This window comes from Canis aureus, chromosome 35 (genome assembly GCF_053574225.1).
Source record: "Canis aureus isolate CA01 chromosome 35, VMU_Caureus_v.1.0, whole genome shotgun sequence".
Classification (NCBI taxonomy): Eukaryota; Metazoa; Chordata; class Mammalia; order Carnivora; family Canidae; genus Canis; species Canis aureus.
The window spans coordinates 31,426,094-31,498,182 of record NC_135645.1 but is presented as its reverse complement, the minus strand read 5'-3'; the positions used below and the strand labels follow the sequence as shown (position 1 = coordinate 31,498,182).

The 72,089-nt window shown below is 36.5% G+C and overlaps 1 protein-coding gene, 1 long non-coding RNA gene and 1 pseudogene across 4 annotated transcripts; 2 read left to right on the top strand and 1 right to left on the bottom strand.

The window, feature by feature from the left end:
- Positions 1-28,661: 28,661 nt before the first annotated feature.
- Positions 28,662-33,268, bottom strand: LOC144305036 (uncharacterized). Its single transcript, XR_013372058.1, has 3 exons — positions 32,998-33,268; positions 30,692-30,786; positions 28,662-29,964 (listed from the first exon to the last, which is right to left on the bottom strand). It is a non-coding gene; the product is annotated as an uncharacterized LOC144305036 (long non-coding RNA).
- A 7,235-nt stretch (positions 33,269-40,503) lies between these two features.
- Positions 40,504-50,688, top strand: LOC144305402 (uncharacterized protein C3orf38 homolog). Of its 2 annotated transcripts, XR_013372442.1 has the most exons (4): positions 40,504-41,036; positions 43,794-44,032; positions 45,829-46,748; positions 47,511-50,688. XR_013372442.1 is itself a non-coding variant. In XM_077884206.1 (3 exons), the coding sequence occupies exons 1-3, from the start codon at positions 40,910-40,912 to the stop codon at positions 46,390-46,392; spliced, it is 930 nt and encodes a 309-aa protein (XP_077740332.1). In that variant the 5' UTR covers positions 40,504-40,909; the 3' UTR covers positions 46,393-50,688. The 2 variants fall into 2 exon arrangements, 1 of the variants encoding a protein (XP_077740332.1); XM_077884206.1 differs by having other exon boundaries at positions 45,829-50,688.
- Positions 46,608-56,398, top strand: LOC144305401 (elongation factor 1-alpha 1 pseudogene; annotated as a pseudogene). The gene is made up of 2 exons (XR_013372441.1): positions 46,608-46,748; positions 52,222-56,398. The product of XR_013372441.1 is annotated as an elongation factor 1-alpha 1 pseudogene (transcript).
- The last annotated feature ends 15,691 nt before the right edge of the window (positions 56,399-72,089 follow it).

The window sequence follows — 72,089 nt, the reverse complement described above, 5'->3', positions numbered from 1 at the left end:
CGATTATTTCGATACGATCGATTATTTTCTATTCTATTTTATTCTATTCCATTATTTTCGATTCAATTTGATTGGATTCTTTTCGATTCTCTTCGATTCCATTCGTTTCGATTTTTTTGATTCAATTCGATTCAATTAGATTTGATTATTTTCGATTCGATTATTTTCAATTTGAATTGATTCGATTCGATTATTTTCAATTCAATTCGATTCATTTCAATTATTTTTGATTGTATTCGATTCGATTCGATTATTTTTTGATTCGATTCACTTCAATTATTTTCCATTTGATTCAATTCTATTCCATTTGATTCTTTTCAATTCGATTAGAATCTTCTCGATTCGATTCCATTATTTTCGATTGGAGTCTATTCGATATTTTTGGTTCGATTCTTTTCGGTTCGATTGGAATTGAGTCGATTCTTTTCGATTCGATTATTTTTTATTCGATTCGATTATTTTTTATTCGAATTGATTATTTTCGATTCGTTTCGATTCGATAATTTTCGATTCATTTCGATTATTTCCGATTCAATTCGATTCTATTATTTTCAATTTGATTCGATACGAATCGTTTATTTTTGATTCAATCCGATTCGATTCAATTCAATTATTTTCGATTCGATTCATTTATGTTCGATTCGACTCGATTTGATTCGATTATTTTTGATTCGATCGATTATTTTCGATTCGATTTATTCGATTCGATCTTTTTCTATTTGATTCAAATGGATTCGATTTGTTTCTTTTCAATTCGATTCTTTTCGATTTGATTTGATTCTTTTTGAATCGATTCAATTCTTTTCGATTCGATTCGATTCTATTATTTTCAATTCGATTCGATGTGAATCGATTATTTTATATTCGATTCGATTTGATTTGATTATTTTCAATTCGATTCGATTCGATTCAATTATTTTTGATTCGATTCAATTTTATTCGTTTATTTTTGATTCTATTCTATTCCATTATTTTCTATTCAATTCGATTTGCTTCTCTTCTATTCGATTCGATTCCATTTGATTTGATTATTTTCAATTCGATTCGATTCGATTAAATTCGATTATTTTCTATTCGATTCGAGTCGATTTTTTTCGATTCGATTTGAGTCGATTCGATTATTTTCGATTTGATTGAGTCAATTCGATTATTTTCGATCGATTCAATGATTTTTGATTCAATTTGATTCTTTTCGATTCAATTCAATTATTTTCGAATCGAATCGATTCGATTCTTTTCGATTTGGTTATTTTCCATTTGATTCAATTATATTAGATTCGATTTGAGTGGATTCGATTATTTTCAATTCGATTCGATTATTTTCTATTCGATTGGATTCTTTTCGATTCTATTCGATTATTTTTGATTCAAATTGATTCGATTCTTTTCGATTCGATTCTTTACGATTCATTCGATTATTTTCGTTTCGATGCGGTTATTTTCGATTCAATTAATTTCAATTCTATTCTATTCTAATCTATTGTATTCTATTCCATTATTTTTGATTCAATTCGATTCGATTCTGTTCGATTCCATTCGTTTCAATTATTTTCGATTCAATTCTGTTCGATTAGATTTGATTTTTTAGGATTCAAATCGATTCGATTATTTTCGATTCTATTCTATTCGATTATTTTCAATTAAATTCGATTCTGTTCGATTTGATTACTTTCGATTCGATTTTTTCTTTTTGATTCGATTCGATTATTTTCGATTTGAATCGATTCGCTTATTTTTGATTCCATTATGTTCGATTCGAATCGATTATTTTCAGATTGATTCGATAATTTTGGATTTGATTCCATTCGACTACTTTCGTTTCGATTCGATTTGATTATTTTCGATTCAATTCAATTCGATTCGATTCAAATCAATTATTTTCGATTCGATTCGATTTGATTATTTTTTATTCGATTTGAGTCAATTCAACTATTTTCGATTTGATTTGATGATTTTCGATTCGATTAGATTCTTTTCCATTCGATTTAATTTTTTTCGATTCAAATCGATTTTATTCTTTTCGATTCGATTATTTTCGATTCGATTCGATTATTTCGATTCGGTTGAGTCTATTCGATTCAATATGATTTTTTTCAACTTGAATATTTTCGAATGTATTATATTCAATTCGTTTCGATTCCATTATTTTCTATTCAATTCGATTAGATTCTTTTTGATTCGATTCGGAACCATTCGATTCGAATATTTTCGATTCAATTCGATTCGATTCCAATATTTTCGATTCCATTCAATTCGATTCTATTATTTTCTTTTTTTAAATTTTTATTTATTTATGATAGTCACAGAGAGAGAGAGAGAGAGGCAGAGACATAGGCAGAGGGAGAAACAGGCTCCATGCCCTGGGATCCCGATGTGGGATTCGATCCCGGGTCTCCAGGATCACGCCCTGGGCCAAAGGCCCATGCCAAACTGCTGCACCACCCAGGGATCCCCGATTCTATTATTTTCGATTCGTTTCGTTTATTTTCGATGCAATTTGATTATTTTCGATTTGATTCGATTATTTTCGATTTGATTGATTTGATTCAATTTATTTATTTGATTCTATTCAATTCGATTATTTTCAATTCGATTCGATTATTTTCCATTCACTTCGATTCATTTCTATTCGATTCGCTTATTTTCGATTTTATTATTTTCAATGTGATTCGATCCAGTATGAGTATTTTCGATTAGATTATTTTGGATTCGATTTGATTCGATTCGATCAATTACTTTCGATTGATTATTTTCAATTCGATTTCATTCTTTTCGATTCGATTCGATTATTTTTGATTCAAATTGATTCGATTCTTTTCGATTCGATTCTTTTCGATTCGATCGAGTCTTTTTGATTCAATTCGATTATTTTTGATTCTATTCGATTAGACTCGATTCCATTCCATTTTTTCTATTCAATTCGATTTGATTCTTTTCGAATTGTTTCGATTCCATTCGATTCGATTATTTTAATTCAATTCGATTCGATTCTATTCGATTATTTTCGATTCGATTATTTTCGTTTTAATTCGATTCGATTCGACTCGATTATTTTCAATTCGATTCGATTATTTTCGATTCAATTCGATTTGATTATTTTTGATTTGATTCGATTCGATTATTTTCTATTCGTTTCGATTTGATTCAATTCGATTGTATTATTTTCGATTCGATTATTTTCTATTTGATTCGGTTTGATTTTTTTCGATTCGATTCGAGTATTTTCGATTTGTTTAGATTATTTTTGACTCGATTCGATTCAATTATTTTTTATTCTATTCGATTCGATTATTTTCTATTTTATTCAATTCGATTCGATTATTTTCAATTCGATTCAATTCGATTATTTTCGATTCGATTAGATTCGAAACGATTCGATTATTTTCAATTCTATTCACTTTGACTCGATTTTTTCGGTTCGATTTGACTCGATTATTTCGATTCAATTCGATTCGATTCATTTTATTTCTATTCGATTCCATTATTTTTGTTTTGATTCATTTCAATTCAATTATTTTCGATTCGATTCAATCCATTCGTTTATTTTTGATTCGATTCGATTTGATTATTTTCGATTTGACGCGATTATTTTCGATTCAATTCGGTTCAATTCGATTCGATTTTTTCGATTCAATTCGATTCAATTCGATCCGATTATTTTCAATTCGATTCAAGTTGATTGGATTATTTTCGATTCGATTCGATTATTTTCTATTCAATTTGTTTCTTTTCGATTCGATTCGATTATATACGATTCGAATCGTTTCGATTCCATTCGATTCAATTATTTTTGATTCGATTCGATTTTTTTCGTTTTGATATGATTATTCTCAATTCAATTATTTTCGATTCTATTCTATTCGATTCGATTCCATTATTTTCTATTTAATTCGATTTGATTCTTTTCAATTCGATTCGATTCCATTCGTATCGATTATTTCGATTTGAATCGATTCGATTAGATTCGAATATTTTCTATTCAATTCGATTCAATTATTTTCGGCTCGATTTGATTCAAAACGATTCGATTATGTTCGATTCAATTCAATTCGTTTCAATTATTTTCAATTCTATTCGATTCAATCGGATTCGATTAGATTATTTTCGATTAGATTCGATTAGATTATTTTCGATTCGATTCATTTATGTTCAATTCGACTCAATTCGATTCGATTATTTTCGATTCGATAGATTATTTTCGATTCGATTTTATTCGATACGATCATTCTCAATTCGATTCAAATGGATTCGATTCATTTCTTTTTGATTCAATCTTTTCGATTCGATTTGATTCTTTTTGAATCGATTCAATTACCCGTTTCAATTATTTCGATTCGATTCGATTCTATTATTTTCAATTCGATTCGATGTGAATCGATTATTTTCGATTCGATTCAATTCCATTTGATTATTTTCAATTCGATTCGATTCGATTCAATTATTTTCTATTCGATTTTATTTTATTCATTTATTTTCTATTCTATTGTATTCTATTCGATTTCATTATTTTCTATTCAATTCGATTTGATTCTCTTCAATTCGATTCGATTCCATTCACTTCAATTATTTTCGATTCGATTCAATTATTTTCGATTTGATTTGAGTCGATTCGATTATTTGTTATTCAATTTGATGATTTTCTATTCGATACGATTCTTTTCGATTCGATTTGATTATTTTTGATTCGAATCGATTCGATTCTTTTCGATTCGAGTTGATTCGATTATTTTTGATTCGATTCGATTATTTTCTATTCGATTTGAGTCGATTCTTTTCCAATCGATTCTATGATTTTCGATTCAATTCGATTCTTTTCGATTCTATTCTTTTTTTTTTAAAGATTTTATTTATTTATTCATGACAGTCACAGAGAGAGAGAGAGAGGCAGAGACACAGGCAGAGGGAGAAGCAGGCTCCATGCACCGGGAGCCCGATGTGGGATTCGATCCCGGGTCTCCAGGATCGCGCCCTGGGCCAAAGGCAGGCGCCAAACCGCTGCGCCACCCAGGGATCCCCGATTCTATTCTATTCTATTCTATTTCATTATTTTCTATTCAATTCGATTTGATTCTTTTCAAATCGATTCATCTCCATTTGATTCAATTATTTTCGATTTGATTCGAGTTGATTCGATTATTTTCGGTTCGATTCGATTATTTTCGATTCGATCACGTCTTTTCGATTCGATTTGATTTTTTAATTCGATTTTTTTCGATTGTATTATATTCAATTCGATTCCATTATTTTCTATTCAATTCGATTCGATTCTTTTCGATTTGATTCGATACCATTCGATTCGAATATTTTCGGTTCAATTCGATTCGATTCAAATATTTTTGATTCCATTTGATTCGAATCGGTTATTTACGATTCGATTTGATTCGATTCTATTCGATTATTTTCGATTCAATCGATTATTTTCGATTCGATTCGATTAGATTATTTTCAATTCGTTTCGAATGGATTCGACTCGTTTCTTTTCAATTCGATTCGATTCTTTTCAATTTGATTTGATTGTTTTTGAATTGATTCGATTCTTTTCAATTCGATTATTTTCGATTCGATTCTATTATTTTCTATTCAATTAGAAGCAAATCGATTATTTTCTATTCGCTTCGATTCAATTCGCTTATTTTCAATTCCATTCTATTCGATTCGATATAATTATTTCGATTCGATTTTATTTTATTCAACTATTTTCGATTCGATTTGATTCGATTCGATTCGAATCGATTATTTTTATTCGATCCGAGTCGATTCAATTATTTTCGATTCCATTCGATGATTTTCAATTCATTGGATTCTTTTTGTTTCGATCCAATTATTTTTGATTCACATTGATTTGATTCTTTTCAATTCGATTATTTTAGATTCGATTCGATTATTTTCGTTTCGATTCAATTATTTTCGATTCAATTCGATTCAGTTATTTTCGATTCAATTCGATTCAATATGAATCGATTATTTTCGATTTGATTCGATTCGATTTGTTTCGATTATTTTTGATCCGATTCGATTATTTTCAATTCAATAGATTATTTTCGATTCGATTCTATTCGATTCAATTCGATTCTTTTCGTTTCTATCACCTCGATTTTTTCGATTCGATTTTTCTATTCGATTCGATTATTTTCGATTTGATTCGATTATTTTCGATTATTTTCGATACCACTCGATTATTTTCTATTCGATTAGATTATTTTTGATTCTTCCAATCCAATTGAATCGAATCGAAAATAATCAAATCAAATCGAATCGAAAATAATCAAATCGAATCAATTCCAAAATTATAGAATCGAATCGAAAAAAATCAAATCGAATCGAAAATAAGGGAATCAAAAAGAAGCAAATCGATTAAAATTGAAAATGATCAAATCGAATAGAAAAGAATCAGATCGAATCGAAAATCATCGAATCGAATAGATTCGAATTGAATTGAAAAAAATCGAAATGAATCGAAACGAATATTATCAAATGAATCGAAAATATTCTAATTGAATTGAATAGAATTGAAAATAATCGAATCGAATTGAACCGAATTGTATTGAAAATAATCGAATTGAATTGAAAATCATCTAATCAAATCGAATTGAAAATAATCGAATCGAATCGAATCGAAAATAAACGATTCGCATCGAATCGAATCTTAAATAATCAAATTGAATTGAATCGAAAATAATCAAATTGAATCGAAAATAATCAAAATGAAACAGAAATAATCGAAAAGAAAAGAATCGAATCGATTTGAATCGAAAATAATCTAATCGAATCGATAATAATCGAATCCAAAAGAATTGAATCGAATCGAAAATAATCAAACCACATTGAATCGAATCAAAAATAATCGATTCGCATCGAATAAAATCGAAAATAATCCAATCGAATTGAATCGATAATTATCGAATCAAATAGAAAATAATCGAATCGAATAGAAAATAATCGTATTGAAAGAATTAAATCGATTAATATCTAAACTAATCAAATCGAAAAGAATCGAAGCCAATCTAAAATAATCGAATCGAATTGAATCAAAAATAATCGATTTGCATCGAATGAATCGAATCGAAAAATATCGAGTCGAATTTAATTGAGAATAATCAAATCGAATCAAAAAGAATCAAATCAAATAAAAAATAATCAAATCGAATCGAAAATGTTAGATTCGAATTGAATAGAATCGAACCGAATTGAATCTATTTGAAAATATTCGATTCACATCGAATTGATTCAAAAATCATGGAAAAGAATTGAATAGAAAATAATCGAATCGAATGGAAAAGAATCAAATCGAATTGAATTGAAAAGAATCAAATAGAATCGAAAATAATCGAATCTAATCTAAAATAATCAAATTGAAAAGATTTGAATCGATTTGAATCGAAAATAATCAAATCGAATCAAAAAGAATCGAATCGAATCGAAAATAATCCATTCGAAATGAAAATAATTGAATCCAATCCAATCGAATTGAATTGAAAATAACGAATCGAATCAAACTGAATCGAAAATAATCGAATCGAATCGAAATTATTCGAATCAAATTGAATCGAATTGAAAATATTCGAATTGAATCGAAAATAAATCGAATTGAATCGATTTGATCGAATTAAAATGAATCAATTTGAAAATAATCGATTCACATCGAATCGAATCGAAAATAATGGAAACGAATCAAATCGAAAAGAATTGGATCAAAAAGAATCGAATCGAATGAATTGAAAAGAATCGAATCCAATCAAATTGAATAGATAAGAATTGAATAGAATCGAAACGAATTGTATAGAATCGAATCGAGTAGAATCAAATCGAAAAGAAAAGAATCGAATCGAATAGAAAAGAATCGAATCGAATAGTAAAGAATCGAATCAAAAAAAATCGAATTGAATCGAAAATAATCAAATCGAAATTATTCAATTTGCATCAAATCGATTCGAAAAGTATCGAATCGAATCGAAAGGAATCAAACCGAATGGAAAATAATCGAAAAGAATCGAATTGAATCGAATCGAAAAGAATCTAATCAAATAGAATCGAATCAAAAAGAAAAGAATCGAATTGAATAGAAAAGAATTTAATCAAATCAAAAGAAGAGAATCGAATCGAATTGAAACAAATCGAAAATAATCGACTCGAAAAGAATGAACTCAGATCGAAATGAAAAGAATCGAATAGAAAAGAATCAAATCGAATCAAAAAGAATCAAATCGAATCAAAAAGAATTGATTTGAACCGAATCATAAATAATAGAAATGAATCGAAAAGAATCAAATAGAAAGGAATCGAATCGAATTGAAAAGAATCGATTCGAATCGAATCAAAAAGAAGAATCGAAATGAAAAAAATCGAATCGAATTGAATTGAATAGAAAAGAATCAAATAGAAAAGAAGAGAATCGAATATAATCGAATCCAATAGAAAAGAATCGAATCAAATCTAATCAAATCAAAAAGAATTGAATCGAATAAAATCGAAACTAATTGAAAAAAATCCAATCGAATCGAATCAAAGAGAATCGAATCGAATCGAATAGTAAAGAACTGATTTGAATCGAATAGAAAAGAATCAAATCGAATCTAATCGAATCGAAGAATCGAATTGAATCGAGAAAAATCGAATCGAATTGAATCGAATCAAAAAGAATCTAATTGAATCCAATAGAAAAGAAACGAATCAAAAACAATAAAATCCAATAGAAAAGAATCGAATCTAATCGAATAAAATCGAAAAGAATCGAATCGAATAGAATCAAAAAGAATCGAAACCAATTGAAAAAATCAAATCGTATCGAATCGAAAAGAATCTAATTGAATCGAAAAGAATTGAATCGAATCGAATCGAAAAGAATTGTATAGAATCGAATAGAAAAGAATCATATCGAATAGAATCAAATTGAAAAGAAAAGAATCGAATCGAATCAAAAGAATTGAATCGAATTGAATTGAATCGAATCGAAAAGAATTGAATCGAAAAGAATCGAATCGAATAGAAAAGAATCGAATCGAATAGAGAAGAATCGAATTGAATCGAATCAAATCGAAAGAATTGAATAGAATCGAATCAAAAAAATCGAATCGAATAGAATGAAATCGAAAAGAAAAGAATTGAATCAAATCGAAAAGATTAGAATCAAATCCAAAGGATCGAATCGAATCCAATTGAATCGAATCGAAAAGAATTGAATCAAAAGAATCAAATTGAATCAAATTGAATCGAATCGAAAAGAATCAAATCGAAAAGAATCGAATGAATCGAAAAGAATCCAATTGAATCGAAAAGAATTGAATAGAATCAAAACGAATTATATAGAATCGATTCGAAAAAATCGTACCGAATACAATCAAATTGAAAAGAAAAGAATCGAATCGAAAAGAATTGAATAGAGGGATCCCTGGGTGGCGCAGCGGTTTGGCGCCTGCCTTTGGCCCAGGGCGCGATCCTGGAGACCCGGGATTGAATCCCACGTCGGGCTCCCGGTGCATGGAGCCTGCTTCTCCCTCTGCCTGTGTCTCTGCCTCTCTCTCTCTCTCTCTCACTGTGTGCCTATCATAAATAAAAAATAAATAAATAACTTAAAAAAAAGAAAAGAATTGAATCGAATCGAATCAAAAGAATCAAATCGAATCGAATTGAATCGAATCGAAAAGAATTGAATCGAATAGAAAGAATCGAATTGAATAGAAAAGAATCGAATCAAATCGAAAAAATTGAATAGAATCGAAAAGAATTGTATAGAATCGAATCGAAAAAATAGAATCGAATAGAATCAAATTGAAAAGAAAAGAATTGAATCGAATCGAACAGATTCGAATTGAATCTAAAAGTCGAATCGAATCCAATTGAATCGAATCGAAAAGAATCGAATCAAAAGAATCGAATTGAATCGAATCGAAAAGAATCAAATCGAAAAGAACCAATTGAATCGAAAAAAATCCAATCGAATCGAATCGAAAAGAATAGAATAGAATCGAAATAAATTATATAGAATCGAATCGAAAAGAATCGAATCAAATAGAATCAAATCGAAAAGAAAAGAATCGAATCGAATCGAAAAGAATTGAATCAAATCAAAGGAATCGAATCGAATCGAATTGAATCAAATTGAATCGAATCGAAGATATTCGAATCGGATTGAAAAAAACCGAATCGAATTGAATCAGATCGAAAAGAATCAAATCAAAAATAATCGAATCGTATCGAATCAATTAGAAAAGAATCGAATTGAATCGAAACGAATCAAACCAAATGGAAAAAAATCAAATGGAAAAATGAAAAAAATCGAAAAGAATAGAATCGAATCGAATCGAAAAGAATCTAATCGAATAGAATCGAATCAAAAAAGAAAAGAATCGAATAGAAAAGAATTTAATCGAATCAATAGAACTGAATCGAATCGAATTGAATCGAATCGAAAATAATTGAGTCAAAAAGAATGAAATCGAATCGAAATGAAAAGAATCAAATAGAAAAGAATCGAATCGAATAGAAAAGAATTGAATCTAATCAAATCGAATAAAAATAATTGATTTGAATCGAATCGTAAATAATAGAAATGAATCGAAAAGAATCTAATCCAATAGAAAAGAATCGAATCGAATCGAATCAAAAAGAATCGAAACGAATTGAAAAAAATCGAATCGAATCGAATAGAAAAGAATCGAATCGAATCGAAAAGAATTTAATAGAATCAAATCGAAAAGAAATGAATAGAATCGAAAAGAATTGTATAGAATCGAATCGGAAAGAATCGTATCAAATAGAATCAATCAAAAAGAAAAGAATCAAATCGAAAAGAATCGAATCAAAAGAATCGAATCGAATTGAATCGAATTGAAAAGAATCGATTTGAAAATAATTGAATTGAATCGAAAAGAATCGCATCGAATCAAAAGAATTGAATCGAATCGAATTGAATTGAGTCGGAAAGAATCGAATTGAAAATAATCGAATCGAAAAGAATCGGATTGAATCGAATCGAATCGAAAATATTGAATAGAATTGAAAAGAATTGTATAGAATCGAATCGAAAAAAACGAATCGAATCAAATCAAAAAGAAAAGAATCGAATCGAATCGAAAAGATTCGAATCGAATCCAAAGAATCGAATCGAATCCAATTGAATTGAATCGAAAATAATCGAATCAAAAGAATCGATCGAATCGAATTGATAAGAATCGAAAGAATCAAATAGAAAAGAATCGAATGAATCGAAAAGAATCCAATCGAATCAAATCGAAAATAGAATCGAAAAAATTGTATAGAATCGAATCAGAAAGAATGTATTGAATAGAATCAATCGAAAAGAAAAGAATCGAATAGAAAAAAATCGAATCAAATCAAAAGAATCGAATCAAATCAAATTGAATTGAATCGAAAAGAATCGATTCGAAAATAATCGAATCGAATCGAAAAGAATCGCATCGAATCAAAAGAATCAAAACGAATCGAATTGAATCGAATCGAAAAGAATCGAATCGAAAAGAATCGAATCGAATCGAAAAGAATCAAATTGAATTGAATCGAATCAAAAAAATTGAATAGAATCGAAAAGAATCGTATAGAATCGAATCGAAAAATCGAATCAAATAGAATCAAATCGAAAAGAAAAGAATCGAATCAAAAAGATTCGAATCGAATCCAAAGAATCAAATCCAATTGAATCGAATCGAAAAGAATCGATTCGAAAAGAATCAAATTGAATCGAAAAGAATCAAATCAAAAGAATAGAATCAAATCAAATTGAATTGAAAAGAATCAAATCTAAAAGAATTGAATGATTCGAAAAGAATCCAATCGAATAGAATAAAAAAGAATTGAATAGAATCGAAACGAATTATATAGAATCGAATCGAAAAGAATCTAATCAAATAGAATCAAATCGAAAAGAAAAGAATCGAATTGAAAAGAATTGAATCGAATCAAAAGAATCAAATCAAATCGAATTGAATCGAATTGAAAATAATTGAATCGGATTGAAAAGAATTGAATCGTATCGAAAAGAATCGAATCGAATAGAAAAGAATCAAATCGAATAAAAAATAATTGAATCACATCAAATTGATTCAAAAAGAATCGAATCGAATCGAAAGGAATCAAACCGAATGGAAAAAAATCGAATGGAAAAAAATCGAATAGAGTCGAATCGAATTGAAAATCTAATCGAATAGAATCGAATCAACAAGAAAAGAATCGAATTGATAGAAAAGAATTTAATTGAATCAAAAGAATCGAATCGAATTGAATCGAATCGAAAATAATTGATTCAAAAAGAATGAAATTGAATCGAAATGAAAAGAATTGAATCGAAAAGAATCGAATATAATCAAATCGAATCAAAAAGAATAGACTTGAATCGAATAGTAAATAATAGAAATGAATCGAAAAGAATCTAATCCGATAGAAAAGAATCGAATCGAATCAAATCGAAAAGAATCGAATCAAATCAAATCAAAAAGAATCGAAATGAATTGAAAAAATCGAATAAAATCGAATCAAAAAGAACCGAATCGAATCAAAAAGAATTGAATAGAATCAAATCGAAGAGAATTGAATAGAATCGAAAAGAATTGTGTAGAATCGAATCGGAAAGAACCGTATTGAATAGAATCAATCGAAAATAAAAGAATCGAATCGAAAAGAATCGAATCGAATTGAATTAAAAGAATCGAATAGAATCGAATTGAATAAAATAAAAAAGAATCGAATCGAATCAAAAGAATCGAATCAAATCAAATTGAATCGAATTGAAAAGAGTCGAATCGAAAAGAATCGAATCGAAAAGAAAAGAATTGAATCGAATCAAAAGAATCGAAACGAATCAAAAGAATCGAATCGAATCGAATTGAATTGAATAAAAAAGAATCAATTCAAAAATAATTGAATCAAATCGAAAAGAATCGCATCGGATCAAAAGAATTGAATCAAATTGAATCCAATCGAAAGGAATCAAATAGAAAAGAATCGAATTGAAAAGAATCGAATCACATCGAATCATTTCAAAAAGAATCAAATCTAATCGAAAGGAATCAAACCTAATGGAAAATAATTGAAAAGAATCGAATCGAATAGAATAGAATCAAAAAGAAAAGAATCAAATCGAATAGAAAAGAATTTAATCGAATCAAAAGAAGAGAAGCAAATAAAATTGAATTGAATTGAAAATAATCGACTCTAAAAGAAACAAATTGATTCGAAATGAAAAGAATCAAATACAAAAGAATTGAATCAAATCAAAAAGAATCAAATCGAATCAAATCGAATCAAAAAGAATTGATTCGAATCGAATCGTAAATAATAGAAATGAATCGAAAAAAATCGAATCGAAAGGAATCGAATTGAATTGAATTGAAAAGAATCGATTCAAATCGAATCAAAAAGAATTGAATTGAAACGAAAAAATCGAATCAAATTGAATCAAATCGAAAATAATCGAATCAAATCAAATCGAAAAGAATTGAATCGAATCAAAAATAATCGAAACGAATTGAAAAAATCGAATCGAATTGAAAAGAATCGAATCGTATCAAATCGAATCGAAAAGAATTGATTTGAATCGAATCGAAAATATTCTAATCAAATAGAAAAGAATCGAATCGAAAAGAATCGAATCGAATCGATTCGATAAAATCAAAGATTCAAAACAAATCAAATTGAAAAGAATCGAATCCAATAGAAAAGATTCGAATCAAATCGAATCAAATCGAAAAGAATCAAATGGAATCAAAAAGAATTGAAACGAATTGAAAAAATCGAATCAAATCGAAAAGAATCGAATCGAAAAGAATCAAATCGCAAAGAATCAAATCGAAAAGAATCGATTCGATAAGAATCGAATAGATTGAAAGGAATCGAACCGAATGGAAAAAAATCGAAAAGAATCGAATCAAATCTAATCGAAAAGAATCTAATCGAATAGAATTGAATTGAAAAGAAAAGAATCAAAACGAATCGAAAAGAATTGAATCGAACAAAAGAATAGAAATGAATCAAATTGAATCAATACGAAAAGAATTGAAGCTAATCGAATCTAAAAGAATCGAATCAAATCGAATAGAATCGAAACGAATCAAAAAGAATAGAATGGAAAAGAATCAAATCGAATCTAATAAATAGAAAACAATCGAATCGAATCGAATCGAAAAGAATCAAATCGAAAATGAATCAAATCGAATCAAATTGCATAGAATCGAATCGAATCCAATTGAATCTAATCGAATAGAAAAGAATCAAATAGAAAAGAATCAAATCAAATCGAAAAGAATCGAATCGAATCAATTCAAATCGAAAAGAACTGATTTGAATCGAATCGAAAAGAATCGAAACGAATTGAAAAAAATCTAATCAAATCGAATCGAATAAAAAATCGAATCAAATTGAAAAGAATCAAATAGAAAAGAATTGAATCGCAAAGAATCGAATTGATTCAAATTGAATTGAAAATAATTCATTCGAATAGAATTAAAAAGCATCAAATCGAATCAAAAAAATCGAATCGAATTGAATCGAATTGAAAAAATCAAATAGAATCAAATAGAAAAGAAACAAGTCAAATCGAATCAAAAACAATATAACCGAATTGAAAAGAAAAGAATTGAATCGAAAAGAATCGAAAATAATCAAATTGAATCAAATTGAATCGAATTAAAAAGAATCGAATCGAATCAAATCGAAAGAAACGAATCGAAAAGAATCAAATCCAATAGAAAAGAATCGAATTGAATCAAATCAAATAGAAAAGAATCGAATCAAATAGAATCGAAACGAATCGAAAAAAATCAAATCGAATTGAAAAGAATCTAATCAAATCGAAATAATCGAATCGAATCAAAAGAATCGAATTGAGTCGAATCGAAAAGAATTGAATCGAATCGAATTGAAAAGAATAGAATTGAATCAAAAAGAATCTAAACGAATTGAAAAAAATCGAATTGAATCGAATTGAAAATCGAATCGAATCGAAAAGAATCGAGTAAGATTCTTTTCAATTCTACTCTATTCGATGCGATTCTATTTGATTCTATTCTTTTCGATTCGATTCGATCCTTTACGATTCGATTCGATTCTTTTTGATTTGATTCGATTCAAATTGATATGATTCGATCCTTTTCAATTCGATTCGGTTCTTTTCGATTCGATTCAATTCGATTCTTTTCGATTTGATTCGATTCTAATCTTTTCGATTCAATTGGTTTCGATTCGATTGATTTTTTCCGATTCGATTCTTTTCGATTCGATTCGATTCGATTCAATTCGTTTATTTTTTATTTGATTTGATTCTTTTTGATACAATTCAATTATTTTTTATTCAATTCCATTCGATTATTTTCTATTCGATTTGATTTGATTATTTTCGATTCGATTTGATTCAATTATTTTCAATTCGATTCGATTATTTTCAATACGATTCGGTTCAATTCGATTTGATTCGGTTATTTTTGATTCGATTCAATTCGATTCGATTCGATTTGATTTGATTATTTTTGATTGGAATCGATTCTTTTCGATTCAATTCGATTCTTTTTGATCGATTATTTTCGATTCAATTCGTTTTGATTACTTTGGAATCGATTTGATTCAATTCGATTATTTTGGTTTCGATTCAATTCGATTATGTTCGATTCAATTTGATTCGATTCGATTAGATTATTTTTGAATCAATTTGATTCTTTTCGATTCGATTCGATATTTTCAATTCGAATCGATTCGCTTCTTTTTGATTCCATTATTTTCAATTCGATTCGATTATTTTCGATTCAATTCGATAATTTTGGAATTGATTCAATTCGATTATTTTCCATTCGATTCACTTCAATTATTTTCGATTCAATTATTTTTGATTAATTGTTAATTAATTTCGATTCGATTATTTTCGATTCAATTCGATTCTTTTTGATTTGATTCGTTTCTTTTTGATTCAGTTCTATTTGATTGTTTTCGATTCGAGTGATTCGATTCAATTCTTTTCTATTCGATTCGATTTGATTTGATTTTTTTCGATTTGATTTGATTCGATTCGATTATTTTCTATTCGAATTGATTCGATTCGATTATTTTCAGTTCAATTCCATTCGATTATTTTCGTTTCAATTCAATTTGATTCGAATCGATTTGATTATGAGTTCTTTTCGATTCGATTCGATTAGTTTTGATTCGATTCGATTCGTTTATTATCGATCTGATTCTATTTTTTCGATTCGATTATTTTCAATTCATTCGATTTGATTCGATTATCGATTCGCTTCGTCGATTATTTTCGATTCTATCCTATTCTATTCTATTCGATTCATTTCGATTCGAATTGTTTCGATTTTTTTCGATTCTATTATTTTAGATTCGATTTGATTATTTTCGATTCAATTCGATGCGAATCGATTATTTTCGATTCGATGCGATTCGATTCGATTATTTTTGATTCTATTATTTTCGATTCGGTTTGATGCGAATCGATTTTCGATTCAATTTGATTGGATATTTTTCGATTCAATTATTTTCGAATCAATTCGATTATTTTCAATTCATTTCGATTATTTTCGATTCAATTCGATTGGATTATTTTTGATTCGATGGGAATCGATTATTTTCGAGTCGATTCGATTCTTTTCAATTCGATTCTTTTTGATTTGACTCGATTATTTTTTATTCAATTCCATTCGATTATTTTCATTTCGATTCGATGCGATTCGATTATTTTCGATTCGATTCGATTTGATTATTTTAGATTCGATTCGATTATTTTTGATACGATTCGGTTCGAGTCGATTCAATTCGATTATTTTCTATTCCATACGATTCCATTCGATTTGATTATTTTCTATTGGAATCGATTCTTTTCTTTTCGATATGATTCTTTTCAATTCAGTTTGAATTTTCGTTTTGAATCGACTCGATTTTTCTCGAGTCGATTATTTTAGATTCTATTCGATTCTTTTCGATTCGATCTTTTCGATTCAATTTGATTCTTTTCAATTCGATTCGATTCTTTTTGATTCGATTAGATTATTTTCGATTCAATTCATTTCGTTTATTTTCGATTCGATTTGATTCAATTAGAATATTTTGGTTTTGATTCGATTCGATTATTTTTTATTCAATTCGATTTGATTCGATTCGATTATTTTCGATTCGAATTCTTTTTGATTCGATTAGATTATTTTCGATTCGAATCAATTCGCTTCTTTTCGATTCCATTATTTTAGATTCGACTTAATTATTTTCGATTCAATTCGATAATTTTGGAATTGATTCGATTCAATTATTTTCCATTCGATTCGATTCGATTATTTTCTATTCGATTGAATTCGATTCGATTTGATGATTTTCAATTCGATTCGGATCGATTATTTTCGATTCAATTGTTTTCGATGCGATTCGATTGTTTTCAATTAAATTCTATTTGACTGTTTTCGATTCGAGTGATTCAATTAGATTATTTTTGATTCAATTCGATTATTTTTGATTCAATTAGACTCGATTATTTTCGATTCAATTCGATTCGATGCCAATCGTGTATTTTCGATTCAATTCAATTCGATTCGATTCTTTTCGATTCGATTTGTTTCGATTCGATTCGATTATATTTGATACGAATCGATTCGATTCTTTTCAATTCGATTATTTTCGATTCGATTCGATTGTTTTCGATTCAATTCGATTGGATATTTTCGATTCGATTTGATGCAAATCGATTATTTTCCATTCGATTTGATTCGATTCGAGTATTTTTGATTCGATTTGATTCGATTATTTTCGATTCAATTCGATTCAGTTATTTTCAATACGATTTGGTTCAATTCGTTTCGATTCAATTATTTTCGATTCAATTTGATTAGATTCGATTAGAATCTTTTCGATTCGATTTGATTATTTTCAATTGGAATCGATTCTTTTCAATTTGATTCGATTCTTTTCATTCCGATTCGATTTTTTCTATTCGATTTGATCATTTTCGATTCAACTCGTTTTGATTATTTTTTATTGAATCGCTTCGATTATATTCATTTCGATTCGATTATTTTAGATTCAATTCTATTTGATTCGATTCTTCTCGATTCAATTATTTTAGATTCGATTCGATTATTTTCGATTCGATCTTTTCGATTCGATTCGATTATTTTCAATTGGATTCGATTATTTTCGATTTGATTCGATTTGATTATTTTCTATTGGAGTCGATTCGATTCGATTCGATCATTTTCAATTCGCTTCTATTCGATTCGATCATTTTCAATTCAATTCGAGTCGATTCGATCATTTTCTATTTTATTCGATTCGATATGATTCGATTATTTTCAATTCGATTCAATTCGATTATTTTCGATTCGATTCGATTTGATCATTTTTTATTTGATTCGATTCGATTCGATGCGATTTTTTGATTTGATTTGATTCGATTCGATTATATTCGATTTGATTCAATTCGATTCGATTATTTTTGATTCAATTCCATTTGATTACTTTCGATTCAATACAATTCCATTCAATTTTTTTCGATTCGATTCGTTTCGATTCGAATATTTTCAATTCAATTCGATTCGATTTGATTATTTTCAATCGATTTGATTCGATTTGATCATTTTCGATTCGATTCGATACGAGTATTTTCGATTCAATTCAATTCGATTCGATTAAATTATTTTTGATTCAATTCAATACGATTATTTTTTATTCGAATTGATTCCATTCGATTTTTTTTTATTCGATTCGATTTGTTTCGATTCGAAAATTTTCGATTTGATTCGATTCGATTATTTTCAATCGAGTTGATTCGATTAGATTCGATTATTTTTGATATGCTTCAATTCAATTCTATTCGAATCGATTTGATTCGATTTGACTTTTTTATTCGATTCGATATGATTTGATTCAATTAACTTCGATTCAATTTGATTCGATTTGATTATTTTTGATTCGATTCGATTTGATTCGATTATTTTCAATTCAATTCAATTCGATTCGCTTATTTTCGTTTCGATTCGATTCGCTTATTTTCGATTCAATTTGATTCGATTCGATTCGCTTATTTTCGATTTGATTCGATTCAATTATTTTTGAATTGATTCGATTCGATTATTTTCGTTTAGGTAGATTAAATTCTATTCAATTCGATTATTTTCGATTCGATTCTATCGATTCGATTCGATTATTTTCGATTCGATTCAATTCCAATTATTTTCAATTAAATTCGATTCAATTCGATTCGATTATTTTCGATTCGATTAGATTCCATTCAATTATTTTCTCATCGATTCATTTTGATTCCATTATTTTCGATTCGATTAGATTCCATTCAATTATTTTCGATTCAATTCGATTCGATTATTTTCGATTCGATTCGATTATTTTCGATTGGATTTGATTCAGTTCGATTATTTTCGATTCGATTATTTTCTATTCAATTCAGTTCGATTCAATTCGATTATTTTCTATTCGAATTGATTCGGTTCGATTATTTTTATTCGATTCGATTCGTTTCGATTATTTTCTATTCGATTCGATTTGATTATTTTCGATCGGATTCATTCGATTCGATTCGATCGATTACTTTTTATTTTATTTTATTTATTTTATTTTATTTATGATAGTCACACACAGAGAGAGAGAGAGGCAGAGACACAAGCAGAAGGAGAAGCAGGGTCCATGCACCGGGAGCCATACGTGGGACTCGATCCTGGGTCTCCAGGATGGCCCCTGGGCCAAAGGCAGGCGCCAAACCACTGCGCCACCCAGGGATCCCCAGATCGATTATGCTTGATTCATTTCGATTCGATTATTTTCGATTCCATTTGATTCCATTTGATTATTTTCGATTCGATTCGATTCGAATATTTTCAATTCGATTCGATTATTATCGATCGATTCAATTAGATTTGATTTGATTTTTTTCGATTTGATTCGAATCGATTATTTTTGATCCAATTAGATTCGATTATTTTTGGTTCGATTCGATTCCATTCGATTTTTTTCGATTCGATTCGATTTGTTTGACTTCGAATATTTTTGATTCGATTCGATTCAATTATTTTCTATACAATTCAAATATTTTTGATTCGATTCTATTTGATTCGATTATTTTCGATTCCATTCAGTTCGATTCGATTATTTTCGATTCGATTCTATTCGATTCGCTTATTTTCGATTTGATTCGATTCAATTATTTTCGATTCAATTCGATTCGATTCGATTCAATTATTTTCGATTCGACTTGATTCGATTCGATTATTTTTTATTTCATTTGATAAATTCGATTCGATTCGATTATTTTCAATTTGATTCAATTCCAATTATTTTCGACTCGATTTGATTCGATTTGATTATTTTTGATTCGATTATATTCCATTCAATTATTTCGCATCGATTCATTTCGATTCCATTATTTTCAATTCAATGCGATTCCATTCAAATATTTTCGATTCGATTCATTTCGATAATTTTCGAATTCATTTGATTAAATTCGATTCTTCGATTATTTTTGATTCGTTTCGATTCGATTCGATACAATTATTTTCGATCGATTCCATTCGATTTGATTATTTTTTATTCGATTCTATTCAATTCTGTTTGGTTTCTATTCGATTCGATTTGATTAGAATATTTTCGATTCAATTCGATTCGATTAGATTATTTTTGATTCATTCTAGTCGATTTGATTATTTTCGATTCGATTCCATTCGATTCTATTATTTTCTATTCGATTCGATTCGATTAGATTATTTTTGTTTCAATTCCATTCGATTCGATTAGATTATTTTCAAAATGATTCAATTCGATTCGATTCGATTCGAATCGATTTGATTCGATTTGATTCGATTATTTTCGATTCAATTCGACTCCAATTATTTTCGATTTGATTCGATTCAATTATTTTCAATTTGATTAGATTTCATTCGATTATTTTCACATCGATTCATTTCGATTCCATTATTTTCGATTCGATTCCGTTCCATTCGATTATTTTCGATTCAATTAGATTCCATTCGAATATTTTCACGTCGATTCATTTCGATTCCATTATTTTCGATTCCATTCGATTCCATTCGATTCAATTCGATTCAATTATTTTATATTCGATTCGATTCGATTCGATTTGTTTTGTATTCGATTCGATTCGATTAGAATATTTTCCATTCGATTTGTTTCGAATATTTTCTTTTTTTTATTTTTATTTTTTTATTTATTTACTTATGATAGTCACAGAGAGAGAGAGAGGCAGAGACACAGGCAGAGGGAGAAGCAGGCTCCATGCACCGGGAGCCCGACGTGGGATTCGATCCTGGGTCTCCAGGATCGCGCCCTGGGCCAAAGGCAGGCGCTAAACCGCTGCGCCACCCAGGGATCCCTGTTTCGAATATTTTCAATTCAATTCGATTCGATTATTTTTTATTCTATTCGATTCGATTAGATTATTTTCGATTCGATTCGAATTGATTATTTTCGATTCAATTCAATTCGATTCTATTCGATTATTTTTGATATGATTCGATTCAATTCGACTCAATTCGATTCGAATCGATTTGATTCGATTCGATTTCAGTCTTTTGGATTCGATTCGATTCAATTTGATTCGATTATTTTCGATTCGATTCGTTTTGATTCGATTAGATTCTTTTCGATTCGAATCGATTCTATTCGATTGTTTTCGTGTCGATTTGATTCTTTTCTAATCGATTCCATTCGTTTCGATTCGATTCTTTTCGTTTCGATTCGATTCAATTCTTTTCGATTCAATTCTATTCCATTTGATTCTTTTTAATTCTATTCGATTCGATTCGATTTGATTCTTTTCGCTTCGCTTTGATTCGATTCGATTCTTTTCTATTCGATTCTTTTCAATTCGATTTGATCCTTTTCGATTCGATTCGATTTTTTTGATTTGATTCGATCGATTATAAGCCAATAAATGAGGCAATCTAGAAGAAATGGATGCATTTTTGGAAAACTATAAACTACCAATACTGGAATAGGAAGAAAGAGAAAACCTGAACAGGCCAATAACCAGGGAGGAAATTGAAGCATACATCAAAAACCTTCCAAGACACAGAAGTCCAGGGCCAGATGGCTTCCCAGGGGAATTCTTTCAAATGTTTTTTTAAAAACAATACTTATTCTACTAAAGCTGTTCTGAAGGATAGAAAGAGACAGACTACTTCCAAACTCACTTTACGAGGCCAGCATCACCTTAATTCCAAAACCAGACAAAGACCTCACCAAAAAGGAGAATTATAGACCAATATCCCTGATGAACATGGATGCAAAAATTCTCAACAAGATCCTAGCCAGTAGAATCCAACAGTACATTAAGAAGATTATTCACCATGACCAAGTGGGATTTATCCCCGGAATGCAAGGCTGGTTCAACACTCGTAAAGCAATGGATGTGATTGATCATATCACCAAGAGAAAAAACAAGAACCATAGGATCCTCTCAATAGATGTAGAGAAAGCATTAGACAAAATAGAGCATCCATTCCTGATCAAAACTCTTCAGAGTGTAGGGATAGAGGTAACATTCCTCAGCATCTTCAAAGCCATCTACAAAAAGCCCACAACAAATATCATTCTCAATGGGGAAACACTGGGAGCCTTTCCCTTAAGAGCAGGAACACGACAGTGATGTCCACTCTCACCAGTGCTGTTCAACATAGTACTAGAAGTCGAAGCCTCAGCCATCAGGCAACAAAAGAAATAAAGGCATTCAAATTGGCAAAGAAGTAGTCAAACTCTCCCTCTTCGCAGATGACATGATACTGTACATAGAAAACCCAAAAGACTCCACCCCAAGATTGCTAGAACTCATACAGCAATTTGGCAGTGTGGCAGGATACAAAATCAGTGCCCCCAAATCAGTGGCATTTCTACACACTAGCAATGACTGAAGAAAGAGAAATTAAGGAGTCAATTCCATTTACATTTGCGCCCAAAAGCATAAGATACCTAGGAATAAACCTAACCAAAGAGGTAAAGGATCTATATACCCTAAAAACTACAGAACACTTCTGAAAGATATTGAGGAAGACACAAAGAGATGGAAAAACAGTCCTTGCTCATGGATTGGAAGAATTAATATTTGAAGATGTCAATGCTACCCATGGCAATTTACACATTTAATGCAATCGCTATCAAAATATCATGGTCTTCAGAGAGTTGGAACAAATAATGTTAAGATTTGTGTGGAATCAGAAAAGACCATGAATAGCCAGGGGGATATTGAAAAGAAAACAAAATAAAACCCAGAGTCTGGGGCATCACAACATTGTATTTAAAGTTGTACTACAAAGCTGTGATCATCAGGACAATGTGGTACTGGCAGAAAAACAGGCACATAGATCAATGGAAGAGAATAGAGAACCCAGAAATGGGCCCTCAACTCTATGGTCAACTAGTATTCGACAAAGCAGGAAGGGCTAGGCACTGGAAAAAGCACTGTCTCTTCAATAAATTGTGCTGGGAAAATTGGACAGCCACGTGCAGAAGAATGAAACTAGACCATTCTCTTACACCAGACACAAAGATAAATTCAAAATGGATTAAGGATCTAAATGTGTGACATGAATCCAAAAAAATCTTAGAGGAGAACACAGGCAACACCCTTTTTGAACTTGGCCACAGCAACTTCTTGCAAGATACATCCAACGAAGGCAAAAGAAACAAAAGCAAAAATGAATTATTGGGACTTCATCAAGATAAGAAACTTCTGCACAGCAAAAGAAACAGTCAACAAAACTAAAAGACAACCTACAGATGGGAGAAGAGATTTGCAAGTGACGTATCAGATAAAGGGCTAGTATCCAAGATCTATAAAGAACTTATTAAACTCAACAGCAAAGAAACAAACAATCCAATCATGAAATGGGCAAAAGACATGAACAGAAATTTCACCAAAGAGACGTGCACATGGCCAGCAAGCACATGAGAAAATGCTCTGCATCACTTGCCATCAGGGAAATACAATTCAAAACCACAATGAGATCCCAACTCACACCAGTGAGAATGGGGAAAATTAACAAGGCAGGAAACCACAAATGTTGGAGAGGATGCTGAGAAAGGGGAACCCTCTTGCACTGTTGGTGGGAATGTGAACTGGTGCAGCCACTCTGGGAAACTGTGTGGAGGTTCCTCAAAGAGTTAAAGATAGACCTGCCCTACGACCCAGCAATTGCACTGCTGGGGATTTACCCCAAAGATACAGATGCAATGAAACGCCGGGACACCTGCACCCCGATGTTCACAGCAGCTATGTCCACAATAACCACACTGTGGAAGGAGCCTCGGTGTCCATCGGAAGATGAATGGATAAAGAAGATGTGGTTTATGTATACAATGGAATATTCCTCAGCCATTAGAAACGCCAAATACCCACTATTTTCTTTGACGTGGATGGAACTGGAGGGTATTATGCTGAGTGAGATAAGTCAATCGGAGAAGGACAAACATTCTATGGTCTCATTCATTTGGGGAATATAAAAAATAGTGAAAGGGAATAAAGGGGAAAGGAGAAAAAATAAGTGGGAAATATCAGAAAGGGAGACAGAACATGAGAGACTCCTAACCCAGGGTATTGAACAAGGGGTAGTGGAAGGGGAGATGGGTGGGGGGTTGCAGTGACTGGGTTTTGGGTACTGAGGGGGGCAATTGATGGGATGAGCACTGGATATTACACTATATGTGACAAATCAAACTCCCATAAATATTCAAAAAAATAAAAAATAAAAAAAGAAATATGAAGTATTGAATGGTGAGCACCTAGCATCCCTGGTGACCGTTTTGCACTACACTCTCACCTACCGGCCTTAGAACCCAAATCAAAAGCACATATGGTCGCTTGCGGGAAATGCCACCTACTGCATTCTGAGAAAAAGTGTTCCTTGTAGTTAGCTTCAGACCAGCCTCTAACATAAGGGATTTATAAGCTAAGTCCACAGGCAGTGTGTAGCCCTGAGGGACAGGCCCTGTGCTCAACTCTCAGAAATAAGTATCCCTTGAACCCACATTTCAATTAGCCTCTCTCCTATGGGAGTTAGACGCTACCTCCACTCTAGGTGAGGAGATGCCATCAAAAGCTCTGTATTGAACTCATAGACAGAAGCCTTCTGGGTCTGCACCTTGCCACTTGCCTCTCATCCCCGGGAAGAACAAGCTAGCTGTACAGGGCTGGAGGGACCATGGAAATGCTATGTACTGAATGGTGAGTACCCAGCATTCCTGGGGAGCAGCTTTGCACTACCCTCTCACTGGTGTTACAACTCAAATCAAAAGCACATGTGGAGGTTCTCGGCAAATGCAGTCTACTGCACTCTGAGAAACAAGCATTTCTGGCAGATACCTCCTGACAGTTCCCTAACATAAGGCAGTTAGAGCTAAGTCCACAGGCAGTGTGGAGCCACGAGGGACAGTCCTTGTGCTCAACTCTCAGAAAGATGTATTCCTTGAATCCAGCCTTCAACTAGCCTCACTCCTAGGGGAGTTATTAGCTAGCTCCACTCTAGTTGAGGAGGTGCCATGTAAAGGTGCTGTACTGAATCTGAGACAGAAGCAGTCCCGGGCCTGCCACTTGCCACTAGCCTCTCCCCACATGAGGATAAATGTTGCTCCACAGTTTGGGATGGCCCATGGAAATGCTATGAAGGGAACTGTCAGCAACCATCATTCCTGGAAAGCAGGATTCCACTACCCTCTCACCTCCCGGCCTTAGACTCTAGATCAATGTACCTGTGGAGGCTCATGGTAATGTGGCCTACTGCACTATGAGAAACAAGTGTTCCTTGCATGCAGCTTATGACAAGCCTTTAACATAAGGGAGTCAACCTATGTCAACTGTTGGCATGGAGGCCCATGTAAATGCACTGTACATAACTCCAAGAAATAAGGGTTCCTCGAAGGCAGCTGTCAACTTGCCTCTATTTAAAAGGAGCCTGACTCTCTCCCTCAACAGTAGCTGGTGCAGGTGCAGTAGAAGTGAGCTGCACTTAAGTCTAAGAAAGTAGTTTTTTTTTTTTTGAATGGAGCTTTCAACTAGGTTCTCTCATAAGGGAGCTAAGAAGTATCTTACCAGGAGGCACAATGGAAAGGCGCCTTGTATGCGATTTCCACTAGCCTCTCACATACTCGTTAAGAACCTATCTGAAGAGTAGGTGGGGACTCAGTGGAAATGCACTGTGCTTACTCTCGGATACAAGCATTCCTTGAATGCAGCTTTCAAGGAGCCTCTGACAATGGTTCCCTCACGAATGCCCTGACTGGAGAGGAACCAATGCTCGGTTCCCTTGGGGAGATACTCTGGTCTTTGGTTGGTTGGTTTGTTCTTGCAGCTTTTCGTATCTTTGCAGGAAACCGGCCCTGTTTTGATTTAAAATTGAAAACAAGGGATAGATGGGATCTAGATGTGGTCACACTACCTGATATCTGGAGTTATTTTCATAAAAGGGAGGATATTGGAACATCGGGTCTTTCATGACCTCTCCACAAACAGGAGTGATACAAGGATAGAGTTCGTGGGCATCTTGTTCGTGTCTATGTGTCCGTATGTGTTCTCTGTGGGGGAGGTTTCCTCTGCCTCCAGATGATATTGCTAAAATCTGTAAAGGAACTATCTGGCTCATGAGTTGACAGGCAGGCGTGGGTAAAAATTGGGCACCATACAGCTCAGAAAGTTAAAGACGAGCCCCAATATTTTACAAGTTCCCATGATCTGGGATGAAATTCCCTACATTCGGAACATCTGTGTGGCTCAGCGGTTGAGCGTCTGCCTTCAGCCCAGGGCATGATCCTGGGATGTAGGATCGAGTCCCACATCAGGCTCCTTGCATGGAGCCTGCTTCTCCCTCTGCCTGTGTCTCTGCCTCTCTCTCTGTGTGTGTCTCTCATGAATAAATAAATAAATCTTAAAAAAAAACCCAGAAACTTTAAATGTGCCTCAGCCCGCACCTCTGCCTCTCCCTCACCCCTCTCCCTTCCTCACCTTTTCCTCCCCCTTCCCTGTTTCTGTACCTCCCCACCCCCACCAAGGAATAAAAATCACCCCAAGCCATTGGGCCACCTCCTTCTGAGGTTCACATTGGGGTACCTCCAAATCAGCAGGCAGAAAGGGGCCTGAGGGCTCCCTTGGACTTAAACCACCCACTTCAGACTTTCCCATGAGAGCCTGACAGTGGGAGTGGGGAACAAATCAGCTTAGTGGACACAGGGGTGACATGCATGGCTTTCAAGTCAATTCAAGGTTGTTGGCTTATTTTAAAAAGACGTGTCTTTGGAGCTATCAACGTCACACATCATACAGATAACCAGCTTTATCTCCCATTCCCCCCACCACCCCCTCACCCCCTCGAGTTGTAAAATCGCTTGATTTTCAGTTCTGTCTGCCTTATAAGCCCTGAGTGGTGAGTGGTGGGATGTGCTGCACTCAGGCCACATTTGTGAGCTTGGAATGGTGGTAATTGAATTAGACCCTTTTGTCACCAGCAAACCACATTTGCTGTCTTGTTATACAACAGGCACAAAAAAGAAAATGAGAACTACTTATGCCCTAGTTCCTCTCGGAGGACTGGGATGCTGGAGGGTCAGGCCCCAGGGAGGGCCCTACTCAACTTTGCTGTTAACTCAATGGATTAGTTAAGTTGTACCTGTTGTGATTTGTCCACAAACTACTTAAAACGGTCGGTTTTGTCTGTCTTGTATACTTTTCATTGCTAAGAGCAAATAGGTAAAATAAAAGAAAAAAGGTTTATAGGTAAACCTTTACAATAGCTTCTAAATTCTTTGGTGACCTAAAACTTTGAAGTTGTGCTAGGTTAATTGATAAATTGGGTTGAATTCATCAGATACCTATGTCTTTTCAACATAAGGTAAAATATTAAAGCATGAATCACTAAGACACTCAAGGTGGTTTTTTGTTTTGTTTCGCTATGTTTTCCTCCCCCCCTTCCCTTCCCCCATCCCTTTTTTCATTTTATCTTTTGTCTTATTCAGGAAAACTGCAGATACTTGGGTGTGTTAGTAAACATGTTTCATGCTTTCTTAAAAATTGTATTATAAATACACACACACAGTGTTTCTAAAATCTATGACATGTATTCATACATCTGCCAATCTAAAGAATTCTGGTACAATAGACAGTGTACCATTGGTTCCTACTGACTTTTGACCAGAGACGGGGTTCCTAGGAGTTTAAAGTCTACCATATGGGGGATGCCTGGGTGGCTCAGCGGTTGAGTATCTGCCTTTGGCTCAGGGCATGATCAGGGGGTCCAGGATCAAGTACCGCATCTGGCTCCCTTGTAGGGAGCCTGTTTCTGCCTATGTCTCTGGCTCTTTCTCTCTCTCTCTGTCTCTCATGAATAAATAAACAAAATCTTTTAAAAAAAAGTCTCTCTCTCTTTCTTTCTCTCCTTCCCTTCCCCCTTTCCCCCTTCACACAAGTGCTCTCTCTCTCTAAAAAATGTAAATAAGGACAATTTTAAAAAGTCCGCCACATGGAATTGGGACTGCTGGAAAACAATATGGAAAACAACTCTGTGTGTGAGAAGGTAGGAGACATGTAGAAGAGGTACAAGGCATGAGAATATACTTTTTTGTTGAAGAAAAAAAATAATTTTGTCCTGAAATGAGCCTGGCTATTTTTTTAAAGATTTTATTTATTCATTTATTCACGAGAGACACAGAGAGAAGGCAGAGATATCGGCAGAGAGAGAAAAGCAGGCTCCATGCAGGAAGCCCAATGTGGGACTGGGTCCCAGAACTCCAGGACCAAGCCCTGAGCCTAAGGTAGGGGACCAACCGCTGAGCCACCCAGGCATCCTTATTTTTTATTTTATTTTTTTAAAGATTTTATATACTCATTCATGAGAGACACAGAGAGAGGCAGAGACACAGACAGAAGAAGTGGCTCCTCACAGGAGTCCCAAGTGGGATCCTGGGATCATTACCGGAGCCAAAGGCAGTTGCCCAACCGCTGAGCCATTGAGGCATCCCCTGAAGGAGATTTTTTGAAAAGGAACTATATGCATGGTCAGGACTGACTGAAATTGGAAGTGAGTTTTACAAGTACACTGGTATCACTGGTATAACATAGAGATTTGCCTCTTCTCTTTGTTAAAATGCCAAAGTTTTCTTGCATTGGTAGTCTACTCTTGATAAGAGATTGTGAACAGAAAAAAAAAAAAGAGAGATTGTGAACAGAGAAGAAAAGACTTTTTTTTTTTTACCTTTCCAGAACAACAAGGTTTTTATATTCGTTTTTTATCCAGTCTTTACCTAAGTATGAGAGTGAAAACTTCTCAATATTAAAGGAGCTACATTTTGGTGACAGCTCTATAACCTTCTGTAGAATCTCCTAGAGCCACCTTGATGAAACAGATACTGAAGTTTTCAGTTTTGTAAGGATCCATGATCCTTTGTAGGCATGTGCCTTGAAATCTTCTGAGATGTTGGTTGGTTGCTTGCTTGCTTTCTTGGTTTGGCTGGCTGGCTGGCTGGCTGTTCACTTGTTCCTTCATTCGTTCATTGATTTTCAACAGATTCCCAGAAAGTCACACCCTAAATAGAGTCTCTTGACTAATATGTAGTTTACCTGCTATGTGAAGTCACAAGAGAAGCATTGTGAAATAGATAATGATAAGCCCTCGTAGATTATATTGGGTGCGTGAATGCTGTCGCTGTTCCAAAAATTAAATGATTTCCTAAAGTTGTAACATGTCCTGGTACAGTGCCATCACTGGACATTCAAATTGTTAAAATGCTGTGTATTACAAAAAATAATCAAAGTTTCTTATTAACTGCATTATAATGAATTCTCATTGGGTCTTTAACCACGTCCATTGTTGACTGCCTGTCATTTACAGGTGTTGTTCTGATGCTCTTGCAAAAATATGGTCCAGCTTCAAGAAGATTCATGAAAAGAGCTTTTGACAAATACCGGTCTCTGGTCACCCTGAGATCATAAAACTAAAGTATGAATTGTCAGAACTAATGAAAAACCTGCATTTAGAACAAAAAGAAACAACATGGAACTGAGTGAGTTAAGGACAATGATGACTGTTTTTAATGACTCTTGTTCAAAACATTGTTGATCCCCTTACGGTTAGTCCTCCAGATTGAAGGAAACTTGTCTCTAGAGATATCCGTAACTTACAGAAATTTTATGAAAATGTTGTTTTGTAAACAAATTAAAATATTTATCTTTTCTCTCTACCTGTAACCCCCCAGAGTTCAAACTCTCAGGGAGTATTCTTTCTTTTATGACAATTGTAAATCATCTGCATAGGTTGGGTGGGACTCTGTTCTCCTAATCAGATACCATTGGAAGGATCGGTTATATTACCAAGACCTTACTAGAATGGAATCTGTTTTTCTTTTTCTCTCTGCCCCGCATCTCCGCCCCCCCACCCCGTTTTATTTTTAAAGCAATCACTACTCCCCACGTAGGGCTCGAACTCACAACCTTGAGGTCAAGAGTTGTGCTCTCTACTCTTGGAGCAGGCCAGGTGCACCTGGAATCTCATCCTTAGACACAAGCATAGACTTGGATAGGATCAGAGAGCTTTAAGAAACTCAGATCGACTTTCTGGAGCCAATCAAGCCCCTTGGAAAACTTTAGCCTGATACCTTCCTTCCAGAGCTCCCCACGGCCTGACAAAGTGAGTCAAGAATGCCATTTCCTGGCAGATGAAAGCAAGAGTCAGATGCTTAATGGAACTGAGCCTACCAGGTGCCCTTAAAAGGTGCTTTGAAATGCTGAAGTTCTTTCTTCCTTCCTGCCCTGCCTTTACAGGGATGATGTCAGTGACAACGTCTGTCTCCCTGGTGAGGAAGAAAATATTCCAGATGGTTGAACCCTGGTTTTCCACACTACAGATGACAGGACCCCCTCCAACCTGACCCAGGAATGAGCCAAGGAAAGGGGGTCTTGTTTTTTTTTTTTATTTTATTTTTATTTTTTAATTTATTTATGATAGTCACAGAGAGAGAGAGAGAGAGGCAGAGACACAGGCAGAGGGAGAAGCAGGCTCCATGTACCGGGAGCCCGACGTGGGATTCGATCCCAGGTCTCCAGGATCGCGCCCTGGGCCAAAGGGAGGCGCCAAACCGCTGCGCCACCCAGGGAACCCTTGTTTTGTTTTTAAGTTGTGGTTAAAAATAGACATAACCGGGGATCCCTGGGTGGCTCAGCGGTTTGGTGCATGCCTTTGACCCCAGGGCGCGATCCTGGAGTTCCGGGATCAAGCCTGCTTCTCCCTCCTCCTGTGTCTCTGCCTCTCTCTCTCTCTATGTCTATCATAAATAAATAAATAAATAAATAAATAAATAAATAAATAAATAAATAAATAAATAAAATAAATAAATAAATAAATAAATCTTAAAAAAAAAAAAGACATCACCTACAGTGGAGCATTTTACCCATTTCTAAGCCTAGAGTTCAGCAGTATTAGGTAGCTTCACATCCTCCTTGCCACGTTATCTCATTTTTTAAAATTTTAATTTTATATTATTATTTTTTTAAATAAATTTATTTTTTATTGGTGTTCAATTTGCCAACATACAGAATAACACCCAGTACTCATCCCGTCAAGTGCCCCCCTCAGTGCCCACCACCCAGTCACCCCCGCCCTCTGCCCACCTCCCCTTCCACCACCTCTAGTTCATTTCCCAGAGTTAGGAGTCTCTCATGTTCTGTCTCCCTTTCTGATATTTCCCACTTATTTTTTCTCCTTTCCCCTTTATTCCCTTTCACTATTTTTTATATTCCCCAAATGAGTGAGACTATAGAATGTTTGTCCTTCTCCGATTGACTTATTTCACTCAGCATCATACCCTCCAGTTCCATCCACATCGAAGCAAATGGTGGGTATTTGGCGTTTCTAATGGCTGAGGAATATCCCACTGTATACACAGACCACAGCTTCTCTATCCATTCAACTTTCGATGGACACCAAGGCTCCTTCCACAGTTTGGCTGTTGTGGACATTGCTGCTAGAAACATTGGGGTGCAGGTGTCCCGGCGTTTCATTGCATCTATATCTTTGGGGTAAATCCCCAACAGTGCAATTGCTGGGTCATAGGGCGGGTCTATTTTAACTCTTTGAGGACCCTCCACAGTTTTCCAGAGAGGCTGCACCAGTTCACATTCCCACCAGCAGTGCAGGAGGGTTCCCCTTTCTCCACATCCTCTCTAACATTTGTGGTTTCTTTATTCATGAGAGACACAGAGAGAGGGAGAGAGAGAGGCAGAGACACAGGCAGAGGGAGAAACAGGCTCCCCGCAGGGAACCCAACACGGCACTCGATCCCAGGACCCCGGGATGATGCCCTAGCCAAAGGCAGACCCTCAACTGCTAAGCCACCCGGCACCCCATACATACTTAATTTTTTAAAAGTTCGTTCATTCCTTTTTCATGATCGCTAGACCCAACATAGGACTCGAATTCACGACCCTGACTGAGGTCAAGAGTTGAGTGGTCTTCTGACTCAGCTGGCCAGGTGCTCTTTCCATTTTTATTTTTTCAAGAACGCTGGGATCATGGTTCAGAGTCACCATTTGTCCGGTGAGGCCCCCACTCCCCACCCCTCCATGCAGAGGTAACATCTGTTGGGCTGGTTTTTCCATCTTCCTTCTTCCTTTTAGTAGACAGAAGGTGTCTTGTGAAACAGCCAGTGACTATGTCAAATGAGACTGAAGATTTCCCTTGGGAAGTGGGTGTGAGAGGGAGGACTGTGGAGGCCGAGAGAATTAAGGCCATTCCACCTCAAGTTTAGCATTAGCACAAGTACAGCCATCTCAGGTCCCTGGGAATAGGAGCTGAACTTTACAGGAAAAACTGCTGAACGCCCTTGAGTCCCATATCAGACAGAAAACAGAGCTCAGAACGCCCTTGACAGAGACAGTACCGTGTTTGAAGGAAAACAGATCTTAAGAAACTCCCCCACCCTTTCCCCCATATCGGAATGAAAAAATTCCTCCACCCCTTCTGAAAATCCCCTAGACCAACCCATAAAAACTCAGCTGTAACCCACCTCGGGGTCCAAGTCCCTGCTCCGCTGTGTCCTGTGTACTTGGACCCAAGCTAGAGCTTGTAAATAAACTCTCCTGCGCTTGCATTGGTGTCGGCTCCTCGGTGGTTTCTCGGATTCGCAATCTTCTGCACAACAGGACAGGTCAATGGAGACCCAGTAAACTGTTGGTGTTGCTTTAGAGGAAAGAGTGTGCTTGCTGGGCCCTCACCCAGGGTGGATGGGTCAGAACTGTCCCTGGCCAGGCCTCCTTTAGTCCTTTGCCCTTATCGCTCCATGCCCTTGTTTGCCCTCTACCCTAAGACATCACAGTCACGTGTTTATGTCACTTCAGACTCAGCAGGCCACACCATGCCACGCCCTCTCAGGCGCCCCCCCCCCCCCCAAGGCATTGGAGATGTCATCCTCCACATCCAGGATTCCCAAAGGGTTTACTGGCGTTTCCCGGGTTAGGAAACCCGGAGGGTTTCTTGGCCCCCAGAAGAGAGTTCTTCAGACAGAACTCCCCTTTCTCCTTTCCTCTCCTCTCCTCCCCAGCAGTTTGGAAGCTGGGGGCTTCCCCTGTGGGCTGGGGGAGAAAGCCTTTCAACTGAGAGAAGTCCCAGGCTCTGACTTTAATGGAAAACCTTGTGCATTTGAATGAAATGATTGAATGAGGTCCATTGGAATGGATCACCCTGAGCCTCCCTTCAGCCACACCCCCCCCCCCAACCCGGAGTCCTGCAGGGGGTTTGGGAATGGTTGGCCAGGTGTGTGTGTGTGTGTGTGTGTGTGTGTTTTACACATGGGCATCCGGAGGGTGGTGCGGCATGCTCACCTTGGCTCCTGCAACTCAATTCATTCTCGGAATGTTCTGTTGTTTCTGCTGAGTTGCCACTTGCTGCAAGGAGCCAAGCTAAACTCCTCCCGTTGCCTAGTTCTTAAAAAGCCTGAGTCTCCTGTTTTCTTGGTGAAAGGACTGACCCGCACCTTCCCATCCCTCCAGACTCTTTGTGCAAATACTTCTACTCAAGAGTTCTTTCACCTCCTCCGGAAAAGAAGCAGCACCCACACCCACCCCAGGGCCACAGGTACGCAACCCACAAAACCCCAGTGGGACTCCTGCCTCAACCTACCCTAGCGTCACTGTCTTAGACATGGCCTAGGCGCAAGGACTTGATGCTGCATCCCCTTCTCTGGCACAAGCGGGTCGGTAGTGAAGTGAAATACAGAGGCCGGGCAAAAGCTGGTCGGAACAGGCTTTTTTTTTTTTAAATTTTGTTTATTGGAGTTCAATTCGCCAACATATAGAGTGTAACCCCCAGTGCTCATCCCGCCAAGCGCCCCCCTAGTGCCCGTCACCGCCCCCCCCCACCCGCCTCCCCCTCCGCGACCCCTGGTTTCCCAGAGTCAGGAGTCTCCTGTCTCCCTCACTGACCTGGAGGGTATGATGCGGAGTGCAGTCCGTCAGTTGGAGAAGGACAAACATTATATGGTCTCATTCACTTGGGGAATATAAAAAATAGTGAAAGGGAATAAAGGGTAAAGGAGAGAAACGGGCTTTTAATGGGGCGCTCCGGGGTGAGGTTCGCGGCCCAGAGGGAAGGAGAGCGGGGCTGGGTGTCTGGGGGTGATAGGTATTAGGCAGATTCATGGTGGATCGGCCTGGGGCAGGAACTGCCCAATCCCCTTACATGGGGTCTGGGTATGTAGGGTTCAGATTTCCTGCATAGGTCCAGGCTCCCCCTGATGACGGGTCCTGGGGGGTCTGCTGGTGGTGGGAAAGTTCTGAGATGGGGGCCACAAGGTGGGGGTCTGGCGCCATTTTGTTGGCGCCTCCGGATCCCCCTTGATCCCACTGGTCCAACAAACTCCATCCCCCATTCAGCCCATATCATCATTGCATGACCACACTGCTCACGGGAGCTGGAGACAATATGCTGCCAATCTGAAAGGACCTTCATGCCAAGGTGTCTATACACATGGACCCCGGAAGTCTTTGGCATTGACATGCCTCTGATGAAACCACTGCTCTGGAAACTCCAGCATCTATAGCTGATCTTGTCCATGGTCTTTAACCTCTACTCGCCCTCTGCCTGATATTTTGCCCGATAGTTCCCGGAGAAATTAGATCCTGGACAAGCAGATGGGAAACCAATCGGCCCTCAACAGGTACAAAAAGACTGAGGTCATACCATGTTTCAAACCACAACACTATGAAACTTGAAGTCAACTGCAAGAAAAAAAATTTAAAAGACCACAAATACATGGGGATTAAAGAACATCCTACTAGAGAATGAATGGGGCAACCAGGAAATTAAAGAAGAAATTTAAAAAATATATGGAAACAAATGAAAATGAAAACGTATTTGTCCAAACCTCTGGGATGCAGCAAAGGTAGTCCTAAGAGGGAAGTACATAGCAATACAGGCCTACTTCAAGAAACCAGGAAAATCTCAAATACACAACCTAACCCTACACCTAAAGGAGCTAGAAAAGGAACAGGAAACAAAGCCTAAAGCCTGCAGAAGAAGAGAAATAATAAGGATTAGAGCAGAAATAAATGATACAGAAACAACAACAAAACAGTAGAATGGAATAATGAAAGTAAGAGCTGATTCTTCAAAATAATTAATAAAATTGATAAAACCCTAACCAGACTTATCAAAAGGAGAAAGGGCCCAAATAAATAAAATAACAAATGGAAGAGGAGAGATCACTATCAATACCACAAAAATAAAACAACTATAAGAGAACACTATGAAAAAGTATATGCCAACAAACTAGGAGACCTGGAAGAAATGGACAAATCTCAAAAAATGTATAAACTACCAAAACTAAAACAGGAAGGAATTGAAAATGCGAACAGATCCATAACTAGCAAAGAAATTGATTCAGCAATCAAAACAACCCTCCCAACAGGGTACCTGGGGAGGGCTCAGAGGTTGAGTGTCTGCCTTTAGCTCTCATCGTGATCCCAGGTCCTAGGATTGAGTCCTGCATTGTGCTCCCCTCAGGGAGTCTGCTTCTCCCTCTGTATCTGTCTCTGTCTCTCTCAGTGTCTCTCATGAATACATAAATAAAATCTTAAAACAAAAACAAAAACTCTCCCAAAAAATGGAAGTCTAGGGCTGGATGGCTTCTCAGGGCATTTCTACCAGACATTTTATTTATTTATTTATTTATTTATTTATTTATTTATTTATTTATTTAAAGACTTTATTAATTTATTCATGAGAGATACAGAGAAAGAGAGGCAGAGACACAGGCAGAGGGAGAAGTAGGCTCCATGTAGGGAGACTGACGTGGGCCTCATCCTGGGACTCCAGGATCATGCCCTGGGCCAGAGGCAGGCACCAAACCGCTGAGCCACCCAGGGATCCCCTCTACCGGACATTTAAAGAAGAGTTAATACCTATTTTTCTCAAACGTTTCCAAAAAATAGAAATCGAAGGAAAACTTCCAAACTTGTTCTATGAGGCCAGCATTACCTTGATCCCAAAACCGGACAAGGACTCCACTTTTTACAGACCAATACCCCTAATGAACATGGATGCAAAAATTCTCAGCAAAACGCTAGCAAATAAAATTCAGCAGTATATTAAAAGAATCTCTCACAATCTAGTGGGATTTATTACTGGATTGCAAGGGTGGTTCAACATTCACAAATCGATGTGATACACCATATTAATAAAAGAAACGATAAGAACCATATGATCTGTCAATAGATGCAGAAAAACCATTCAACAAAAATACAGCACTCTTTCTTGGGAAAAACAAAAAACAAAAAACCTCTCGGCAAGGTAGAGATAGAAGGAACATACCTCAGCATCATAAAGGCCATATACTAAAGATCCACAGCCAATATGCTCAGTGGGGAAAATCTGAGAGTCTTTCCCCTACACTCAGAAACAAGACAAGGATGTCCACTCTCACCATTTCAATGTAACATAGTACTAGAAGTCTTGGCCTCAGTAACCAGACAACAAAAATAAATATAAGGGATCCAAATAGGCAAGGAAGAAACCAAACTTTCACTATATGCAGACCACAGGATACTCTTATGTAGAAAACCTAAAAGACTCCACCAAAAAAATTTCTAGAAGTCAAAGATGAATTTGGAAGAGCTGAGGATATAAAATTAATGTGCAGAAATATGTGGCATTTCTATATAACAATAATGAGGCAGCAGAAAGAAAAAATATGGAATCAATCCCAAAAACAATAAGACACGTAGGATTAAACCTAACCAAAGAGGTGAATGACCTGTACTGTAAATACTATAAAACACTGATGAAAGAAATTGAAGATGACTCAAACAAAACGGAAAGACATTTCATGGTCATGGATTAGACCAAATATTGTTAAAAAGGCTATACTTCTCAAAGCAATCTGCACGTTTAATGTGATCCCCATCAACATAGCAATAGCATTTTTCACAGAGCTGGAACAAATAATCCTAAAATTTGTATGGAACCACAAAAGACTGAAAATAGCCAGAGCAGTGTTGAAAAAGAAAACCAAAGCTGGGGGCATCACAAGTTCAGACTTCAAGTTATATCACAGAGCTCTAGTGATCAGAAGAGTATGGTGCAGGCACAAGAAGTAGACACGCAGATCAATAGAACAGAATGGAAAACCGAAATGAGATATGAACTGATAACTCTATGTTCAATTACTTCTCAACAAAGCAGGAAAGACTTATCCAATGGTCAAAAGACAGTCTCTTCAGCAAATGGTGTTGGGAAAACTAGACAGCCACATGCAGAAGAATGAAATTGGACCAGTTTCTTACACCATATATAAAAAATAAATTGAGAATGGATTAGAGACCTGAAACCATAAAAAAAAAAAGGAAGTAATGTGTTTGACATTGGCAATTGGATCTTCTTTCTAGATATACCTCTAGGGCAAGGGAAACAAAAGCAAAAATAAACTATTGGGACTTCATCAAGATAAAAAGGTTCTGCACAGTGAAGGAAACAACCAAAACTAAAAGGCACCATACAAAATGAGAGAAGATATTTGTAAATGACAAATCCAATACAGAGTTAGTACCCAAAATAAAAATCTCAGCATCCAAGACACGAATTATCCAATTGAAGATGGGTGGAAGACATGAATGGACATTGTCTCTGACAAGACATCCAGATGGCCACCAGACACACGGAAAGACACTCAGCATCACCCATCATCAGGGAAATGCAAATCGAAACCACAAGGAGACATCACCTGACACCTGTCAGAATGGCTAAAATTAACAACACAAGAAACAACAGGTATTGGTGAGGATGGGGAGAAAGGGGAGCCCTCCTGCACTGCTGATGGGCATGCGATCAGGTGCAGCCACTGTGGAAAACAGTGTGGAGGGTCCTCAAGAAGTTAATAATAGAGCTACCCTATTATTCAGGAATTGCACAATTGGCATTTACCCAGAGGATACAAAAGTACAGATTTGAAGGGGGACATACACTCCAATGTTTATAGCAGCATTATCAACAATAGCCCAACCATGGAAACAGCCAAAATATCCATCAACAGATGAATGGATAAAGGAGATATGGTAAATATACACACTGGAATATCACTTGGTCATCAGAAAGGATGAAACGATGCCATTTACAACCTAAAAAGAATTGTGCTAACTGAAATAAGTCAGAGAAAGACAAATACCATATGATTGCATTCATGGATGTTAAGAAACAACACAAACTGGCAAAGGGTAGGGGGAATGAGAGAAGCAAACCAAGAAACATACTCAACCACAGAGAATAAACTAGTAAATACCAGAGGAAGGTGGGGGGGATGAGGATGATGGAGGGCACCTGTGTTGAGTATCAGGCGTTGTAGCCAAGGGTTAATCACTACGTTGTACAACTGAAACTATATTATACTGTGTTAACAAACAGCAATTCAAGTAAAACCTTAAAATAACGATTGGTAGTATTGATGAAACGGGTGCGCCTAAAGAGATAAAAACAGAAAGGAGTATTTAGGGCCGCAAATCCCCTCCTTATCCCAGCTCAGGAGATGCCTGCCATGGCTATTCTCACCCCAGCAGAGGCCTAGAGTTCCATCCTCTGGAGAGGCCTCTGAATGGATGGATGCCAGGCACATATCCTACCCAAAACTTAAATAAAACACTTAAAACGAACCCATTGAAGATACTGGGAGTCCCAGTGCCAGGACATGACCAGATCCAATCTCTACCTATACAAACAATAACCCCAACCCTAATCTTAATTAACTTTTACCTAGCCTAACACTATACCTATCACTTATCACTAACTGAAAACCAAACACTAACCACTAGCCCTTAATCCATACACCTAACCCTGCCTCCAATCCTACCCCTACCCCCTAGTTCTAACCTATAACCCTAGCCCCACCCCCTACCCCAACCCCCTAGTCCTTAACCCTAATCCTCTGGTCCTAACCTCTAACCCCAACCCCAACCCCTAATCCTAACTCCTAGTCCTTAACAGTAACCCTACCTGTGGGACCCAGGAAATTCAACAAAAACCCCCTACCCCTGGACGAGCAGAGCAGGACTGATTCCGTTTTGTGCTGCACCCGCCACCTCCCCTATGACCCCCACATGACCTGCTCATTGCTTAAGGCGCTGCCCCCCCCCCGCCCCCAGGCGAGCCGCTGGGCACACCCTAATCGGAAATCGGCTCATAACGGCGTAACCCTGCCTTGTGCCCGCCAAGCCTGCGCGGATTCTGACCGAAGGAATAGGCCAGCTCAAGGGGATCCTATAGGGAAGGGGTAATTCAATCGGCCGCCTGCGTGTGGACCCACGGGACTGCGCAACTTTCTGCGTATCCCACGGGCCACTGGCCCCTCCAGAGCTGCCACGCCTCGTCGTCTGGGGTCGAGTCCCCGCTCCGCTGGGCCGGTGCACTTGGACCAAGCCCGCGCTTGTAATAGACCCTCGTGCGTCTGCATCGGCGTCGGCTCCTCGGCGGTTTCTCGGATTCGCGATCTCGGGCACAACACTACCCCCACCTCCCAATCCCCTAACCTTGAACCCTAACCCATAGCCCTAGTCCTGCCCTCTCACACGAGGGAGGGACAGCCTGTCTCAACAGGTGTGGGGGCCTGCGCTGCAGATGTCCCCGAATGCAACCGCCCAGCAGCGCTCTCCTCCGAGTTACAGCCCAGGCCCCGCAGGTGTGGAGGCGCGAAGGAAGCGAGCAGCGCCCGGGAAGCCCGGTTCCTGGGGACGCCCGCCGGGACCAGCGCCGCCGCCCGCACCGCCGCGCCCGACCTTCCGCGGCGGCGTCCTCCCGAGGCCTCCCCCCCCAGGTCCCCTCCCGAGGCCTCCCCCCCCAGGTCCCCTCCCGAGGCCTCCCCCCTCCAGGTCCCCTCCCGAGGCCTCCCCCCCCAGGTCCCCTCCCGAGGCCTCCCTCCGAGGCGGGGCGGGGCGGGGCGGGGCGGCCAGAGGCAGGTCCTGGCGTCGGGAGGGCGGGGCAGAGCCCGGGCACTGGCTGGAGCCCCAGCCGCGCCCCGACGGCTGCACCCGACGGCGGGAGGCTCGGCGGCGCTGGCCGGACCCGGGGTCGCTTTCCGGGCACGACGCTAAACGGAGCCAAGTTATTTCAGGTGACTCGAGGCTACGGCCGCGCCGCAGGGCTCAGGGCAGAGTCCGGGGCTCCGCTCCTGGCACCGGGCCGCTGCGGACGCGCCGGTACTTCCCCGAGCGAGAGCCGCTGGAGCCCGCCCCTTCCGCTCCAGCCCGGAACGGAGAGTCGGAGCACCGCGTTTCTGGTCCGACCTTGTCGGCAGTCACTTCCGCCCGGGAGCTGCAGTACCCGAGGCCCTTTGGCAGCGACCCGGAAAGGCACTTCCGGGGTGTGTTGCCCAGGCGCCGGCCGGGTGGGCCTGGAGGGACGACGTCCCGGGTCGTCGTCTCCCCCTTTGTGGGGCCGCGATGTCGGGGCTCAGCTACCCAGAGATGGAGGGCTGTCGTAACCTGCTCGGCCTCCTGGACAACGAGGATATCCTGGCCCTGTGCGACACCATCACCAACCGCCTGGTGCAGCCTGAGGACCGCCAAGGTAACGCGGCCTCCTCTCGCCGAGGCGGACGCTCCTCCCCAGGCTCGCTCGGGCGCCGGCGGCCGGGCCGGAGCAGAGGGGGTGCGGGCCCTGGGTGGGGGGGGGCGGCCGGGTCCCGTCCGCTCCCGCCCGCCGCCCGGCCTCAGCGCGCACCTTGGGGCGGCCCTGAAGCGCCGGAGCCCTGGGGACTGGGGGCAGCCCGGGGGTGGGGGTGGGGGTGGGGCGGGGGCGGGGGCTGGGGCTGGGGGCGGGGCGGAAAGGCGCTGCTTCCGGATTTGACCTCGGAAGGCCCGGCAGAGGGTTCAGTGTTCGGGAATTTACAGTTCGCGGAGTCTTGTCAGAATTCCTGGGAAAGCAAAGTGTTTCGGTCTTCATTTCCACCTGGGCTGAGGCGGCAGCTGCTGTGCTCGGAGTCTGGGAGCTTGGGGAGGATGCCGTAAACACGTGGAGCCTCGTAGGTCAAACACCTATTGTGATCAAAGACCTGGTAGTTTGAATCCAATTTTCTTCAGATATGATTCTGTGTAGTAGGAGTACATTACTTTCGGAGCCAGATTTAAAGGGTTATTAATATTCATTAATAAAAATGTAATCAGGAAGCGTGTTTATTTCACTTGGCATACCATCTGGACAGTTTTGTTTTAAATTTGCTGAATTTTACTTTGAAATGTGAAAACTCCAGACTCCTATGTTAGTTAACAACTAAAAAAGCATGATCTGTATTTCTCTGCTTTTAAGTTGCATATACATTATTGCCATTTAAGAAAATAATTAATATGAGACTTTTTATTATTTCTTCAAACCTTAAAAGAAATTTTTTTTTTTTAGAAATTTCTAAAAATTTAGAATGCAGATACTTTTAGACTTAATATAGTTCTTATTTATTTATTTATTTATGATAGTCACACACACACAGAGAGAGAGAGGCCGAGACACAGGCAGAGGGAGAAGCAGGCTCCATGCACCGGGAGCCCGACGTGGGATTCGATCCTGAGTCTCCAGGATCGCGCCCTGGGCCAAAGGCAGGCGCCAAACCGATGCGCCACCCAGGGATCCCCATAGACTTAATATAGTTCTTAAGGGTTTATGTGTTTCACATGCTAATCACCACCTAAGAGTTATTGTGAGTTTAAGTTTAAAATTGTAATACCTAAAAATGTTGGATTTAATTGATGGTGGGTCTAAAAGCAAATAAAAAGAAACTTCCCAGTATAGAAATGTTAAATGATTTGGAGAGATACTTCTTAGAGAAGAAGAAAATAATCAGTAAGCATATGAACCGATAACAATCCCTTTGTTTATTATGAAAAGGTAACCTCTTTCAGAAGCAATGCAAGAAAACCAAAAGACAGTGTTGTTTTTGTTTTGTTTTGCTTTTTTTTTTTTCCTTTAATCTACCAGAGTGCCAAAAAGTAAACACATAAACTTCAAGTGATGGTGATCATGCAGAGCAGCTCTTTGACAAGTACCAGAGGGGTGTAAATTAGAACTTTGGAAAGCAAGTTTGACGTTATCTCCAAAAATGAATATTTGCTTACTTTTGGGCTTATGTTCTGGACCTGACCTTTCAAGCTTGAATGTGCCTGTGAATCTAATCCCTCAGGGCTATTATGAAAATGCAGATTGTGATTCTGTAGTTTTGGGGTGAGCCGAGAAATTCAACATTTCTAACAAGCTCTCAGATGATCCTTAGGCTGCTTGGCCTTCTGTGCACTGGGAGACATTTATGAAAATGTTCAAAGAACAGTATTTTAATTGGGCACAACCAATAAAAATCTATACACAGAAGGATAGATACCTTGTGGTGTAGTCTTATAATTCACTGCAATATGGGTAAATGCATTAACAGGAAAAAAATTAGCTAGAGCCACATATATCCACAGATTAATGTCAAACAACATTAAGTGAAAGGCTGACCATGAAAGAATATATATATAGAGAGAGATGGATTGGATTTATAGAGTGTTCAAAAAGTACCAAACTATTGTTTAGGAGTTCATAGTTCTACTGTGTAACATAAAGAAAAGCAAGGGAATGATAAATGACATTTAGGATAGCAGCTACCTCTAAGGTGGGTGAGTTGAGAGAGGGAATAGTATTAAGTAGGGAGGGTTAAAATGAGGGCCTCAAAGATACTAGTAATATCTTAGGTCTTAAGCTATGTGGTGTGTACATGAGAATTCATTTTTTTGCTATTGTGTACTTCATGCATGTTAAAAACTTTGATCTGTTGTTAAACATAACACCTTTTTAAATTAAAAAAAGAATACAAGTCTTAGTTCTGTCATTTCTTAGAAGCATGATTGTTGATACCTCATATACCCTCAATTGTCATTATCTACAGTATAAGGAGATTAAATGTCCTTGAGTATCTAAACTGCTATGATTTTACCTATATTATGGATTATTATGAATTTAGGTCCATTGGCCTTCTTAGAAGAATTGGCTCAATTTTTTTTTTCTTATGAAACATGTCATTCTTTAAAAGAAAATGCAAAAATTTTACTACCTTATGAGAAGTGAAAGGAGAAGAGGTAAGTAAGTTTATTTAGGGAACTTTAAAGCATAGAGAAAATTTTTTCGTAAATCCAAAACATGACAACCCACTTCCTGGGTTTTTAAAAATTGCCGTCTCATGCAAGAACAATAATGCTGTGACAAGAATTTATAAATATTATTTGATAAGATTTCTGCTGACGCTGGACAGATTTATAAGCAATTTATGATTTTTTACTAATCTTTATAATTTCCTTCTAGATGCCATTCGTGCAATATTGGTATACAGTCAAAATGTAGAGGAACTTTTGAGGCGTAAGAAAGTCCACCGAGAAGTCATATTTAAGTACTTGGCAACACAGGGGGTTATTGTACCTCCAGCTACTGAAAAACACAATCTTATTCAGCATGCAAAGGATTACTGGGAAAAGCAATTACAACTGAAATTGAAGGAAACACCAGAGCCAGTTAAGACAGAGGACATTAGACTGTTTCAACAGGTAAAATAACTTATAGTTATACCCTAAATCATAGTTCTGTGTAAACTCTTTAGATAATCTAACATCTGTGGGAACATGGCTAATAATATTTTGGTTTTTATAATTTAGCTTTACTTCATATCCTTTGCATCCTAAAAGAAGACCAGTAAAGCACCTAAAAGAAAGAAAATATTCCTGACATTTAGTAATAAATATAAAATGCTGTATTGATTTGTGAGGAAAAAAAATATTTTTATCACTTTATCAAATGAGGACTATTGGATTTGTAAGGCAAGCGAATAGACCGCAGGATCCATTTAATTTTAATTTCGCTTCTAGTTCAGTGTAATATTAAAAAGAATGCTATCGTAAGCCCTTTCTCATTTTTGAGGATTTTCTTTGGTATTAAATTGTAAAAATTCCATGAGAGAAACTTAAATATTTTTTACATTTGATTTATTTTAAGCTAGGAAAAAACATCTTGTAGTAACTTCCTCCAGCTGACATTGTCTGTTTCTATTTCTTTGTATCCACTGAACATTTTAGTTTTTGTGTGATAATTTAGGTAAGTGTTCGATTGTATGAACTCTAGGTAATTTGCAAACTTTAAACTACATACTTTGAATTAATAAGGTTTTACAGTGAGATGCATTTCCTTTCACATCAGGAAGGGATCTTTAAAGAGCTTGCTTAATTTGCTAAAGAGAATGTTGACTCTGAAATCATACAGATGTGACTTCAAAAAGGGTCTGCTGGTGTATATTGGTGTGAACTTGAGCAAAGAACTGGACTTTCCTGAGCCTGTTTACTTTATTTATAAAGCAGGCATAATAATGATAGTATTTATGTCACAAGGTTTGTGGAGATAGAAGGAAATAGTTTCTATTTTTGCAATAATGTTTCTCTTTAAGAAAAGGAGAGTGAACAGTATAAAATTAATTCCAATCATAAAAAGTAACAATTCAATCATACTAAAACCCTGTTTAAGTTTAGTAAAAAATGCTTGTTAACAACTTTATTTTAGTGTAGTTTATATGCAACATGGTGTATCCATTTAAAGCATATGGTTTGAAGGTTTTGATAGACATTGTGAAACCACTGCCACAATCAAGAGAAAATACTTATGTAAATCATTGTTGACTGGTCATGCTGATATTTTGAGAGGCTTTGTTAAACCTTAATTTCTGGCAGCCTGGGTGATTCAGCGGTTTAGTGTTGCTTTCAGCCCAGGGCGTGATCCTGGGGTCCTAGGATCGAGTCCCACGTCGGGCTCCCTGCATGGAGCCTGCTTCTCCCTCTGCCTGGGACTCTGCCTCTCTCTCTCTCTGTGTCTCTTGTGGATAAATAAATAAAATCTTAAAAAACAAAAACAAACAAACAGACCCTTAATTTTGTAGCTGAATTTTCAGATGTTTATGTAGGGAGATTCTTTTAATTTTTTTTTTAATTTTTATTTATTTATGATAGTCACAGAGAGAGAGAGAGAGAGTGAGAGGCAGAGACACAGGCAGAGGGAGAAGCAGGCTCCATGCGACGTGGGATTCGATCCCGGGTCTCCAGGATCGCGCCCTGGGCCAAAGGCAGGCGCCAAACCACTGCGCCACCCAGGGATCCCATGTAGGGAGATTCTAAAATGATTTTTTCCCCTTTTTGGAAAGACAATTTATTGTGTATGATGTGTTCAGTGAGTTCACTTGTAGTTTGCTCAGCTTCTGCTATACTCAGTATATTAAAACTAGGTCTAAAACAGGCCAGATAGAAAAAAAAGCTAAAGAGAACTAACCATGGTTTTGTTTGTTATTTATCTTAATCAGCAGGAAAAAGAAGATAAAAAAGCTGAAAAAGTTGATTTTCGTCGATTAGGAGAAGAATTCTGTCACTGGTTCTTTGAACTTCTTAATTCTCAGAATCCTCTTCTGGGACCACCTCAAGATGAATGGGGGCCTCAGCACTTCTGGCATGATGTCAAGCTTAGGTTTTATTATAATACCTCTGAACAAAATGTGATAGACTATTGTGGAGCAGAAATTGTGAGCCTTCGTCTGCTATCACTAGTGAAAGAAGAATATCTTTTTCTCAGTCCTAACCTAGATTCCCGTGGACTGAAATGTGCTTCTTCTCCCCATGGTCTAGTTATGGTTGGAGTTGCTGGGACTGTCCACCGAGAGAACACTTGTTTGGGCATTTTTGAACAAATTTTTGGACTCATACGCTGCCCCTTTGTGGAAAATACTTGGAAAATCAAATTTATCAACCTGAGAATTATTGGAGAGGCTTCTCTTGCTCCTGGAACATTAATGAAACCAGCTATTACATTTGAATCCAGTGATCTAGAGGCCTTTTATAATATAATTACTTTATGTGGTACCAACGAAGTATGACTTAACATGAAGCAGGCATTGGATAGTGGAACTGGAGACCAAGCTTAATGCAGTGGACATGAGACATTGTTGAACAAAAGAGTTTACCCAGCCCTCTAAAGCACTAAGTATTGTATGTCATCTAAAAAACCTTCTCTACAGAAACTCTTCCAAATAGCACATTAGTAATGTCTAAGTGATTTCAGGTGCGAGGATTGACATATTTTACTTGAAATCTCTTTTTTGACAACAGACTAAACATGTTATGTGATACTTGCCTCTTTCTACCTGAGTTGCAAATGTTCTGAGAGCTAATGCAGTTCATCAAATTAATCCCACTTGAGATGGTATAACTAACAGTGTGCCTTAGAAACCAGGTAATATTTTAATTTTACTTAGTGAATATTCTGCTAATATCTGTACTTTTTAGGTGGGAAAGGTTTAACGTAAACTCAAAGTTATCATTTTAGGAAACGTGAGTGACATTCTCATGCAAGAAGTCCCATAATTTAGCAGGTGGAGAAAAATTTACTTTGCCTTTTTAAAATTCAAGGAACATTTTTTCATAGTTATCTATAGATGTCCAAGCTAAATATCTTAAAATCTGCAATATTTTCTGAACTCTTTGCTATTCTCAAAACAGACCTTATTCTTATCTAAGACTTCAGCTAATAGTTTTATAGAGCATTTACTGTAATACCATATAAAGGAAACATACTGTTCAATTTTTTTAAAAACTGTGTCCAGTTCCTAATTTAAATGAATTATTGTTTTCCTCTTGATCTTGGAAGAGGTGACCAAGAAACTCCAAAAAACAAAAAATACACACAAATTTATAATGTGGGCATATCATTATATCTTATAATTGTATCATTCCAGTATCATAAATTAAAATTAATAGGATTTTTCACCTCTAAATTATTCTACTAGGTTTGAATTACAGGGTTAAGTTGCCAGATTAATTACATAGTTGCTTTAGAGTTTAAATTCTTCATCACTTGGCAGCTACTTGCTGATCTTGGATTTAGTTGGTAATTTTAATTTACAAAAATTCCATATGGAAAAAATTCAGCTGGGAATTGTTGTGATGTTTTGTACATGTTAATTTTTTACCTTTAACTCTTTACGTGATCACCTAGGGTAACAAGAATTTTGGAAGCAGAAGGAAGAAACTCATCTCTTGTTATTTTAATGCCATGGCTTTTATGAGGAGTACAAAATGACACATCCTAAAATAAGAACTTAATAAAGGAGGGAAATTCCTGTTGTCTGCTAAAAGAATAGTATATTGTTTAGACTTAAAGTCAGGTAATTGGTTTTTTCCTTTAAGTATAGAGTGTTATTATAACATGTACTCAATAAATATCTTAAGGATAAAAATTATTCCCATCTGTTTTCTTGTGGTATGGATGATAAGTACTGCAGAAAGATTTCTACGGATGCTCAGGATGAGCAGAAGTTGCCTCTGACTACCTTTAGTATTGACTTTTTGAGTTCGTGTAATGTTCAAGTAGGGCTGCAATCTTTGTGTGTTCTTTTAACCAACATTAGAAATATGAAATCTTCCTGATAAACTCTCTTGAGAATTGGAACTGTGTTTTATTTTCTGTGAATCCCCACAGCTGGGCAACACAGTAGGACCTAATGTTTAACTGAATAGGTGAAAGAATGAGCAAAAGAAGCTTACATACTGTATAAAAGACTTTTCTTTGGTTCTTATCAGTGACGGTTTTTTGATCTTCCCTGTTTGAATTTCATATGTGAATACACAGAAACTTGTAAGCTCCAAGCTAACAGATTTAATTTTCTTTTAAAATTTACTAAATTTAAAAGCCCAAGGGGGTCAGAATGGGATAAACTGGAAGGCCATAACCATTATAGAGGAAGTATATACTTTTCTGTTCATAGAAGGAAGACCTGGAGAAGTTGTAATTTATTCATGAGGCTTAAAGCTTGATCAGGTTTTTGGGAAGGTCCAGAAGCACAGTGCCGATTTAACTCTGCTTTTGCTACCATCCACTTGTTTTGTATGTCTTAGAGAATGGCACAGACCCTGGTTTTAGGTCTCTTTTGCTTAATTTCACATTCAGCTGATATTTTGAAAGTTGTTGGAGTCCAGTAATAAAGACTACAACACTACATATAATTCATAGTAATTGAACGGTCAAACTGAGGGGTAGCTGGGCTTCATTTACTATAGACTGATTTGCAATAGCCCAATAATAGTGCATACATCAAGTGTCTGTCCTTGTTAAAATAAGGGTCTTAAAGTAATAGTTACATTGGGATGTTGTATTATTACCTAGAATGCCAAAAACAAATTTTCTGAGTCTAATTGACTAAAAAATACCAAATAATACAAAAAAAGCTATTCTTTTATGAAATCAACTTACAAGTGGCCAGCACACTTTGTTCCCGTGTTTTCAGAAAGGTAATATTCTTAAACTAAGAGAAGGCTACTTACCAATGCTGTAAGAATTTGTAATGGCAACAGAAAAGGGTTTAAAGAATAGTGGTTTAATTTAAAAAATAATCAACAATATTGTGTTTTAACAAAATGGCTCTTCTATGGCTAGTTAGGGATGATAAAATGATAATGATAAAATGATATGAATGAAAACCATACTCAAATGTTTTTATTAGTATCTGTATCCACAAATTTAGGTGCTCTTTTCTTCATTGGTTCTTAATGTGGGCTATGAGGAGTGGTCCTGTATCTTTTGAAAAATGAGAGCTATATTCTTTGTGCCTGGAAAAAAAAAAACAAAAACGGTTTGCATTTGGTATTACAATTTTTGCATTATTTCAGTGAGTTTATGGACTTCCCTAAAGCACATCTAAATCCCTAAATCCTGTAAGGATCCTTATAGTCCATGTTAAAGTCCTGCCAATAATAGTTATATTTACCTAACTTAACTAGTCTTCGATCTTAAAATTATTTTTAGGAAATTGTGTGCCCTTGCTGGAGTCCCTAAGCTAGAGGACTAAATCTTTATGAATGAAAGGATAATATCTATGAAATCTGTTGGCTTATGATAGTTGTTAACTTGTGGATTTTGAATAAGACAAAACCTACTGAAATACTGTCAAGTGAAACAAAAAAAATATCATAATTCATTTTATTTTGGCAAGATAAATTTAATGAAAAATAACATACCTTAGAGAAAGTGTGAGAGAAAAATCTGAAAAAGTTTTTAAAAAGTTTCTTGGGGTTCTTGGGTGGCTCAGTCAGTTGAGCATCTGCCTCTTGATTTTTGTTCAGGTCATGGTCTCAGGGTCATGAGATTGAACTTGTGGTCGGGCTCCATTCTCCCTCTCCCCCTCCCCCTGCTCTCTTCCTTGCTGTCTCTCAAATAAAATCTTAAAAAAAAATAACTAGATCTTTATAAAAACTTTAGCCTAAGATGTTAATTTTGTAATGATTGTATACTGCTAATTGTTGAGCTAAATTTGTTTCTGAGTTAGATGTCTCAAGGTGAGAACTACTGTAGGTCCTTATTTTTAGGGTATGGTTATATCTTTTTGTGTGGGTCAGGAAAAAAGAATACTTCATTGAAAATTTAGATTAGCTGTTTAGCAGGCCACTTCATAGTTGGAAGGAAAATATTTTAGAACTGTATTAGAATGCACTAAATCTTCTTAGCTTTATTCTAGTTTGAAACTTTTCAGTAGTCATTCAGTAAAACATTAGTGTATTTTTTTAAAGATATTTATTTATTCATGAGAGATACAGAGAGAGAGAGGGGGAGAGGCATAGACACAAGCAGAGGGAGAAGCAGGCTCCATGCAGGGAGCCAGACGTGGGACTCGAGGGACTAGATCCCGGGACTCCAGTATCACGCCCTGGGCAGAAGGCAGGTGCTAAACTGCTGAGCCACCCAGGGATCCCAGTAAAACATTAATATTAAAATAAAGTATTAACTCTCCTGTGAGATATAATGTACCCCCAAAAAATTAAACCATAAACTCCAGAATTGTGTTAGTCGTGAAATGTTAATAGAATCACTGGCCTAGAATTTGGTACCTCCTGGTCTCTATTCCTAGTAGTGCCCAGTATATCCCTTCATGGTCATTTAGTGAGGGTTCTTTGCTTAGCAGTTTTCATCTTCAGTTTTTTAGACAACCTAAATTAGTTACATTTGAATTAGTGAATTTAAGAATTGAAAGAATCCGCTGCTGTGCACCATTTAGTTTCACATTTGCATTAAATCTTTTCCATCTCCTACAATATTGATGGTATCTCCTTTAATTGTTCTCAAATTGCTACATGTAAGCTACTACTGCCTCCCTAAATAAATGGCAAATTGCTAGAACTGATGATTCCTTTCTATAAGAAATTTTAAAAAATTGTATAATTAACATACGGTGTTATATTTCAGGTGTACACTGTAGTGATTCAGCAGTTCTGTACAGTACTCAGTGCTCATCACAGTAAATGTACTCTTAATCTTTTTCACCTATTTCACTCATGCGGTTTTTGATTAATCCTTTTGTCTCTCTTCAGTATGAAGATTTTTTGCTGGCTCTGATTTCCAAAGCAAAGATGCCTTTAATCTCTATCATTTATCTAAATACAGAGTAGGAATGTTAGTGCACACCATATCCTCTTGTAATTCTACTTCTTACATTGCTTGCTGATTGAAAACCACTTGAAAAGATACAGAATGCTCCTGTATGATGATAATATAAAAAGGAATAGAGGCAATTGGAATATATAAAAATATATGTAAAAATTTACATGAAATTTCTTGAACTCAGTGCCTCATCACAATCTCTAGTCCTCTTCCCTTACTGTGGTACTTTTACTTTTCAACCTCATAAATAGTCTGTTTCATACTTGAATTTCTTGCTATGCCCAGATGTCACATATCTACAGTATTGCTTTCTATTTCAGCTGCTGCTGTAATTAGAATTTCTTTACCTAAATAATACTTATTTGCTTTAATATTTTTATATAACATTAAAATTTCCTTAAAATTTCCATCATATCTTCCATGCTCAGAACTTTCAGTGGCATTGCATTACCTCCAAAATAAAGTCCAGATTTATTAATCTGGCTTTCATCACCACTAGGTTTTATTTCCCTCATTTTCATGCATTGTTTGGTCCAGCCAACATCTGCCATTAAGTAGTCTTAGTATCTGTCCTGTGCTTACTTAGCCTTCTGCTTTTATTGCCAAGTGTGGACAGTCCCTGACTTAGCCTGGTTTGACTTAGGAGTTTTCAGCTTTACAAAGGTGTAAAATTGAAACGCATTCAGTAGAAACTACTTTTTTAAGTTTTAAATAATCCCTACACCCCACATTGAACTCCTGACCCCAAGAGTAGGAGTCGCATGCTCTTCCGACCAAGCCAGCGAGGCACCTCAGTAGAAACCATGCTTTGAAGTTTGGATTTTGGTCTTCTCACAGGCTAGAGAATGGGGGGACAATACTTCTAGGTGCTTGGCAGCAGCAGGGAGCTGCATGTCCCAGTTAGCCATGCAGTCACAAGGGTAAACAACCAATATACTTAAAATCATTTGGTATCCATATGGTCATTCTTGTTTTCACTTCCCTTATGGTATTTAGTAAGTTACATGAGATATTCAACACCTTATTTACTATAAAATAGGTTTTGTGTTAGATGATTTTGCCCTTCTACTGTAGGCTAATATAAGTGTTCTGAGCACATTTAAGGTAGGATAGGCAAAGAAAAGGTGTTCAATAGGTCCTAATCTCTTAAATGCATTTTCAACTTGATATTTTCAACTTATGTTGGGTTTATTGGGATGTAACCCCATTGTAAGCCAAGGTAGGTCTGTATACAAGATAGTGAAATTTAGCTTTTTTGCAACGGGTTTGCCGCCAGAACACAGGTGTCGTGAAAACCATCGCTAAACCTAAACCAAAATGGGAAAGGAAAAGACTCACATCAACATCGTCGTCATTGGACACATAGATTCAGGCACGTCTACCACTACTGGCCATCTGATCTACAAATATGGTGGGATCGACAAATCGATCCCAACTATCGAAAAATTTGAGAAGGAGGCTGCTGAGATGGGAAAAGGCTCCTTCCAGTATGCCTGGGTCTTGGATGAACTGAAAGCTGAACGTGAACATGGTATCACCATTGATATCTCCCTGTGGAAATTCGAGACCAGCAAGTATTATGTGATCATCATTGATGCCCCAGGACACAGAGACTTTATCAAAAACATGATTACAGGCACATCTCAGGCTGACTGTGCTGTCCTGATTGTTGCTGCTGGTGTTGGTGAATTTGAAGCAGGTATCTCCAAGAATGGGCAGACCTGTGGGCATGCCCTTCTGGCTTACACACCGGGTGTAAAACAACTAATTGTTGGTGTTAACAAAATGGATTCCACTGAACAATTACCCATTACCTAACCCTAACCCTACAGCCAGAAGAGATACGAGGAAATCGTTAAGGAACGATTAAGGAAGTCAGCACCTACATTAAGAAAATTGGCTACAACCCTTACATGGCATTTGTGGTAATTTTTGATTGGAATGGTGACAACATGCTGGAGCCAAGTGCTAACATGCCTTGGTTCAAGGGATGGAAAGTCACCCGTAAAGATGGGAATGCCAGCAGAACCACACTGCTTGAAGCCCTGGATTGCATTCTGCCACCAACTCGTCCAACTGATAAGCCCTTACGTCTGCCTCTCCCAAGACGTCTACAAAATTGATGGTATTGGTACTGTCCCAGTGGGTCGAGTGGAGACTGGTGTTCTTAAGCCTGGCATGGTGGTCATCTTTGCTCCAGTCAATGTTACAACTGAAGTAAAGTCTGTTGAAATGCACCATGAAGCTTTGAGTGAGGCTCTTCCTGGGGACAATGTGGGCTTCAATGTCAAGAACGTATCTGTCAAAGATGTTCGTCGTGGCAACGTGGCTGGTGACCCACCAAAGGAAGCAGCTGGCTTCACGGCTCAGGTGATTATCCTGAGCCATCCAGGCCAAATTAGTGCTGGATATGCACCTGTGCTGGATTGATTGTCACACAGCTCACATTGCTTGCAAGTTTGCTGAGCTGAAGGAAAAGATAGATCATCGTTCTGGAAAGAAGCTGGAAGATGGTCCCAAGTTCTTGAAATCTGGGGATGCTGCCATTGTTGATATGGTTCCTGGCAAACCTATGTGTGTTGAGAGCTTCTCTGACCATCCTCCTCTGGGCCGTCTTGCTGTTCGTGACATGAGACAGACGGTTGCTGTGGGTGTCATCAAAGCAGTGGACAAGAGGCAGCTGGAGCTGGCAAAGTTACCAAGTCTGCCCAGAAAGCTCAGAAGGCTAAATGAATATTATCCCCAATACCTGCCACCCGTCTTAATCAGTGGTGGAAGAACTGTTTGTGTCAATTGGCCATTTAAGTTTAATAGTAAAAGACTGGTTAATGATAACAATGCATCGTAAAACCTTCAGAAGGAAAGGAAAATGTTTTGTGGACCATTTGTTTTTTTGTTTTTTGTTTTTTTGTGCGTGTGTGGCAGTTTTAAATTGTTAGTTTTTAAAATCAGTACTTTTTAATGGAAACAACTTGACCAAAAATCTGTCACAGAATTTTGAGACCCATTAAAACAAAAGTTTAATGAGAAAAAAGATAGTGAAATTTAATTTTTTGTTTGTTGCAGTCTGATATTACAGAATTAAAAGGGCTATGATTGAAATGGTTTAAAAACTGGAAATTTCTTTGTCAAGCATTTTTTCTCTTGTATTGTGTATTTAAAATAAATTTTCTCTAGCTTTTTGCATGGCTGCTTACTTTTTCTCTTTTAGGATTTGTTTTAAATATTTTATCTTCTGTAAGTGGATACTGTTGTTAATATCTATGAGTACCTTTTTTTTTTAATCCTAGCACTTTAGATATTAATTTACTAACTTGTTAATTTCCCCCACTAGATTTTAAACTAAGAGCAGAAACTATAGCTGTTTGGCTTTCATTTCCATTGCTTTGCACAGAGACTAGGTATTCAAATAATTATTTATTAAAGATATAAATAAGGGAACAAATGATACTTTTTCAGAGCCTTATATATTCCTAGTCCTTTGCCTGTCTGTAAGACAATGCCTAGCATATGTATTAGGTCCTCAGTAAATACTTGTTTATTTATTTATATTTTAAAAAATACTTGTTTAATGCATAAAGCCAAAGTTATCTTCCTGAATAATGATGTATGAGCTCTAATACAATCAACAATAATCTGGTAGATAAAATTATTAAAGTTTCATTATGCTTTTGTAAAAGATGAGGCCCTAAATGTTAAGTAATGTGCTCAAGTTCACATAGTTTTGTTATGCGGGTTTATCTCCCTATTTTTTGTTTTGTGTGTGTGTGTGTGTGTGTGTGTGTGTGTGTGTGTGTTGGGGTGGGGGAGGTGTGGGGTATGATTTAATTTTTAAACTATGAAGCCAATGTTTTTTCATTTCACTTTATTTCTTGTCTGATTACTGCTACTACATTATTTTGAAAGAATTTAAACTCTGATTCTCATTTTCTTCGCACCTTAAAAAAACAATTAGATGATTTCTAAACTGCTATTTTGAAGTTACATGGTTTTTTAAGTGTATGCTTTCTTTGCAACTCAAGAATATTTTAAAGGAATTTGTAGTTCATTGAAGTTGAAGAAATTCTTAATTTTGCTTTTTCAAATTATGCTCATTGAAAAAACACTTTTCATTGTTTTTTCTATCATATATATTTATAAATATATGTATGTATGTAGTGTGTGTATTTCTCTTCACAGAGGGAAAAACATGAAGATAAAAATATTACAAATTACTTCTAGAATTGAAAAAAGTGTGATTATGAAGCCTTTAAAATAGTTTCCTATTTTCTAATCATTAGCAATGCTGAAGTCATTTGAACTACTGTCATATAAAACTTTTTTGCTTTGTTACATATGTTCAAAATGTATTTTTATGCTTTAGTTGAAAAATGTAAAGTGGTTGACCAAAGACCAAATTATGGATTGCCAATAACCTGTAGTAAAAATGTAGATGTTAATAAAATAAATACTGTATAGATGATTCCTTCAAAAAGACTGAGTAATAGGAGTTTGCATACATTTAGGAATGACACTAGACGAGTGGCTGATTTGGGATAGGATTTTTTGTAGGAAGCATGGCCCTGGGTGGGTGGTGCTCATAAGGTCATGAAAAATTATTCTAGGGAGTTTAATGGAAAATACTTGTTTAGCAAAGATAGGAGGTTAGGAGGTTTCACTGTACTGACTATACACTGTTTGGAGATTAACTTTAAGACAGAATGAGCGTAGAATACAGAAACAAGATAGCATGAGAAAATTTAAACATCAAGGGCTTTAATGCTGGAACTAGTAGAAGAACAATCATAAAATTGAACTCATAAGAACTAAGAATTGCAGAATAAGCCATAATTTTAATTCTAAAAACAACCTTAAGTGGGGCGCCTGGGTGGCTCAGTGGTTGAGCGTCTGCCTTCGGCTCAGGGCATGATCCCAGGGTCCTGGGATTGAGTCCCACATTGGGCTCCCTTCAGGGAGCCTGCTTTTCCCTCTGCCTGTGTCTGTGCCTCTCTCTGTGTCTCTCAGGAATAAATAAAAAAATAAAATAAAATAATAAAATAAAATAAATAAAATAATAAAATAAAATAAAAAAATAAAATAAAATAAAATAAATAAAATAATAAAATAAAAAATAAAATAAAAAATAAAATAAAATAATAAATAAAATAAATAAAATAAAATAAAATAAAATAAATAATAAAATAAAATAAACCTTAAGTTAGAGTAAGAGTTTAGGACCGAGTTTAGGACCTAGTAAAAGGTTGATTTTAAAGAATGTATCAGTGTTTTCCCTTAAATAATCTTCTTTGAATTTGGTAAACCACCTATCAAGCACTTACTATGTTCCAGATACCTTGATAGAAGACACTTGGTACTTAAAATATTTGTTCTGGATTCCTATGCTTTCCCCACTTTGTTTAACTTGCAACAAGTAACATTTACTGTTTAATAAAAGTTTATTTTATTAGCAAGTACTTCTCTCTGAAATCTCATTGATGCCCTACTTACTACTTTAGCCATTGTCATCTTTTGGTACTTAATGTGAATTGTAGGTAAAGTTGTAGGTGAAATTGTAGGTAAAGATGGTGATCCTTGGTACCTGGTTTGGCAGTTTCACAGGGAAAAAATGTACTTGAAACATATTCTGTATCACACATATCTTGAAAATTTCATGCACATAATTCACATATTTAGCAAGTTTTATGGGTAAATTAAAAGCTCATTTAGTTTTTAATAGTGTTCTTAGTGAACAGTCATTAGATGCATATGAAATGATAAGGACTATGTTGGTCAGTTTATCACAGCCAACATGAAGTCAACTGTTTTCACTAATGTACTTCCATATGAGTTTTAATGCTTGTTAAATTTGCATTTTATGGTTGACACTCTTATTCCTGATTCACAAAATGACTCACTGAAAAGTGACGAAAATGGTAACAAATACTATAATGTCGTAATTTGTTTTTTTTGTTTTTTTTTTTTTAATAATTTTTTTTTTAAGATTTTATTTATTTATTCGTGATAGTCACACAGAGAGAGACAGAGAGGCAGAGACACAGGCAGAGGGAGAAGCAGGCTCCATGCACCGGGAGCCCGACGTGGGATTCGATCCCGGGTCTCCAGGATCGCGCCCCGGGCCAAAGGCAGGCGCCAAACCACTGCGCCACCCAGGGATCCCTATAATGTCGTAATTTGAATGCAGAATAACAATGTGTGCTGTGCATGAGATTCTGTGAGTGTGATGTTTTTAAAACTTCAGCTGAACCATATAAGGAAGGATTATGAATATCTGAAATTTGGCCTGCAGTCTATTCACCAATGATTAATAGTACATGGCCAGTCAAATATTGGCACCAAAAGTTTCACATCATTTTTTTGAAGCACATTGGTTTCTCTGGTAAATGATTTCTCTGGGCAATAGGTTTCGGTGAGGACCAGACAGGAAGTAGTACAGTCTTAATAATAGAACATATGCTAACTATTTGGGCAGCAATGAAGGTGTTACATAAGTGAAAGGGTTATAAAAAAGATAACCAACTTGTCCCTTTCTTCAGAGAGCAATTATCAACCATAAATCATCAATATGTTGATTAAGAATTGCAGGGGGTAGAAAATAAAGCCAAATTTGACACTTGAGTCTAGAATGTTTTTATAATGTTATATGAAAAACTGAGCAGGACGTTGCAAAACTCTTCTAATACTTCCTGTTTGTAGGAAAGGTGTTCACATGAGGTTTTGAGATAAGAACAGAAATTAAAAACATTTTTAAAGACATTGTTAATGTCAATAAAGAGAATTTCCTTGATTTTAGGTGCCTCACTTAAGTGGCATATCGATCTGTCTACCCACTGTCTTAAAGAGACATCCCTCCAGAATTATAATGTGAATTGTAATGGCTACGCGATCAGATTGTGTTAAGATTACACGTATGCAAAGCAACTAAAAGTTTGTGCTGACCTGACTTGACTGTTTAGTTTTTAAGCAGTAATTGCCTGTTCACCCAAACAATTTAACTGAAATTGTCACCTTGCTTTTTTTTTTTTTTTTTTAGCAGCCATTCAAATGCCCTTATTTTCTGTCCTTTCCTAATCCCAGTATTCTGGCAATTTGTTAAAGATCATTCCACTATCTCCTTTTACTCTCCACCCAAATAAGGCTTAGTTTGAAACATTCTGGGTATGGAGTGAAAAAACTTGAAACTATTTTCTTTCGTTCACATTCTATAAATTACATTTTCAAAAATGTCATTCATCAGTAGACAGTCTTTCAGAAGTATGTAGAGCATGGACATGTTTTGCACAATATATTGGAGGGAGGTGAGATTTTCATCAAACGATTTTAATACTCTTTGTTATTTCTAGACAAGATAAAGCTTTTATTCATTACCATAATTATTAAGTGAGTAAATATGTCTTATTTCCATACCTAAATTCAGATGGCTTGCTGTGATGTCTTCATTTTTATAGATTAGTCTTTGTAAAGCTGAATCTTTTGAAGTTCTTGGGTTTGCACATTAGGGAAAGTCCCAAGAGTTGTACACTTCTGGTCCCAATTGCTTAACTTTACATAGTGGTGTTTTTAACTTTTACCTGTAATAAATGTAGCATGCCAATAAACAAGTTCTCAGGATACGTAAAATATAATGAGTACTATAAATTTATACCCCTTTTAAAAATATCACTTGAATAACTAAGCAATAATTAATTTTTTCAAGACTAAGTGAACTTGAATTATAAAGATTTTAAGGACTGCATGAAACTAGGTAGATGAATTTACACTTACCTTTGGTACATTTCATTTTCTGAGGTAAATTTGTTTTAATGAATAAATTTCTTTTTATTCACAAAAATGTGTTTTCCAAGGATTTTATTTATTTATTTTCCCCAAGGATTTTAATAAAATGTTTTTTAAAAGTTGTTCCATTTTAGAGTACATACTTTAACTTATTGAATGTTAATTCCACTTAAACATATTTATTGGATTACATTTTTCTAGAAACAAATTTGTGAGGGCACAGACATGAGATAATACTGCCAAACCACTTTGCCTTTCTTCATCAACCTTTCTTTCCCCATCATATTTTTCTTTTAAAATTAAAGAATCAAAGAGACTTTATCCTTCTTTTGTTTAGATCTCAAACGCTGCTGATTTTTTAGATGGAAAGAAGCTTGCAATAGCGTCTTAAAGTATAACATGGAATTTTAGTGACATCTTGTGGCTAAAGCTTTTCTCTGAGTCTGTGTCCTAGAATTGGCTTTCTACTAGTGGACTTGCCACTGGAAAACAGAAAACATGTACTCTGCACGTACCTGGAGACTCAGAACAGTTTAAACTGGCCTGAAGACATTTAAGGCAATCTATTTCCTTATCCTCAGCCTCCTGCCCTCTCTACACTAACTTGACCATGCCGTGGGTCTGAGTAGTTTGCCATTTGCCTTTTTCACAAACTTTCTTTCTTTCTTTCTTTTTTTTTTTTTTTTTTTTTTACAGTTATCATTCTTTCACTTCACAAAAGAAAGATCTATTTCTCAGCCCTCCTGAATCTCTTTATTTGCACTGACCTATGTATCAAAGCCTCTGGGTACTAACTAAACACAGAGAATTTTGAATTATTGATGTTGGTGTAGGACAAGTGAATCACCACAGTGATTATTTAACAAAAGTTTTGCAAGTAGGATGGTGCAAAAGTTGAAAGGGAAAACCCAGCTGGAGGCACTGTGGAATTCAGGATCTACTAGACAGGATTCCGTTTTCTTTGAGGTAGCTCACTTATCAAAAATGTCTAAACTCAGGGGATCCCTGGGTGGCTCAGTGGTCTAGTGCCTGCCTTCAGCTCAGGGCCTGATCCTGGTCTCCAGGGATCATGTTCCACATGGGGCTCCCTGCAGGGACCCTGCTTCTCCCTCTGCCTATGTCTCTGCCTGTCTCTCTCTGTATCTCTCATGAATAAATAAAATCTTTAAAAAAAAATGTCAACTCAATGTGGACCATAAGATCTTTACGACCAAGAGTCTGAAAAACTTTCTGTTAATGCTGTCTAGCATTTGTTTGATACTATTACTTCCCACCTGTTGAGGCTGAAAAACAGTTCTGGGCTAATTCAATGGCAACAATAAACTTGTGTTTAAATTTGATCAATAGCCCTATGTCACCAACGTCTATGTGTCAAACCTGTGGCCACTCTATATGCATGTTGTTTACTGTTTGCACAAATAAATATGCTAGAGACCTCAAAAAGTTATGCAAATGAGGTGGCTGATAAGCTTTCTTTAAAATTATTTGGTTTCAACAAAATTAAAAGAAAAACCAAATTAAGTTTTTATGTGGTCATTTAGTAAAAATAAATGTGGGCAATAAGTCAATATGATTTTTTTTCTTTTGATATAAAACTTACATACACTAAAAAGTACAAATCTTACTTAGGAATATGTTCAAAATATTGGCTGGTATCATAATTTCATTCCTCTCTACTTGTTAATATATTCATGATTTCTTATGCTTATATGCTAAAAAAAAGAAAAGAAAAATAGAATTGAGAACAAACTCTGACTTACACAAGCCATAAGCCCATCTCATTAAATTGTGGGTCTCCAATAAAGTGTGCGTTAATTGTGTTGTGTTGACCAATTTTATAATACTAAAAGTTATGGTAATTCAACCCGGAAGAAATGTTAGTACTTAAAACATCAGGAAAATTTTTACAAAATTATGATCTTGTTTTTGTCTCATAGAAGTGTTGTATAGGGATCAATAAGTCTTTTTTTTTTTTAAGATTTTATTTATTTATTTATGAGAAACACAGAGAGACAGAGAGAGGCAGAGGGAGGAGCAGGCTCCATGCAGGGAGCCTGAGGAGGGACTCGATCCTGGGACTCTAGGATCACGCCCTGGGCTGAAGCCAGCGCCAAACTGCTGAGTCACCCGGGCTGCCATGATCAATAAGTCTTTTAAGCATAAAATACATCACATTAGGATAAAATTCTGTGAGACAACTGGAATAAAATTACAAATCAGAGGAGTACCAGTAAAATTTCTAACTATAAACATGAGCTTGTTTGTAAATATTTAAATAGATACTCATGTGTATAGAATTCACTGAAGTTGCTTACATTTTAAAGAGTTATTGAACACTTTTATTTTAAAAAATGGAGATTACTTTGTGTGTGTGTGTTTTTTTTTTCTTTGTGTGTGTTTTATATTTAAATTACCCAACATGTAGTACATTATTAGTTTCAGATGTAGAGATCAGTAATTCATCATTGGCATATAACACCCAGTGCTCATCACATCACATGACCTCTTAATGCCCATCACCCAGTTACCCCATCCCCCCACCCAAGATTACTTCTTTTCAACTATTAAAAACATAATGAAATAGTTTAGATGTGTTGACTCAACATTTGTGAGGGAATAAATCTGTTAACATTTTATGGATTATGCAAGCAAAACAAGTTTGAAAAGCAAGATTTTACATCAATTAACTTGGCCTTCAGTTTCATGACCCACATAGATGTTTGGGAGGAAAATCACTTTAGATTTGTGCTTTAGATACATAGTAATATTTTCTAAAATTAAAATTAGGATGAAGACTGAGCATAGGATATTTAAATCAAAGCAATATTCCTAGATCTAGAAAGTTGTGGTACTTACAGCATAAACTAAAAATCGAAACAAAACACACACACACACACAGAAGATATAGGACATCCGGCAGACTCAGAAAGGAAAGGAGGGAGAGTCTTGCCTTTGCTTCGGGTCTGGGTTTTTTATTGAGGCTGCCAGTCTAGTGTATGTGTCCTCTCAGGTATCCAGGAACCAGTCACGATGAGAACAAGTGTCCAGTGTCCTCCATAAGTCACTTCTTCCTTAGAACCAGGGGTCTTGGCATCAAGATATCTAGTGCTGCTAGTCTAGAACACCCACAAGATGGCCTCATCAGGTCATTCTCCCCCAGTCCTTCCTTAGAGGTTATCTAGTGTGCTGCAAGATTCTAAAGAAATCATTAACTCCTTGGCTCGTAAAAGTAAGACATACCACAAAGCATGTGTAAGGTGTGGGTGCAGGTAGTAGCAAGAACAGAAGCAGGAAAAGGAGCAACAGCAGATTTATATGGAGTCCTTCAGCTTCCTTATGGCAGAAGTCCTGGTCCAAGAAGAGAACTATCACCAGAGGTAACTACAAGGAATTTGGGCTTGGGCGTGGGAAGCTGAGGGAAGCTCTGTGGGGCCGAGAGATCAACTTCCTCCCCTGTGTCCCATTATCTCTGCACAACAGGGCAGACATTTGTTTGCCAAACATTTTCTCTTCCCCTTTGAAGTCTCAGACATCTACCCCCTGCTCCTGAGCCCAGGATGGCTTATAAACCTCAGTTGCCTGGCTGCCCTTGGATCTCCTACTCTTACAGAGCTCATACACAATTTGTTTTTCTCCTGTTTATCTTGTGTTCATTTGATTAACTGACCAGCCAAAGTACGTAGAAGGAACTCTTCCCCTACACTTGCAAAGCCTAAAATATTTTTTACTTGATCTTTAACACAAAAAGCTTGCCTGTCTCTGATGTAAAAGAACAACTTTACAGGCAGGACTGGTGATGCCCACAAAGGCTCAGTGGTGGTAATGCAGGATGATAAAGTAGAAGATGTAGAGGTGGGTTAGGGCCAGCTGGAGAGATTTTTACATTAGACATTGAAATGCCACAGCAATTTTCTTTTTTCTCTTTTTAAAAAGATTTTATTTATTCATGAGAGAGAGAGAAAGAGAGAGAGAGAGAGGCAGAGACACAAGCAGAGGGAGAAGCAGGCTCCATGCAGGGAGCCTGACATGGGACTCAATCCTGGGTCTCCAGGGTCACACTCTGGGCCTAAGGCAGGTGCCAACCCTTGAGCCACCCAGGGATCCCCTCACAGCAATTTTCTGAGGCAATAGATAAACATGAATTTGGCAGCCATATGTAAAATACAGAACCATCTGCATAAAAAGATGCTACTCCAGGGGCACCTGGGTGGCTCAGTCAGTTAAGGGTTCACCTCTTGGTTTCCACATAGGTCGTGATCTCAGGGTCCTGAAATTGAGCCCTGATCCAGGCTCTGTGCTGAGCAGGGAGTCTGCCGGAGACTCTCCTTCTGCCCCTACTGCTTCTGCTCTCTCTCTCAAATAAATAATCTTAAAAAAAAAATACTACTCCAAGTGTGAAATTAATCAAGAAGGCACAAAATCTCCTATTGAATTCAATGTTGTTAACTTACTCATGTATTAAATCATTTTATTCACCAAAAACTTATTCTGTGCTTACTATTTTCTAAGTGCTATTCTTGATGAATGAAAGAACAGTGAACAAGAGATAAAAACATTTCTGTCCTCATGGAGGGCATGGGAAAGTATAGTAGCATGTATAAGTAAAGTAAAGTATAGACTAGTAGGGAAAGTATAGAAACATGTAAAATATAACAAGGTTAGATTGTGGTAAATGCTATTGATTAAAAAACAGGCAAGAGAGGTAAGCTGTAAATGGGAAAGCTTATTAAAAAATAAATTATTATTATTTTTTAATCTAGAAAGCTGGGGGAAAACTTCCCTAAAAAAAGCAACATTTATCAGAGTAGAAAGCAGTACAGGAGTGAACCACATGTCTATCCAGGTAGAGAGAACACCAAGTATAAAAGTCTTGAGTGGCAATGGTATTAGCAGATTTGAGGAGCATCAGGGAGACCAATACAGCCAGAATGAGTCAGTGAGCGAGCGGCCCTGCAGTGGAAAATTAGAGGTAGCAAGGGGGCATAAAGCCAGGGCCTTATAGGTCGTTGTAAGAACTGTGATTTATACCCTAATTACAAAACGAAGCCATTGGAGGATTCTGAACACAGTAGTATGATCTGATTTTTTGAAAGGATCCTTGCCATGAGAAAGAGTGGGGACACAAGGTGGATGGAAGCAGGGACAGCAGTTAGGAAGCTCCTTGTAGTAAACCAGGTGAGAGATGACGGTAACTTAGATCAGGGTGGTAGCAGACAGAGGCTGCACGAACTAGTCAGACTTAAGATATTGTTGGAAAGGAGCACAGATAGACTCTCCTGATGGCAAGACACAGAGAAGAGAGAAAGCCGACTCCAGAGTTTCTGGCTTGAGCAACAGGAAGGATGCAGTCGCAATGAAGTAAGATGCAAGAAATTGCAGGAGGAGCACAGCAGGGTAGGACTGATGTGATGTGGAGTTTGTTTTGGGATGTGCTCATTTGAGATGTCTATTGCATATCTGCATGGAGATACCAAGTTTGCAATTGGCAATGAAATAATGATACCCCTTGCTTTTCCCAAAGAGCATCTGAAAGCTGTCAAGAAGGCCCAATGCATGTGTTTGGGGAACAGAGTCCAACCAAAGGTATAAATTTGGAAATCATTAGCCTAAAGATGTTATCTAGTACGACAATAATGGATGAGACCGTCAAGGTATGAATAGAGGCATTATGGAAGTCTGAGGACCGACTTTTGGGTCCCTCCAATGTTAAGAGGTCAGAGAAATGAGGAGTCAGTAAGAGAAATAGAGCAGCAGTGGCCAGTAATGCAAGGAAATCCAAAGGAAGGTGGTGTGCTAAATGCTCCTTGAAGGAATGTTTCAAGGAGGAAGGAGCGAGCATATGTTTAAATGGTAAGTCATTGACTAGGACCACTTTAGTGTAGTGACAGGGTTAGAGCCTGGATTGTATGAGTTCAACAGGGAATGCAAGGTAAGGGAGTAATGAACACTCTTTTACAAGAAATATGATCTAAAAGAGAGCACAGAAATGAGGTAGTAGTTTGAGAGTGATGTGAGGTCCTGGGAGGGTTTTTAAAGACGAAAGAAAATTTCTAACCTTATGTTAATGATCCAGGAGAGGTAGGAGATTGGGGTTAACTACTGGTGTGGTGTCCCAGAATAGTCAAGCGAGGATGGGATCTATAGGCCATTAGCAGGACTGCTCTTAAGAGCACAGACAGCTCATTCACAGAAATGCAGCAGAGCAGGAAGTGATGTAGCGAGGGCCACATGAAAACCAGCTTGCCGGTCACTGGCTTTATGACCAGGAGGCAAGTTGCTTTACCTCTCTGTGCCTCAGGTCTCTCATTGGTGAATTGAGGGTAGCAATGTCTACCTATAACCCTGGCTTATAGGGTTGTCATGGAGATGAAGTTAGTTAGCTTATGTAAAGTGCTTATGATAATTTCTAGTGAACAGTGAGGGCTACGTAGATGCCAGTTATTGTCACGGCGAGAGGAAGGAAGACTCAAATAAGTGCAGAAGGCCATGGGCAATGTGGTGGTGGTGGGAGAATGAAATATTCTTTTCTGATTACTTTTATCTACGTATTTATCTTTTATTAGAATAGGAAGCAAGATCATTAGTTGGGGTGAGGAGGGGAGTCAGTGTTATGTCTTTGAAAAGAGGGAAGAAGAGATGTGAAAAAGTTGCTTGGGAAAGCAGAAATGTTCCTGGATTAGGAAAACACAGTAGAATTTCTTGGTAACATTTTATGCCCACTTGAGGTGCGTGAAGGTACATTCAAAGCAAGAGATGGTTAGACTTTCCTCTTTCCTGTGTTCATCTTCTTGAGTGCAGGTGAGGAGTATGCATACAGTTGAGTTTAACTAGGGCTGGGGGTTTGCTAGATCAGTACAAAGAAGGGAAAGGCAAGAGACCTGACTTACACAAGAGAATGATTATATAGTGACAGACATTTGATTAGTTGCAAGAAAGGAAATTAGGAACTAAAAACCAAACTTGACAGTGAAAAGGCTATAGGATTTATGAACTAGAGGCCTAGGTATCTGGGGAATCACAGCATTGAAGGGAGTGATTTAGAAACATAAGAGGCAATTGGAAAATGGGATACCCGGAACTGTTATTAAGCAGGAGTTGTAGTCCTCGGTAATAAAGTATAAGGTGTGTTGATGACAGTAGATGATGTTTTAGCTCAGGCTGCCATAACAAAATACCACACACTGGAAGGGCTTCAACAGCAGGAATTTAATTCTCATAGTTCTGGAAACTGGAAGTCCTTCCAAAACCAAAGGACCAGCAGGGTCAGGGCAGATGGCTACCTTCCCGGTGTGTCCTCACAAGTCTTTCTTTGATGCATGTGGGTGGAGAAAGAGGAAGCGATCTTTCTGGTGTCTTTTTATAAGGCACCAATCCCATCATGAAGGCAGCACCTTCATGACCTCATCTAAACCTTATAGCCTCCTAAATGACTCATCTCCAAATAACATCAGCTTAGGAGTTGTGCTTCAGCTTATGAATTTGTGAGGGACACACTTTGGCCCATAGCAGATGAGGAGGGAGGGGGTGGGATCCAGTCCCCAGAGTAGAGGAGAACAAAGAACTGTGTGGTCATTGGTTATTGGAGTGATCATCTGTGATATCACTGGAGCAGTGTTAGTGACATAACTGTGAACTAGGACTTAAAAACCTTACAGAAATGGAGTGACCTAGGATCTGTAGATACTTGCAACAAAGGCAGTATTGTTTGGCATTGTATAATGACATGAGATTCAGGGCCGAGTGTTTTCAGGAAGGAGGGAGGAAGGATGGTCACCTTCATGGCACTGAGAAGAGGTGTGTCAGAGAGGAAGAAATTTCTATTGGAGGAGGCTGCACAGAAATCGCTGTCCTCAAATGAGACTCTGAACAAGAAAGTTGAGAGAGAGAGCAGTCATAGCACAGGCCCAATGGGACAATTACAAAAAAAAAAAAAAAAGATATTTATTTTACCCAAACACAAAAAGCTTCACTGGCCTTGAGGAATCCATCAACCTTAATTTGGAAACCCTGGCCTTGCTTTTACAATTGCATAAGAATTGCCTTATTGTCTGATTTCTCCTTTATCATGTGAGTTCCTGGGAATTGTGTAAAGTTAGGCAATAAAATAAGATGTTGAGCACACTGGAGGAAGCACAGTGGTGAATCTTTCCATAAAGTGCCACATCTTTCTAAACTAGATTTCCTTTGTTCTCTTTTGACTGAAAGATCCACCACAAGGAGCACTATGATTGTGATGAGGGGATTGTCACTGCCAGAGGTGGGGTGGGGGGTGGGGAAGAGGGGTGCAAGAACTAGAGGGGGCCCTGGGTGGAGGCCAGCACTGGGAGTTAACTGCTGTGCTGAGGGCTGCAGCCAGAAGAGTTTTAACCACCACTCAGGAGGGCAGCACTGGATCTCAACTGGGAAGGGACACTTATTCAGCATTTCTTTTTTCTTTCTTTTTCTGTCTTGTCTTTTTTTTTTTTTTTTCTTTTTTGCACTGTTATTATCCACATTATTCTGGTTTCTCTTTCCCAAATTAATGTTTTCAGGGTTGACCTTGCATAACTTCTTCATTAATATTCTACAGATGATGGATGATGGCTATCTGTGAAAGGAAGTTCTGGAATGCCATACTGTCTTACACAAATCTGAACAAAAGTGATTTTGCCCACCAAAAATAAGCATTACTTTGCTGGAAGAGGATGCATTCTGAAAGACTGGCTAGCAATTTATATATGAAAGAGTAGCGATTTTATAGCTAGTCAAGGTGGTAGAGGTGGAGGGAAAAATGTTTGCAGAACGTGAATGTTTACAGGGCTATAAAAAGGTTGGCAAATACTTGATTCCAAATTCCTCCTGTCCTTCACCACCAACCATACAGACATCAGTAATCAATATTCTCATTCTTTCCCACTGAGCTCAAAGGAGGTCACACATTCTTGAATATGTTTTTCCAGGCACCATTCCTAATCAATTGGCATTAGAAAAACAGGTAAAATCTAACTATCATTTGAGGTCTCGATGTTTTCTGTGCTTCATGAAAAATGCAATATCCTTGTTAGGTTATTTAAAGAGAATCACAAAATGGGCATTTGTAAATATCGTTGATTTATTCAGTAACATTTATTTTGTATTTTGACTGTGAATTTTTTGTGTTCCATGAATGTGGGATATATTTTTCAACAGTTTGTAATGGAGATATATAGTGCCTCTGATATTGAAAGATGATTGTGCAATAAATCCTTTGTGGTGACAACAGTGATTATATATAAGGTTTGGTTTAATAATTTGAAACCTCTATTTCTAATATAATAATTATAATTTATAGACTTTAGTTAATGATGTTATTTATGTCTAGCATTTACATATTAATAGATATATGTTTACATTTTCAACTACTTATGATTTCATTGATAAATTTATCTTGGTATTTTAAACATCTTTAATTAAAATTCCATTGATATAAATAATGCATTTCATCATATAATTATATGGTTTAGAGTTTGGAGAGATCTTAAAGATTATGTATTCCACCCAAAAAAGTAATGCAGAAATTACTTCTACAGCATTTCATACAGGTTGTCACTCAAATTTCTCAGAATATATTTGGTAAGAGGGAGATCACTGTCTTCCTAGCTAGGTTCCCTCATCAAATATATAATCAAGCATTATTGCTATTAGATAAATGGAGTCTGCAAGGATAAGACATGACTTTCATGGTAATAGCAAGTAAGCCATATGTGTAATATGTATATAAATAACTTCAAATTACCTTCTTTGCTCAGAGAATTCCACAAAAGATGGTAATTACTATACACAATGTGTTCAACATCTGAAAATATAGTCATTAGATGTTGTCAATTCCACCTCCTTATTTCTTTCCTGTCACACCTAAACTTCCAGAAACCATTCTGTATCTGTTTTCTTTTTGCCCTTATCTCTTATTACTTCTCAACCAACTACAAGTTGTTTTCTGCTCAAACTATTCCACCAAAAATTCCTCCTACAAGGTCATCAATGACCATTTTAACTACAATATTTTTTTAAGGTTCAGAGTGGTTTATTTTCTTATTAAAGCTTTTCATTAACTTAATGGAGTTGGCAATTTTCCTTGAACTTTTTAATTCCCTTTAAGTTCATAACACCCCTCTCCTACTTCTTTCATTCTGGGTAGCTACAGCAAGTTATATATAATATATATATATATATATATATTTAATTTATATATTTTAATATATTTTAATTAATATATTATATATAAATTAATATTTATATATTAATTAATATTTATATATTTTAATTTATATATATTTAATATATATATTTAATTTTTATTTATTTATGATAGTCACAGAGAGAGAGAGAGAGAGAGAGAGAGAGAGAGAGGCAGAGACATAGGCAGAGGGAGAAGCAGGCTCCATGCACTGGGAGCCCGACGGGGGATTCGATCCCGGGTCTCCAGGATCGCGCCCTGGGCCAAAGGCAGGTGCTGAACCGCTGCGCCACCTGGGGATCCCAGCAAGTAATATTTTAACAACATCAACCTAATCGGTTTAATCCCATTTATTTTCATATCACCCAAAACTTGATAATTTCCGGATTTGTTGTCCTCCAGGAGAAATTAGGACAGCCAGTCATACATAAGTCTACAATGCCAATGTTTTATGGACATTTTCCTTATGCAAGCATTCTTCAAAGGCACTACGGGGGAGAAAAAAATGAGATGTATATATATATTCTAAAGGAATTTACAATCTATTAGATACTATGCAATGAAATAACCATACGATTAGGAAGTTTAAGGTAGAAACTACAAAAGAAATAACAAGTACTATTTAGTTTCCTTTCTAGAAATATGGCCAACAAAACATTTAAAATTCTTTAATTGTTTAGGAGGAGGATAGAGACATTAACTTTAGAATTTATGTAATTATGTATGTTATAATTTTAAAGGTAACTACTAAAATAAATCAATTTTACAATTTTTAGAAAGTTAAATAGGTGCACCTGGGTGGCTCAGTCAGTTAACCATCTGCCTTGGGCTCAGGTCATGATCCTGGGGTCCTGGGATCAAGTCTCATGGGTTTCCTGCGAGGAGCCTGCTTCTCCCTCTGCCTGTGTCTCTGTGTCTCTCATGAATACATAAAAAAAAAACATTAAAAAAACCTTTTTTACCTGTTAGTACTACTTCAGTCTCTCAGAAAAAAATAAAGAGAACCCATAATGACCACAAGATAAATAAGTATTTCTTAGACACACATAATAGCACATGCTGTGAGAGGAAAGATGGTTAAATTGACTATATATGCATAAAATTACTCATTTTGTGTGAGGAATTACTAAATATTCATTTTAGCTATTTAAAAAATTCTGTTCATCTAATGAAGGCTTAAACAATCTAGAAATATAAGACAAAATTGAGCAAATATATTTGAAAGTATAAGAGTGGTAAAATCTAGCATATGGAATTTAAAATGTATATTAAATATATGTAAAGAAAAGATTTTAATTCAAATTGGTAAAATAGACAATTTTTAGAAGAAAAAAGACAAATGACTAATGAGCTTGTTTAAATTCATATTTAATCTGGAGAATACAAATTACAATAAGAAACAAGTCATATCTCTCACCTTAACAAAAATTAAAAAGCCCTGAAAATACCAAGTTTCACTGAGAATGTGGAGCAATGGGAACAATGCTGGAAGTAAATACTGGAACAAATTCTACCACTCTGTAATTTAACTTCTGTATACATAAATTCAGATAAAAATCTGGAATATATGTATAAGGAAGTGGTTTTTAGCATTGTTGTAATAGTACAAAGAAGTGGAAGCAATTTAAATGGTAATCAACATATAGAATATATTAAAAATTGTGTATTATTATGGAATATTCTAATTAGTAAAAATAAATTAATTAGAATTACATGTACCAGCAAGGCTAAATATTGACATCCCCATCCAAATACTTAAATTTTTTAAACTTTTTATTTTAATTCCAATTAGTTAACATATGATATTATATTAGTTTCCGGTGTGCAATATAGTGATTCAACAATTCCATACATCACTGGGTCCTCATAACAAGTGCCCTCCTTAATCCCCATCACCTATTTACATATCCCACCTACCTTCTGTTCTGGTAACCACTGATTTGTTCTCTATAATTAGGAGTCTGTTTCTTGATCTCTCTCTCTCTGTTTTCCCTTTACTTGTTTGTTTTGTTTATTAAATCCCACATATGAATGAACTTATATGGTATTTGTCTTTTTTGACTGACTGACTTATCTCACTTAGCATGATACTCCCTAGCCCCAGCCGTGTTACTGTATATGTTCCATCCAAATACTTTTAAGTCAAAGGATAAGATATACAGCATGACATTTCAGTACATCTTTAAAAATGAAAAGTATATTATATATTATATAGAATTGCATACATATATAGAAAAATTATTAAGAGTGCACATGAATGGGGCACTTGGGTAGCTGAGTCACTTAAGCATCTGCTTTTGGCTCAGGTCATGATCTCAGGGTATGGGATCAATCCTTGCATCAGGCTCCCTGCTCAGTGTGGGCTTCCTTCTCCATCCCCCCTTGTCCCTCCCCCTGACCCTGCTTGTGCTCTCTCGATCACTCTGCTCTCTCTCAAATAAATAAATAAATAAATAAATAAATAAATAAATAAATTCTTTTAAAAATTCACATCAATGAAAAGAACAAAATTTTAGTCATGATCTCTATTACCTCTGTGAATTGCATTGGGGAAGGTACACTGAAATCTTCAAGAATGTTTTTAATTTTTTATTTGTTACATTCCTTTCTATATCTTTTTATATTTTGAAATATTTTTTTAAAATATATTTTTTTGGAGGGCTATAAGAACTGGGAGCAGGTGGGAGATCAACCTTGACAGGAGGCAATCAAGGCAGGTAACAAGTTAGCAAAGCAAAGATATGAAAGTCAGACATAGAAGTGAAGAGGACACCATAGGGGAGGATAACACCAAGAGCTTCTACCCTGAAACTAGGAGCAAACTCAGACAACTGGGATGGCTTGATTCCATTTGAACACAAAAACATACACCAGAAGGAAATGTAATTTAGGATGCTCCAGGAAAAATCATTGGGCATTAGGGTTTCTATTTTTTCATATACTATGGGAAGATATTTATAGCTTTTTAGCAGGGGATTGTCAGTGCAATGTGTGCTTTATTTTAAAATGGCCCAGGATAAATGGCCCCACACCATTCTCAACGCTGAGAATGTAAAAATGATGCATCTGATAGGTGAGGCATATTTAAGAGACTGCTGCAATATTCCAGGCAGGACATGATGGAAAAGTGTATATAGCTATGACAATGGCACTCAAAGTGGGAAAGAGAAGATGGG

What these genes read in the sequence shown, in the direction of transcription:
- LOC144305402 (XM_077884206.1), top strand. Translation starts at nt 40,910, where the DNA reads ATGTCGGGGCTCAGCTACCCAGAGATGGAGGGCTGTCGTAACCTGCTC. An exon ending in GCAGCCTGAGGACCGCCAAG is followed by an intron (nt 41,037 to 43,793) that starts GTAACGCGGCCT and finishes ATTTCCTTCTAG; the next exon opens with ATGCCATTCGTGCAATATTG. An exon ending in ACATTAGACTGTTTCAACAG is followed by an intron (nt 44,033 to 45,828) that starts GTAAAATAACTT and finishes CTTAATCAGCAG; the next exon opens with GAAAAAGAAGATAAAAAAGC.